This window comes from Desmodus rotundus, chromosome X (assembly GCF_022682495.2).
Source record: "Desmodus rotundus isolate HL8 chromosome X, HLdesRot8A.1, whole genome shotgun sequence".
Taxonomy (NCBI): Eukaryota; Metazoa; Chordata; class Mammalia; order Chiroptera; family Phyllostomidae; genus Desmodus; species Desmodus rotundus.
Window position 1 is genome coordinate 77,007,702 of NC_071400.1, and position 72,089 is coordinate 77,079,790.

General features: G+C 43.3%; 1 protein-coding gene and 2 pseudogenes across 1 annotated transcript; 1 reads left to right on the forward strand and 2 right to left on the reverse strand.

Moving 5' to 3' along the window:
• Positions 1 to 6,693: 6,693 nt before the first annotated feature.
• TMEM47 (transmembrane protein 47) lies at positions 6,694 to 49,922 on the reverse strand. The gene is made up of 5 exons (XM_053916949.2): positions 49,897 to 49,922; positions 44,061 to 44,830; positions 21,789 to 23,493; positions 19,526 to 19,637; positions 6,694 to 9,323 (listed from the first exon to the last, which is right to left on the reverse strand). The coding sequence occupies exons 1-3, from the start codon at positions 49,920 to 49,922 to the stop codon at positions 23,375 to 23,377; spliced, it is 915 nt and encodes a 304-aa protein (XP_053772924.1). The 3' UTR covers positions 6,694 to 9,323; positions 19,526 to 19,637; positions 21,789 to 23,374.
• LOC112301993 (serpin H1 pseudogene) lies at positions 14,994 to 21,790 on the forward strand (annotated as a pseudogene).
• A 50-nt stretch (positions 49,923 to 49,972) lies between the features above and the next one.
• Positions 49,973 to 50,971, reverse strand: LOC128779939 (malate dehydrogenase, mitochondrial pseudogene; annotated as a pseudogene).
• Between the last annotated feature and the right edge of the window lie 21,118 nt (positions 50,972 to 72,089).

A 72,089-nucleotide genomic window follows, 5' to 3' on the forward strand; every position in this document is an offset into this window, starting at 1 on the left:
GGGGGGGAGTGTGGGAGGGATGGGGTGGGCAGGACAGAGTGGAGTGAAGGGGGGGAAATGAGACAACTGTAATAGCATAATCAATAAAATATATTTAAAAATATAAATAAATAAAAAGAAGCCCCCCCAAAAAGATTAGGGAATAGAAACGAGGTGAAGAAAGGGAGAGAATAAAATTTAAAATGTAAGTAAAACAGGGAAGGGCAATGGCAAAAAGTGGAGTAAGAAAAGGAAAGAGTGTACTATGAGGTTTGAACTAAAATTAAAAAGATATTGAAGCAATGGGAACAAAATTGCAGAAATACCACAGCAAGGTCAGTAACAATGCCAGCTGAATGAAGATTAATAAAGGTGGAAAGGGAATAAGAATATCATAGAAAAAGTGAATATGAGATGTCTACAGTAAAGAAAAAATGATTTTGAGAGGATGGGGGAGGAAAACTAGTAAGAGTAAGGAATAGAACCCAGACTAAGAAAGGGAAAAAAATTAAAATAGAATTCCTAACTCAACTGATCAAGGGCAAAGGGAAGGTAAAATGGAGTGAGACGGGGGGAGAGTATCCTATGGAATCTGAAGTACAAATAGTGTACAAATAGGGAGAAGGGAATAATAATTCTTCAACCGTTGGAGAAGAACAGCAATGACCATGGTATCCTCGCCCAACTGGCCATAATTTATAAAGGTGGAAAGGAATTAAAAGTATTATAAGAGGGGAAAAGAATGTGAGCTGACGTAAGGAAGGAAGAATGCATTTGCAAAGATAGATGGAGGAGAAATAGTAAGAATAAGGAATAGGGTCATGGAGTAACGTGGGAGAAGCTAAAGTTTACAACAATAAGAAAGGTCAGGAAAAAGGTAAAATGGAGTAAGACCAGGGAAGGGTGGTATGTAAGATTTGAAATAACAATAATATGAACAATATATATAATCTGAATAAAAAATAAAAGACCAAGAGTAGTGAATGTTAGAATATAATAGAAGCAAAAGAAGAAATATTTAAAAGCTATGTGAAAGGAAAGAAAGAAGAAAGAGAGAAAAAAACGCCCAAGTTCTGAGGAAGAGTGAAGTGAAATTCAGCTCAACAGTTGGTGTTCACCTTCTGACTTCTTTCTGCATCCATCTGGTTTTTTATCAGGTCAAGGTCCCAGGGTGGGTCGTCCAACTTCTGGCAACACCACCTGTATCTCCTTCACCTGCCTCTAGAGGGAGCTTCTGTTGCAGTCGAGAGGGTGGGATCTCTGTGTCTCCCCGGGGAGGCACTGTTCACTCTTCTGAGAAAGTTGTGGGTGTGTTCTCCCTGCCCCTACACCTCCCGTCTTAGTCTGTCCCAGTTTACTTCCAATAATGTATAGTTCCTGATTAAATAGCTGTCCATTTCACAGGGGGAGGGGGACAATCTGTGTAAGAGTTTCAGCTCTCTCCTGCTTGGTGTTGACAGAAGCTCTGTGTGCAAGCCGAGGCCGGGTGGGGCCCTGATTCCCCCTTGCTGCACCACTTTCCGAACTCCCTGCTTTGCTGGCCTCAGTGACATAGGGCCCAATGACCCAGTGTATTTTGTCTCCCTGTGAGGAATTCAAACTAGACCCTTTTAGGCATTCCTCTTGCTGTCTTTCTCTTGCAGAAATGCCCCCTATAGGGTTGTTAATCCTGCTCAGCTGGTTTTGCAGATCTTCCCTTGCTCCTGCAGGAGGTGGAGGCTGGGCACAACCTTCCCTTCCTGGAGGTTCCTCCAAGGAAGAGGACTCAATCTGGCTTTAAATAATCTCAGGTGCACAGTTCTCAGCCAACTGCCCTCACGGTATACAAAGGCCCACACTCCCCACTCTGCACAGCTGTGCGGGCTGCGACCAAGAAATCACCTCTCTTTGCACCTTTTTGATCAATTTGCCCAGCGGGAACAAATCGCACCCACAATCCTTTTTCCTTGTTGGCAGAGCAGCTGTGTGTGCAGGGTCCCTGCCCAGCAGGCCTCAGCTCCCCTTAAAAAGTCTCTCTGGGCACTCCCACTGCAGTGCTGAGTCACTGTCTGGCTTTCTGTACATGCCACCTCTCCAAGAAGTCAAGAGTCTATCACAGTCATGGCTAGCTGTGGCCCTCCTCCTCCACCAGATCCAGGTTCAGATAGTGGCACTACTCTCCCAGTTGCTGTTCGCCACTGCAGCTATGGGTGTGCCACTTACTGTGTGTGGAGCCTCATTCTCCCTGATTGTTACAGAGCAGGTGGGGGGTGGTTCCCAATATATTATTACAGAAAGGATCCCCCCTTTCTGTCTCTGGAAGTTCCGCCCCCACACACACACCTACTAGGTTTGCAATGCCCACTGCCGGAGGAAAGACGTCTCTCAATGCCAGAAACTGGTGAAGAGGAAAGAAATTATTTATTTAAGAGTTACACAGACTTAGAGTAATGACTTAATGTCTTCATTAAGATGCTAAAGTCCTCTAGAATACTCACAGATGGACAGTCCTTCCCTCTCCCTGTGCCCAGTCCGGGGTACCGTGTCTCAGGAAAAGAAGTAGAAGTCCGTGATTCAGGCTCCCGGCACCATCAGCTGTGTGGCTGCTGCGATCTCCAGTTAATCCAAAGCCATGTGGCACCTTCTCATGGCCCACCAGCAAGAGTCCTTTCTCCCCTTTTCTTCCCGGCAAAGTCTCTCCTGCTGCCTACGCCGCGTGGCAACAAGGAGCACTCCAAAACCACACGGTCCTCCTTCCTCTCCCCCAAAATCTCGTGGTCCTCTCTCTCTATGGCTGCTGAGCCTAGGTTTAAATCCCAGCGCCCATCTTCCTTTGCAGCCCCATTTCTGACTCCTCCTACAATCAGTTACACCTGCCAGCATTCCTGTATTCTTCCAGCTTTACTGGGCTGCCATAGTAAGTGTGGGCAGGTGTGGCCCCGTGGCGCGGAGCCAATCATCTCCAAGCTCTCACGCAGGCCCTGTAACCAGGGCAAGTTGCTTCCCAGTTCCACCTTGGGTGGAATTCGCTCCCATCCCCCTGGCTCAAAGCTTGGCCACAGCTATTTAACGTATCTGTGAAACCAGTTAAAGGTTATAGATATGTTAAATGACCATGCCAGGGGTTAGCTGCAAAGCTGTTGCTACCCAAAACAGCTCTGAATGGCCCTGTTCGATGTGTTCCTTCCCCCAGCTCAGGCTTGTGGGGGTGAGGACATCCTGTATATATTTTTCTAATATTTCCTGGACACCTTGAGTTCTGGACCCCATTACGAATCCCTACTTGGGGCCCTCCTCTTGGCTGCACCCTGTCTCAATACCTCATTTTCCCTTTCTGTCTCTGAAGCTCTCATGTATGTGGGGTCTGTGACTCTCTTGTGTATGCAGGGTTCCCATACATATGTATGCAATTGAATATAGTCATTTTCTCTTGTTAATCTGTCTCTTGTCTATGATTATTAGATCATCTGAAAACGCCTTACAACCAGCCTAGAGATATCTATACACGTTCATCCAGCAGTATGAATATTTGCATTAATGGGGAACATATTTCTGTCCAAGTCAGCTAATTCCATACTTGGGCTGTTCTAACCCCTTTTTATGTTGCCTCTGCATCTGTGTTCCTAAAGCTGCCACCACTGGTCTCAATTCTGCCAAATGGGCAAAGGAGAATAACCATGACTCCTTTCAAAATTCTCAAAACATCATTTCAAAAACAGAGAGATTGCTCACACATCAGTGTTACTCTAGCGGCCCATACTACTCACTGCACTTCCCTTATTTATTTGTATCTGTATTAGAACCAGGACTTTAGAAATGCATATATCTTCCAAATGATGGTCGGTCATTTCAGAATACCGTAGGAGTTCTACATCCATTGATCTGGACATGACACTCCAATCAATTTAGAATAGGATTCCATTCGTTTTTCCAATGGCTTAGTTCACACTGCTAATTCTTTTTTTTCTTTTTTTGATTTTACATTTTTATTTTTTTATTTTCTTTAAAATTATTTTATTGTTGTTCAAGTACAGTTGTCTGCATTTACCCCCCCCCCAGACATCCCCAGCTCCCTCCCCTGCTTCCATCCACCCCCCCTTGGTTTTCTCTTTGTGTCCTTTATAGTAGTTCCTGAAAACCCTTCATATTGAGCAACACCCCCCCCACCCTCTTCTCAGGTGTTTTTCACTTTAATTGCCATCAAGCTGGGTTTCCTTCCTCCATTCAGTGCCAGTAACTTATCTTTTGTCACAAAGCTCTTGTTCTCCCTTAGTAGACTTCACCTTGTTTTCACCTCATCATTCTATCCCATAGGGTTCCAGAATACTTTTGATTGCATCATCTGAGGTTTCATCCAACTGTCCTCTGCAGAAAAGTTAACATAGCAGGCTTGAATTGGGTATCCTTAGAAAGGCCTGCTTGCAAACTTGGCCCTTGGCTAGTGTCAGGGAGCTAGGATTTCAGGAGGGTTCTGAACACTCCCTAACTGATAAGTGTTTACTGTTGCCCAGACTATTGTTTGTTATACAAACGTGTTTTATTCTGAGCACCTACCTTCCTTCTGGAAGTCTGGACTCTGCCACATGATAGGCAGAGGGTACCTATGTGGCCGCCTCCAGTAAAAATCCTAAACTGCAGCTCAAAAGGCTATCCTGAGCAGAAACATTACACACGTTGCTGCATTTTAATTGCTGGGGTTGGAGATGCTCCATGTGACCCCTAGTGGAAGAGAGCATAAGGATGCTTGCACATGGATCCCTCCAGACCCTACCACTTTCTTTTCCCCTTAGGATCTGGCCCTGCATCTTTACTAGATTGCTGTGATAAATCTTAGCCCTGAGTGGTACGGCATACTGAGTCTCATGAATCTTTTCCCATGAGTCCTTGTAGTGAATCTCTGGATGTGGGTCTGGTACTGAGAACACTGCTACACCTCTTGACTTTGAACTACCTGCAGATCTATGTTGCCAGATTCGTACTATCAAGCAGGGGTGAGAGCTCAAGGATGACTATGACAGTCCACCCCTCACAAGCATAAGTCTGTGTCTTCATTCATTTTGGGGTGACTAATAGTGACACTGAATTTATTGTCTGCCATTCAATAAAGCAATGTTTCCCAAATGTATCCTGAGACCTTTCATCCCACGAGACTCCCCTTGAATAAAAGGACCCCAGTGTCAAGTATTTGGGGGAATTTTCAACACGATAGACTGCCCCGAGTCTTTCTCAGCACCTCACAGCAGGGTCCGTAAGTGACACACTCCCTGAGCAACGAAGATATAACTTTTCTTTCTGCCACTCTTTTGAATACACATAAGTATATAACAGTACAAAAATTACCAATGTGACTCCCACCTAGAGGTATTAGATGGTAACACTTGCCACACTTGCTCCAGGGCATCTTTTTAAAAAAATTAAATATTTTTGCAACGTATGTTTATTTTTCATGCCTCTTCAATGGCATCCTCCAAGCCCCTACCTCCCAAGAAGTCACTACTACCTTGGGGGTGTAGTTTATGTTTGTTGTCCATGTTTTCATACTTTTACCATCTGTTTACATGGAATTGTTTTAGATGTGTTTAATCTTTATGGATGTATAATTGTTGTGTTAAAATGTGATGAATTTCTGCTAGATTTTTTTTGGGGGGGTGTAATATTTCTCCATGTACATGCACATAGCCTTGGCTTATATATTTACACTAATCTATACCATGTAATGTTATCACTATACCAACCTTCTTTTAAATCTCACTCTGGGATATGTTTATCGATTTGAGAAAGAGAGGAAGGGGGGGAGGGAAGGAGGGAAAGAGAGAGAGAGAAAGAGAGAGAGAGAAACATTGATAGGTTGCCTCCTGTATGGGTCCCAACTGGGGATCAAACCTGCAAGCCAGGTATGTGCCCTGATTGGGAACTAAGGTGGCAACTGTGTGGAGTATGGGATAATGCTCCAATCAACTGAGCTACCCGCCCAGGGCACTATACAAACCATTTTTAACTAAGAATGCCTATTCCCAAGCTAACCCTGTACTTAACAAATTAAAGTCCCTGGAGATAGATCCCAGCCATCAGTATTTTTTCAAGTCTCCTTGGTGATTCTAGTGTGCTTTGGAGTTTGAAGATCAGTGCCCTAGCCTAGGCCTTAGAGTTTTACTTGAGAGGTTAAGGGGGTATAATTTTAATATGAAAAGAATAGGGATATTTCATATAGCAGAATGAAAAATTCGTGGAGCAGTCAAGTACCTTGGCCAAGTTCTCCCAGCTGGTAAGTGGTTGAGACAGGATTCACATGCAAGCCGTGGTTGCCTTTTCTCCTTCTGCTACTGGTGGTACTTGGTTTGAAAATATGGTCCCTAGTTGTTGGTTTGAAAGCATTGCTTTACTCCAATAGTTCTTAAAGTGTGGTCCACCAATCTGCAGCATCAGCATTACCTGGAAGCTTGCTATAAATGGAGATCATCAGGCCTGACCTCAGATCTTGTTAGTCAGAGACTTTCAGGGGAAGCTAGCATTTTATGCTTTAAAAATCCCTCCAGGTGATATAGGTGCATGCTGAACTTGGAGAACCACTTTTAGTCTCTTAATTTGAAAAACCTCCTATCAATTTTACATTTCCTTTCAATTTTAGTGGATATGATTATACCTTTCCTGTCTCTCCCTGTCTTGCATCCTTTCAAGGCCAGGCAGGTTCACTCAGGATTCAGGCAAACAGAATAAAATTCACAGAGCCGTGAGAATGCCTCAAATGTCTTTATTCAAGGGCGAGGAGATCCACGCATGCCCCAAGATGCATATCGCTCCACGGGAGGTCCAGACTCCCTTATACACTAAATGTACACAAAGCCGGCAGGGTGCCAAGATATCATATAACAAAGTGTGATTCTGCACATGCAGGACCATTCTCAAGGCTGTGGGAATGCTGCTTATCAGGCCCAGTGAGGGAGGCTGACTCCATTTCCCCTACAATCCACCACTTCAGGGTTCCTCACCGTACAATCTACGTGAGGGTGCCTTCTGCAAGGGTCCCTTGGTGAGGAGGGTAGAGCTCTGCATCCAAATGCCACAACAGCAGTACAAACTGCAACAGCACACAACTAGAACACAAGCACTGCCGCCCAAGACAGCAAGGACCAACTGCCATTAAGTGGTTAGCAATGCCCACCATTCCTGCAGGAAATCACCTGTCAGGCGTTCGATATCACAGGTCTCAGAAGCTAATGCCTATTGAGCTTGGCTAACACTGTGACGGACAGCTGGAATGTACGCACAGCATTCAGCCCCTACCAGGGCACACACCCCACCTTGTGATATAGTGAGGATGTCTAAGGCCATGCGATTTTATAAGGCTACTTTCTTCAACTGATACACTTTCTCATTGATGAGGCTTATGGGACCATGTGTTGCATTCAATGCAGGAGCAATGTGCAAAGCCAAAGCAGTTTTTTCAGTCTCCATGACTATAGAAGCAGCTTGAGGAGAAAAAGTAGCTAATGGGTAATACCACCAGGGAGTACAGTTTACCCTGTGTCACACCTTAAACACTTCCCAATTGGTAGGCCAGACTGCAAGAGTTTTCTGAACCTGAGCAGGCAAATAGGACCATCTCCAGGTACAACAACCAGTCCAATTCCCGGCCCAGTATGGCCACTCATGTGAGCCGTACACCCAGGGGGCCCAGTGGGAACTGCAGCCCACACATCATTCTGTGCCTCCCAGTAATGCTTTAGAGTCTGAGTCTGACATAGACCTGTTGGAGCCAAGACCACCTGGGCTTGTCCTTCGGAGTTCTCAGCATAAAGGGGAAGTGGTCCAGCCAGCTCCATGGCCTCAGGTGTGAGCCACCCCGAGCCACCCCATACGGAGTAGCCACTTAATGGCTGGGCCGGTCATACCGCTGCTTCGCCCCAGCACAGATGTCAGTCCGGGTAGCATTCCACAAGGGATGTGCACTGTTCCACTGGTTCTGCAGCCAAGTCCAATTTGAGACAGAAGCAGGAGGGATGCACCATGGGAGCCTGGACAATGTGCTCAGGGGGAGTTCAGTGCAGACCCAGCATGCTGATTGGTTAGCCACTGGGGCCTAGGTATGAACCCAGTCCACTAAGGGATTACTTTGCACTCTAAGGGCAAAAAGACAGAGCAGTTAGAGGCACCAGCAAAGGCAAGTCACGACCCTCAGGCAATATACAAGCAAGCTTCTGGTCAGCCATTAAGACAGCGGCTGGCAGAGGGGGTCTTCCTGGGTGTGAATACCAGACCTTTCGTGCCTCAACTGGGGGTTCAGCATCTACTTGTAATAACAGGGGAGAACTCATAATGGGCCATAGGGGAATCACAAAGGTGCCATGAAGAAGCATTTCATGGTCTGCTGGCCCTGGGTATGTCGCTTTTAAGACTGGGGACCATGTCCCCATCACCGAAGGCACTATTTGTAAGTTTCTTCCCACCACTTGTCCTCAGGGGCAGCAAGAGCCACCCAACGCATGTAAGGAGCTTTTATTTCCCAAGGCCACATCCAAGTGTCTGTTTGCCCTCACTCCAGGCCCTCTGGAGCAGGCAGGAGAATATTCCCCTATTTTCCCATGCCTGGTTTCAGGAAGGCATCCTTAGTCTGTACCTGCAGCTGAATTGGAGATGACGTCCGGTGGAGCAAGGCTTCCACTGGAGCTGGGCCTCCTTCTCTGACTCCTCTCATGTAGAATCCATAGGACAGTCCATAAGCGTTTCGTCCAACCCCTCAGTGTAGGGGTGGCAGCTTCAGCTCACAGGCCCTGCTTTAAGAGACTATTGTACCATTCAGTCATTCCAGTAGCTTGGGGATGATAGGCCACATGGAATTTCCAGTCAATCTGTAGGTCTCAGCCCCATTGTTTTTTTTATCAAGGCCCCTGTAAAATACATCCCCTGATCGCTTTCAATGATTAAGGGTCAACCATAAAAGCGCATAACCGCTCCAGCACAGTGATTACCGCTTTCTGATCTGGGTGCCATGGTGGATAAGTAGCTAAAAGTCCAGTGGCCGTGTCCACACATGTGATTGCATACCTATACCCCTCTGAACTAGGCAAACGTCTGATTACGTCAACCTGCCACCGGGTCAGCATTACCTGTCCCCACACCACCTGCCCTGTAGTTCCCAAAGGCCTCTAAGGATGTTCTCGCAAGCAGACAACACAGGTCTCACAAGTTTCCTGTACCTCTGCTAAGGTGACAGGTAACCCCCAAGCTGTTATAGTGGCCACATGGTCTTCTGTCCAGCATGTAAGAGGCGATGGTGCAGCCACTGGGTGACGCGTCTTCCTGGCAGGCCGGCAGGTACCATTTCTAGCCACTGCACCTTGGCTAGAGTATCAGCCTCATCGTTCCTAGAGGAAGCAAGAGGTACATGCTTGGTCACATGATATACAGTGATTGTTTCTGGTGGCCTAACTCCTATAAGCCTTGTTACAAGACCTGCCCCCATAATGGCCTGTGCATAACCACCCATTTATTTGCATGCCATGTAGAGATCCATAATGTGAGCCCCCGGTACACCGCCCAACTACCTGTGCATATAGTCAGGGGTGGGGCTTCATTGGCAGCCACAAGCCACATAGCTCGCAGTTCTGCCCACTAGCTACTCTGACTACTGCAGTCTCAAACCAGAGTGTTTCTTTTTCTGGTTGAATTCCCATAGCAGTCCACATGGCAGGGTGACCTCTGCTGGACACATCAATGTACCATACATCTGAGGGAATAGGTGCCTGCCCTTCATAGAAAGAGCTAGCTTCCGTTTCTTCTCTAGTGGCAGGAGCAGTAGATTTTCATCAACATAGGTAACAGGGCCCAACACTTCCTGCAACTCAGCCTGTAGGGGTCTAGTTGACCGAGTACTCCTTTGTTGCAGATAAGCCCCCCACTTAGCAAACGAGGATGTCTGAGCCATCCTACTACGAGGCTTGGCCATCCAGTCCCGGACCTCCTGCAGTGGGATGTTTCTTACTGTCACGGGGGCAGCTCCTGTTATAGCCTCCATGGCCAACAGGGCAGCATACACCGCAGCCAGCTGCTTTTCCATGAGGGAGTACTGCATCTTTGTTCCTTCCATAGCTGTGACCAGAAGCCCAGGGGTTGATGTAGCTGTTCTGATCGCTGCCACAGACCGCACCCAAAGCCTTCCTGTGTCACATACACATCTAGCTCACCGGGTCTAGCGGGATCCAGAGCATGGAAGGCCTGAGTGCATTTAATGATGCGCTTTGCTCCTTGAAACACTTGGTATCCAGTCCCAGTTTGGTTCCATTTTTACCAAAGTGCACAAGGGGCGAACTACTTGAGCGAGGTGGTGCACAGACACTCTCCTGTACCCCAGCAGGCCTCAGAATGTCTGCAGCTGCTTCACAGTGGTCGGGGTAGGATACACCTGAATTTTATCTGTCACCACATCAGGGATGACTTTTGTCTTACCCGACCAGACAACCCCCAAGAATTTGGCAGACAATCCAGGCCCTGGCACCTTGGCTCCGTTGACTGCCCAGCCACATGACTTCAGGTGTGACAGCACTGGTGGCACTACTTTCTCTAACTCTGTAAGGGCATCACTGGTGAGCAAAATGTCATCTATGTAACAGAAGAGGCGCACTTCTGCAGGCCATGGCCACTTAGCCAGGTCCTCCGCCAGAAGCCCGTGACAGACCGTCGGGCTGTGCAAGTACCCCTGAGGGAGCACTGTAAAGGTCCATGGTCAGCCCTCCCATGTGAAGGCAAACTGATCTTGACTCTCCAGAGCAGTATCAATGGAGTTTAAGGCATTTGCTAGCTCAGCTACAAATTGGTAAGTTCCCAGCTCATTGGTTAACCGGTTCATCAAGTCCACCATAGAAGGGACCATTGCATGTTTTGCAGGAATGACCTTATTGAGTTCCCGGTAATTAACTGGCATTCTCCCTGTGCCATCTGGCTTCCTCACAGGCCACACGGGGGAGTTAAAGGGACTGTGAGAGGCCCTAATTATCCCCACCTTTTCCAACTCTCCTACAGTTCCTGTAATTTCCTCATGCCCCCCCAGGGCAACTGATACTGCTTCACTGCTGTTACCCATCATGGAAGTGGCAACTGAATGGGGAGATGCTCAGCATTTCCCAGCAGAATGGCTTTTACCACTCACGCCTGCAGGCAAGACTCCCCTACAGTTGTATGTAGCCACAGTTCCTGGAGTACATTAATACCTAGGATACACTCAGGAATAGGGGATACATACACAGTATATTCACGGGGGTGGGGGGCAACACTCGATACCCACAGAGAGCTGCACAGCCTTCACTTTTACACTGTGTTCCCCATAATCATCACTCAAGGCCAGGCCCCAGAAACTTCTCAGGGTTTCTACACGGGAGGGTATACTCAGCCCCTGTGTCCACTAGAGCCAGGACCCACTGAACATTTGTAGGGGACCAATGGGGCCTCTGATCCCCACTCATTCCCTGTAGAAGGGTCCCTCAGCCCCCCCCCCCCCCCATTTAAATGTCGAAAGGATATCTCCTCCCTCTTCTCGGGAGGTTGGCACATACCTGATGGTCTTCCAGCCAGACTGGAGGGCCTCTCGGGTAGTGTCCTTGGGCTTCCTCCTCACTGCCTTCTACTTCTGGGGCCACAGGAAATGTTGGCCAGCCCAGAACTGTTTTTAAAGTTCTAATAAGTAGGCTTTTGGCTTCCTATCAATATTAGTCCAATCTCCTCCAGACCGTAAAAGGTCTGACCACATCTGTGTCCTGGTCACCCACATGTAGGTGCTGTTTGATGGAGAGACAGGGAATGGTCAGGACACCACCCACACTCCTTTTTGCTGCTGGAGAGTCTCCGCCTCCCCCAAACTCACCACCATCGTGGTGACGTCATTAATGCGATGGGCAGGCACACAGGGCCAGGATTGCTCTGAGGGATCCAAAAGACGCAGAAGGGGTGTTTCGCATCCCTGTCATAAAGCATTCATCATTGGGGCCCTGAGTGTGGGATTGAACATAGCCTGGCACATGCCCAACTCCCGCAGGATTTGCACTAAGTCCGCAACGCACTGCCATTTGCTCTGTGGCACGTCTCCTGCATCTGCCCAGACTGTAGGAATAGCTGCCATGACCCTTTCCAACAGAGAATGTGATCCCTGCCCCCGTCCTTGCCAATGGCTATTCTGCAGCCGTTTGGTGTAGAGAGAGGCGAATCAGGATGGAAGCTAATTTTTCCATCTCATTATCAGTGCACATGATGGTATCCACCTCTAAATCCCAAAGGCGTAAGAGCCACGCTGCTAAGCGCTCCCAGGGTTGCTGGCGAAACTGATTCACGATATGACCAGTTCTGCCTGTGTATAGGGGCAAAAGGTTGTATGTTCAACCATCTGGGCAGGGCCAGCTGGATCTCCCCCAGGCATTAGGGGCTGCTGAGACTTTGTCTTCTGTAGTACTACCGAGCAGGCCCTCAGGGAACTTGGTTCCTCCTCGCCATCCTCCTCTGACTCGTCCTATAATACCAGAGAGGGAGAGGACTGCAACTTGGCCATTTGGAGTCTTCCTTCAGGGTGCAGATCCTTGCTTCCGAGGCTTCCTCTCTTCCTTGGCGTTCATGTAACTTCACTGCATCACAAAGTGCAGTGTCTGTCTCAGCTCTCAAAGCTGAAAGAAACACCTAGTGCACAGACCTCTGGCCACTAGGGTGCTCGGCTTATCTAGGGTCTCCCCTACCACACACAGGGCCTTCTCTACCGTTTTGGGTATGCCACTGTCATTGGGCCAATTCTGGGGGGGGGTGCCCAGGCTGCCAGGAGACTCTCCACCAGACACCACATACTGGTGACTGGCCACCCTTGCAGGCCCTCCTCTGGGCCTCCATATTCACACCATACTGCAACAAATCCTGCCGATGGTGCCAATTGTCTTGCAGCCTTGCAAGGCTGGGAAGGTTCACTGGGCATTCGGGCAGATAGAAGAAAGTTCGCGGAGCTGTGGGAATGCCTGACATGCCTTTATTCAAGGCTGGAGCAATCCACGCATGCCGCAAGCCACCTGTTGTGCCACAGGAAGTCCTGACTCCTTTACGCACTAAATGCACACAAAGGTGGCAGGGTGCCAAGATATTATATAACAAAGTGTGATTCTGCACATGCAGGCCCATTCTCAAGGTTATGGGAATGCTGCTTATCGGGCATAGTGAGGGAGCCTGACTGACTCCATTTCCCCTATCCTCCCTTTTCTTTCTACCAACTGTACACTTCCATTTTATTTTTTTTCTATTCTTTTCCTTTCATTCTACAATATCTGTGTTGCCAAAATAAGGCATACCTCTTTTGAACCAGGAAATATATAAGGTCCTGAGCATGTTCGATGCTAAAATCTTTCTAGGAGACCCAAACTACCTTTACATTTTATGCAATCATCCCATTTTTCAAACAGCCTTAAATATTTTTTAGGAGTTAGAAAAGATGATCTTACTTAACAATGAAACTATGGTAAATGTTCCAGTCAAGATGGTGGCTCAGGTAAACACAGCTCACCTCCTCACACAACCACATCAAAATGACAACTAAACGATAGAACAACCATCATTCAGAAATCATGCTGAATGGAAGTCATACAACGACGGAATTAAAGAAGAAACCACATCGAGACTGGTACAAGGGACAGAGACACAGAATGGGCTGGTTCCACAGCCACGTGTGGCAAATAAAAATGGGAGGGATATCTCACACCAGGCCCCCAGCCCAGAGTTCCAGGGCCAGGGAGATTCGTCTCCATAACTTCTGGCTATAAAAACCAGCAGGAATTGAGGCTGTAGAAGACAGAAACTTCTGGAGTCCCAGGCAGTTCCTCTTAAGAGACCACACAGATTTACACAGACTCACTCCCTCTGAGCTCCAGCGAGAGGGCAGCAGGTTGAAAGGCATCAAAGACAATTGGGGAGGAACTAATTTGTCCAGCATGGGGGCGAGAGCTGGGAGGCTTTCTCCCAGACACAAGTGCTGCCAGAAGCCATAGACAATTTTCTGAACCCTCCCTCCACAGAGCCACAGAGCCGGCAGGCAGGTGCCATATCTTAAGACTGCATCAACCTGGCTCCCACTGTTTGCCCCACCCTGGTGATTCCCTGAGGCCCTGCCCCACACAACTTTCAGGCCCACCCAAGTTGTTTCCAGTGGCTTTTCCATACAAATGGCTTGTTTTGGCCCATGCTTCAGATTTTCCTAAACTCTCTCAAACAAGCAGCATCTGATATCAGCAAGCCCTGTACCTCTTGCTAAGTTGCCCGAGGCACATGATGAGCAGCAGCCAGCTTTGGTTCACAGTTTGGCCTCACCTGGGCACCTCCAAGCCCAGCACAAGTAGCAGCCATCTGCAGATCATTCTGTAGCTTATGCTGGGTGACCCCAGACAGAACACAGGCAGTAGCTGACCTTAAATGTGTTAGGAGCAATCAAAGCTCAACTACAACAAGAGAGTGTACACAGCTCACATCGGATACAAACACTGAGTACCCACCTTGGGTAATAGGTGAGGTCGTGCCGTTGGATCCTACAGGACACCTACTTACATTAGGTCACTCTACTAAGCCAGGAAGACATAGAAGCTCTACCTAATACTTAGAAACAAACACAGGGAGGCTGCCAAATGAGGAGACAAAGAAACATGGCCCAAATGAAAGAACAGATCAGAACTCCAGAAAAAGAACTAAGCAAAATGGAGATGAGCAATTTACTAGACACGGAGTTCAAAGCAATGGTTCTAAGAAGAATCAATGAACTTGGTGAGAACCTCAACAGCGTAAAAAGATCTAGTCAGAAACAAAAGATACACTAATTGAAATAAAAAACAATTTACAGGGAATCAACGGTAGAGTAGATGAAGCCGAGAATCAAATCAGCAATTTGGAATATAAAGAAGCAAAAAACAAAAACAAAAACAAAAAAACACACCACAATCAGAACAGCAAAAAGAAAAAAGAACCCCCAAAATGAGGATATTGTAAGGAGCCTCTGGGACTACTTCAAGCATACCAACATTTGCGCCATGGAAGTGTCGGAAGTAGGAGAGTCAGAACAAAACAGTTACCTCAAGGGAGCTCTCATAAGACTGTCAGCTGATTTCTCAAAAGAAACTTTTGAGGTTAGAAGGGATTAGCAAGACATATTCAAATTGATGAAAAGCAAGGACCTACAACAAAGATTACTCTACCCAGCAACGCTGCCATTGAGAACTGAAGGACAGGTAAAGAGCTTCCTAGACAAGACAACACTAAAGAAATTCATCAACATCACCTTAAAGAAGGGTCTTCTTGAAGAAGAAGAAGGAAGAGGAGGAGGGGGAGGAGAAGGAAGGGAAGAAAATATGAATAAAATGGCAATAAATACATACCTATCAACAACTGAATCTAAAAAATAAAATAAATAAGTGGAACAGAAACAGAATCATAGATACATTTTGATGGTTGCCAGATGGGAAGGGGGTGAGGGGAATGGGTGGAAAAGGTGAGGGGATTAAGAAGTACAAATTGCTAGTTACAGAATAGTCACAGGGATATAAATACAGTATAGGGAGTAGAGTAGCCGAAGAGCATATAAGAATGATCCATGCACATGGACAATGGTGTGGGGACTGCCTCAAGAATTGGTGGGGATGTGTGGAGGGGCACAGAGGGGAAATTCGGGACAACTATAATAGGACAAACAACAAGATATGATTTTTAAAAAAGTATTTCTAATAAATTAAAATTAATCAATTTTAAAATAAATAACAAACTATGGTAATTAATTACTGCACAATATGGTGATGCTTGTGAATGTTGTTTCAATATTTTTAAAATTACTTTATTGTTGTTCAATTATAGTTGTCTGCATTTTCACCCCACCACTCCCTTCCACCCCAGCCAATCCCACCTCTCTCCCCCACCTCCACCCTCCCCCTTGATTTTGTCCATGTGTCCTTTATAGTAGTTCCTGTAAACCCCTCTCCCCACTGTCCCCTCCCCACTCCCCTCTGGCTATTGTTAGATTGTTCTTAACTTCAATGTCTCTGGTTATATTTTGTTTGCTTTTTTCTTCTGTTGACTATGTTCCAGTTAAAGGTGAGATCATATGGTATTTGTCCCTCACCGCCTGGCTTATTTCACTTAGCATAATATTATGTCAAAGTGCTATTAAAAAGGTTTGAATAATTATTTAAGATTCTTCAGCCCTGGCCAGGCTGCTCAGTGATTTGGAGCATCATCCCATACACCAAAAGGTAGCAGGTTCAGTCACCAATCAGGGCCCATATGGGAGGCAACCAATCAATGTTTCTCTCTACATCAATGTCTCTGTCTCTGTCTGTCTCCCACTCCCACCCCCTTCCTCTCTCTAAAACATATCCTTGGGTGAGGATGTAAAATAAGATCCTCCATAAAGCTGTGTGGAGTAGGCCTTCTTTTTGAGCAATATTATATGACAATCCCTTATCCCTTTGGGTATCATGGTTTATACATATATTTTTTTGTAGTACAGCTTACAAACTGAACAAGTCAGTGTTCCTCAGGCTCAGCCAACACAAAACCATGGCTACTGCAATAGTAGCAATATTGGGAGCGCTCTGAATATTTTGAACAATAAATTAAGTGCTAATGAGGAAGAGAAAAGACACATTAGGGAACAAAAGGAGCCATGGGGAAACTTGTAAAATACCCTGTCTTTTCAACAGACCCATATAGAGAACAAACTAATGGTTGCCAAATGAGAGAGAGTTGGGGAAGGATGGAAACAAAAAAATACCCTCTCATTTCAACCCTATCCTTTTCATGTTTTTCTCATGCAACCCTCTCTTTTATCACCACCCAAGCGTCCTTTTCCTGGAATTGTCCTACACAGCCTTCTCCAGCCTACTTGCTTCTTGGACCTCATCCTGGATTCCCCACACACTTGTTCTGTGTCATTGGACCAGTTAGTCACACCCTCTGAAACTCCATTTCCTCATCTGTAAAACAGAAGTAAAGCATTTGACACCACTTGTGGCACATGGTAATTCCTAGCCATTTCTGGAGTTATTATTCGTATGATTTAAAACATATTTTATTTATTTATTTTTGGAGAGGTTAGGCGAGGGAGAAACAAAGGGGGAGAAAAAGAGGGAGAGAAACGTCACGTGTGGCTAGAGTTCCAAGAATGGGGCAGTGAGAACTATCTGCCCCTTGGGGGCAGACAATAGTACATGAAACAATATAGAGTTTAGTGACTATAGACAATTTAAAATATGAATAAAACCATCTAAAATGCATCTGTATTGTATTATCACAGTACAGAGTGGAACAGCGAAAGTAGTAAGCCTTCCCACGAGGGCAGATACTCCCATACCCTGGCCTTTATACAACGCTGGGTTTGCCTTGAGGCGTAGTATTGCTTTTCTTCCAACACAACTTGAACATGCTCTGTGGGAGTCTTATGGTAAATTGAAACCACTTTAAAGTTCAAACACAAGCTCTATATTGACTTGTCAATTTTGGCTAAGCATCAGATATTTTGATAACTATTAATGGTTTACCTTTAAAACAAGTAGTGCTGAAAATATTTCTTTGAAAATATCACTTTTATTTACAAAGTCCAAATCTGTGTTCATAAAGTTTTATTGGAACACAGTCACACCCATTTGTTTATGTATTGTCTACGGCTACTTTTGCACTACAAAGAGAGAATTTAGTAACTGTGACAGAGATTATGTGGCCTGTGAGCCTAAAATATTGACTATCTGAAACTCTATAGAAAAATGTACTGACCTCCTAATCTAGAGAAAATATGTATGCATGTATTAAATTAATGATGCCATTCTTGAGTTGAAAGATAAACATGCTCATACATGGAATAAAATAGAGTCAAATATTTCAAAGTAAAATTAACTATTTACTTAGAACTTTTCAAAGGCTTTTCAAATCTGCCTATTAATTTTTATATTCCAGGGGTCAAAAATTCCTGAGGCAAACCATCATGCCTTATAGTCACTGCTGATTGTATTATCTCTCCATGTGATGATCTGATATCTGATAGGCAGAGATTCTCCGTGACTCCAAAAATGTGGAAGTTAAATGTGAGGTAAAGCAGCCTGAACGTGATAAAGACAGACTTTCTCCCCCACTGAAATGGCTAATTAATTAAATAGGATGTCCACACAGGTGGGTCGGCCAGGAGACATGTTTTGTATGTCCTACATAATATTTTAAAAGCTTTTTAATTGAAAGCCTTTATATGAGGCCTTCACTTGCTACTTTATCATCATCCTTGTAATTTCTTAGTAAACCCTCGATCCATTTTACACATTTAAATGACCTCCCTGACCCACTTGGGTATTTGAGTTTGTAATCTTTGACCTAAAAGCAGAATGTTTGCCAATGTAACTACAGTCTACAAATTACTAAAACATTTTCATGAAAAGCATTCATTCTTGTAAATGAGGCTATTGTTATCATTTTGTTTGTGAGCCACCAGAAAACCCTGTGTTGTGCTATTATTGTCAGCATTAATGTTAGGATTGAGTTAGGGAAAAACAATATCTGATTTGTTACAGAGGATGGGCATGAATCTGCCATGAAAGTAGTTCTCACTGGCTTCTTCCCATCCCTTTCCCTTAATCACAGTTCTTCATCTAACAACCTGACATTAATTTACCCAAACAGTTCTCATGTCACACACACTCTAGTTTGTATCTTCTTAAATGTAGATTTCCCAGGTTTCAGATTTGTAGAATATGCTTCTCTAAGATTTCCTTTGAAAGAATAAAAATAAACTTTTAAATCTTTTACACAAGCATTTTTATGCATAGCAACAAAACATCACTATGCCTTCCATAAGTAAGCTAAGGATGAGAATATTCATATAAATTTTGCACTATACTGATGAATGGACAAAGAAGAGTGGTATAATATATAGACAATGGAATATCATACAACAATAAGAAAAGAACCAAATCTTGCCATTTACAAAAATGTGGGTGTATCTAGAGGGTATTGTGCTAAGTGAAATAAGTCAGATAGAGAAAGACAGATGCCATGTGGTTCACTTATGTGTAGAACCTAAAATAACAGAAGAAACAAAAAAAAGAACAGACTCAGAGAAACAGAGACCAAAGGGATTGTTACCAGAAGAAACGATGGCACTATCTCCCCTCATCCCTCCGCCCCACACGCAAATTTGATGGAAAATCCAAAAACACATTTAAGATGTTCAACAATCTCCAAGCACAAAAAAATACTTAAAATGACACCATGGCACATTATAATCGATTTGATCAATAACAATGATAAAGAGAACAGCTAGAGCAATAATGACATATTAGGTGCAAACAAATAAAAATCAAGGTGAGATTAGACTTCTCATCTAAAACAAAGTGAAAAAACAGTGGAGCCATGCAAAGTACTTCAAGAAAAAGACCCCCTATCATCCCAGACTTCCATACACAGAGAACACATCTTTAAAAAATCTTTTAAAAACCAAGGCAAAGCCCTGATAGGTGTGGCTGAGTTGGGTGGGCATCGAGCCACAAAGGGACAGGTTGCTGGTTCAATTCCCCGTCAGGGCACATACCTTGGTTGAGGGTTTGGTCCCATGTTGAAGTGCATATGAGAGGCAACTGATCGATGTTTCTCTCTCACATCCATGTTTCTCTTCCTCTCTTTCTCCCGCCCTTCCCCTCTCTCTAAAAATAAATAAATAAAATCTTTTAAGAAAACCAAGGCAAAATGAAAAAAGTTTTAGACATATAAGAGAACAAATTCATCACCGTGAATTTGTGAAAATGTAGTATAGTGCGGTACATTTTACTTGTCTCTAAAGGGTAAAATATATAAGATTTTTATAAGTAAAAAAATGTACTAAAGAATTTTAAGCAGAAGCAATTTAAATAGTATCAAGATTATAAAATACACAAAAATATATTTACTTCTACTTACTATTTACTTCTATTTACTACTTACTTGGCTATTTTCTCTCATGTTAACACCCATCAGAATTCATGATGAATGTCTCACGGTGTATGTACAACTTTGATTCTACGACATCTGTGAATTTAACACCTAATGCTAAGAAAAATTTCTAAATGAGCTTCTGCTTGGATTCATCAATATTTCACGAATTTTACCAACTATGAAATCAATATTCACATATAGTCTTCTCACATTTTTATAACATTGTGAATATTACACTCATATCAATTATTAGTGAAAAAATAAAGCCATAACTAAAAGACTAACTGACTAAAAGATCTTGTTATGTCAGCTACAGCATGGGATGAATCTCAAAATAATTTTGCAGAATAAAAGAAATTTAGTCTCATTCAATAATGAAATTGTTATCTCCTTTATTAGGATTGCACCAAGGCCCAAAACCAGATTGGAAACTATTTATCAAAATTATAGCAGAAATGGGAGTGGAATCCATCCATGGCTCCAGTGTGCTAGTCCTCCTTTCCAGTGGCAGCCTGGCCGGCCCAGGCCTCACAGGTCCTCCGTGGTGCACATAACCCACCTCCCAGTGATGCACTCCCTCTTGCCAACACCTTCTGCCTCCTGGCGTTGGCCCTGGTCCTGGCTGCCAAGGTTAAGAAACCCAAGGATGAAGCTTCCCCTGGCACTTTTGAGAAGCTGAGCCCCAAGGCAGCCACAGTGGCTGAGCACAGTGGCAGCCTGGCTTTCAGCCTCTACCAGGCCATGGCAGAGGACCAGGTGGTGAACATGCTGTTGTTGCCCCTGGTGGTGGCCTCGTCGCTGGGCGGCAAAGAAACCACTGCCTCTCAGGCCAAGGTGGTACTGAGTGCCAAGCAGCTGCACGCAGGCCTGTGTGAGTTGCTGAGCTCGCTCAGCAACAGCACCACGAGCAGTGTCACCTGGAAGCTGGGCAGCTGCCTGTATGGGCCCAGTTTGGCGAGCTTTGCCGAGGACTTTGTGCACAGCAGCAAGCAGCACTACAACTGTGAACACTCCAAGATTAAATTCTGTGACAAGTGCAGAGCTCTGCAGTCCATCAACAAGTGGACCTTGCAGACCACCAATGACAAGCTGCCCGAAATCACCAAGGAGGTGGAGCGCACAGATGGCACGCTGCAGGCCAATGCCATGTTCTTCAAGCCACACTGGGATGAGATTCCACCACAAGATAGTGGACAACCGAGGCTTTATTGTGACCCATTCCTATGCTGTGGCTGTCATCATGGTGCACAGGACAGGCCTCTAGAATTACTATGACGACGAGAAAGAGAAGTTGCAACTCGTGGAGATGCCCGTGGCCCACAAGCTCTCCAGCCTCATCATCATTATGTCCCACCATGTGGAGTCCCTTGAGCGCCTTGAAAAGATGCTGACCAAAGAGCAACTGAAGGTCTGGATGGGCAAGATGCAAAAGAGGGCTGTTGCCATCTCCCTGACCAAGGGTGTGGTGGAGGTGAACTGCGACCTGCAGAAACAGCTAGCTGGCCTGGGTCTGACTGAGGCCATTGAAAAGAACAAGGCAGATCTGTCACTCATGTCGGGCAAAAAGGACCTGTACCTGGCTAGTGTGTTCCATGACATTGCCTTCGAGTGGGACACAGAGGGCAACCCCTTCAACCAGGACATCTATGGGTGTGAGGAGCTGCACAGCCACAAGCTTTTTTCTGCTGATCACCCCTTTATCTTCCTGGTTTGAGACTGCCAGACTGGCTTCCTACTGTTCATTGTGTGCCTGGTCCAGCCCAAGGGTGACAAGATGCAAGACGAGCTGTAGGGCCCTGGGGTAGGCGTGGGATGGCAGGAGGCAACTGAAGGCTCCTGAGACACATGGGTGCTCTGGGGGTGGGGAGAGCTGAGGTACTGACCTTGGATATTCCATGGGGTGCGTGGGCAGGGGAAAAGCAGGCTTCCTGTGTGTCTGAGCAGATCTTCCCAGCCAGAGTTCACTCTGCTTGGACATGGGCTTCCAGATCCCATGATGCTGAGTCCAGCCCCACATCCCGTGGGACCCGGGCAGTAGTCGACATGCCCCACCCTCCCGTCCTCAATCAGTGTTTATATTTATAGCCACGTGCTTTCTCACCTGTGAGACAGAATCGAGCTTAGGGTTTAGCCAAATCCTCATGGAATGTGGACCCTCCTTTCCTGATACTACCACCACCTCAGCCCCCACCCCAACTCTATCCCAATCTCCTCCCAACTCCATTCAACTGTAAGACGAGGTGCTGCTGCCCCTGGAGTAAGCACCCTGACAGTAGCCCTGGCCCCAGCTGGGGGGGATCAGGAAATACTTAGCGGGGTGCTCCTGGGCAGACTCTTGTCAAGGCATCATAGGGATGAACTTTTTCTTCCTTTAATAGGTCTTGAAAGATGTGGAGGGATGGGGAAAAAATGAGCCTTTGTTGCTGTCAAACCAAAAACTTATTTGTATAACTATTTTTTTCAATAAAACGTTTCCAGTGGAAAAAAATATTATAGCGGAAATGTTACTTCTATTGTTTTATCATCCTACCAATTAAATATGTTTAAAATGTTTCACTTATTCAAATACATTCTCTGAGAAAGTGTGTTTCCATACCATGTAATACAGGTGCAGAACAGCAGGGAGCTTCAAGTCCAAAAAAACCTAGTGTGCAAAACAGATGTGTGAGTAGAACTACCCAGCAACCTCAAATAACCTCACATACCTGTTCAAATGCAATTAATCTTTGCGTTTCATGAATGTCATTTTATTTATTTCATTTTTTATTAAGTATATTTTATTGATTATGCTATTACAGTTGTCCCATTTTTCCCCGTTACCCCTCTGTCCCATACGCACATTCCTTCCAGCATCACCCCCCCGCCCCCGCCTTAGTTCATGTCCATAGGTTGTCATATGAGTTCTCTGGCTTCTCAATTTCCTATACTATTCTTAACCTCTCCCTGTCTATTTAGTACTTACCAATTATGCTTCTTATTCCCTGTACCTTTTCCCTCATTCTCCCTCTCCCCCTCCCCACTGATAACCCTCCTTGTGATCTCTCCATTTCTGTGGCTCTGTTCCTTTTCTAATTGTTTGCTTTGTTTGTTTTTAAGGTTTAGTTAGATGAAGTGTTCAAAGTCCTGAGAGAGATTTCTTACTCCGCATTAATTTTACACTTTTGTACAAACGATACACCGATGGTGAAGTGGAGCAGGGAACAGAAAGCAGCTCCGCAGAACATCAGTGGCCGCGGCGGTGTTTTCCACAGGGCATTGCTCTGCGCAGTTAAAGCTGGTCATTGTTCAATGCCAGGCCAGCTGATCTGAAATCTGAGTCTGGTTTCTAGGACCCGAGCAAACAAGGGATAAGTAGTTTTGAGGAATTAGTGTATATCTTTGGTCCACAAACCTGTGAGGGCTCAGAGGGGCTGGGAGGAATGCTTAGGATCTGGAAATCAAACCGGAAAAGAGGCTGTCACAGTGCATGTCAGGTTCCACTGCGGGGAATTTTGGCTACGTGAACCAGTGACTCACGGAGGCCTATGAGAACTGTGCCTATGGAAGCCACGGCCCAGCTAAGTGTGCACTTCTCCACTAGTGCTTTCTCTAACAGAAAAAAGGGAAAAAATAACAGGAATGAATATGTATTTACTTTATATGGAATGGACATAAATATAAATATACAATGTTATCCTTTGCCCTGTAGTTACAGAACACCGGACGGTCCTTATGTCATCCTGCGGGGCAGCAGAGTCTGCCACCGCAAAAACACACTTTTGGGGATAGCGATTATTTTAAGCTGATTATTTTTAAGAAACAAAAGACTGAGGAAGACACGCTGACGTTCCCCTTAAGCGCCTATAAGAATTTAGAGGGAGGACCCGTCCCAGGAAGCGAGCTGTCATCACAGACAGCCATAGTTTGACAAGAACCAGTTGTGACAGACAGGGAGGAAGCTAGCAAGGCCCTTTGCTGATCAAAGCCCTCTCTGTGTCCCATTGTCAAAGTTGGCCCTGCAAGCATTTGTTTACCAAACATCTGCTTTCCATCTCCTTGTGAACCGCCTTCTACACTTGGATGTCCCACCGCTACTCTCCTTTTCCTCCCCTCCAGGATGGCAGGGCACCTCGACTGCCTGCCCCGTTTGTCCCAGGGCCCCCATTCTTATGGTTCCCCTTAAGCACAGTGGTAACAAATTGGTTATTTTCTCCTGTTAACCTGTCTCGTGTCTATTTAATTCTGACGCCAGTCTGAAGAATCAAGAGAGGAAAAAGGGGAAATTGTGATTTGCAGCCTCTCCCACATCCCACAATGACATCAAGTCCGACATTAATATGCAACACAGGAACTAAGCTCAAGTCCTCTTTGAAGGGATTTTGACTAGCCGGCACCAGAGCTTCCAATGTCTAGAAGTGCTTTAGTATTCTGCAGAATTGTGCTGACTTATTTTACAGTCTAACACGACACAGTTCTGAAATTGCCACCGCGTTATGAAAATTCCACGGGCCACATTGTAACTGCCAAATCAGAGAATTCCCATTGCCTCAGGGAATTCATGGTGAAAACTTACTTCTGATTTTCAGGAAAGGCAAAATCTTAATGATGATACATTTCCCACACTTTTGAGCCAAGGTCGATGTACCACACCAGTACCTAAAGCTTTCCTCAATCCATCTAGTTTCAAAACCTTTAACTTGTCAAACACCGGCTAACATATTTACCTCTGTAGGTATTGTTTATAAAATAAGATCAGTTCTACTGTATGTAAATCCCTAAGCACATGAGTGCCACTTCCTCTAGGAAATTAGGCCTAATTAAAAAGCAATAAAGAAGCAGATTTTTAACCTTAAAATTCAACTCCCAGTTTAGGGGGAGTAATATTTCCCTAAATGTACTCTAATGTTTTAACACATGATTCCCACTTTACTATAATTCTCAGCACAAATTAAAATACTGATTTTTTAAAAAACGTTTGTAATTACATTGAAATTTGCCAGACAGACACTTATATTTTTACTTCTTTATTCTCCAAAAGAAAATTATACGAACCAAAATGACATCCATGACTACAATCAATCCAACTCATTCACTATCCCTGGCTGGTGTGGCTCAGTGGATTGTGCACTGGCCTGCAAACCAAAAGGTTGCTGGTTCGATTCCCAGTCAGGGCATGTGCCTGGGTTGTGGCCCGGTCCCCAGTTGGGGGCGTGGGAGAGATAACCAGCCAATGTTTCTCTCATACACGGATATTTCTTTCTCCATCCCTTCCCCTCGCTCTAAAAACAAATTTAAAAAAAAAATTTTAAAGGCTCTGCCATCCCTATTTAAAGAACAAAACCAAACTCATTCACTATTCAACCAATCCTCCTGACACCACCTCACAGGTCACCCACAGGGTCTCCCTAATTCACCCACATGAGCCAGGTCACTTCACTCACCGCCCAGCAAGCATTCGGTTCTGCTAAATAGCTGTATTCATGGGGAGGACCATTTTAGCAAAACATTTGAATTTACTTTAGTTGTATTGGTGAGAACTCAGAGTGCGAATTCAGTATTGCTGATTCTATTTTGTCAGAAATTGGAAGTACTGGGGTAGCTTACCTTTGTTTAAGGAAAACAAGCTCAGTTACAGAATAATATTTCAAACCCACCTTCCCCAAGATATCCATCTCTTCAGCAAAAACTGTATCTTTTTCCCAGCTAGCTTCCATTGTCAGAAACTATGGCATTCAATTACTTTCATCAAGTGTAATGTAAGAATTTATTCTGAGGTTAATACTACATACTTCTGAGTTTGGAGAGTAAGGCCATGTCCTCGCATATGGAGAGTGACCCAAAATGGTGCTGTTATTTTGTGCAGGATCAACACCAAAACATTTCCGGAGGTATCAAATGATATATTTAACTTCTTAGAGTTAGTCTGCGTGTGGCAAATGAACTGGGTCACTGAAACCATTATTGAGGGAGTTGAAAGTGTTTTCTTGGCTCGGTTGCATTTTGACCTAAATCCGTCAGTGTGGGATGAGTTTTCCACTACTCCATGAGACGCAGACACAAACAAAGGCAGCAAAAAGAGTTTAGAGTGTAGTTTCAATCACGAAAATGACTACTACCTCTTTTTCAAACAACTAATATCAAAACTAACATTGTTCACGTGCGAACAAATAGTTAAGGCAAACGGTGCTGTCTTTTATAGGATGAAAAACAGGATAGACAGGCGCGCACTGTGCAGCACAAAGGGAAGTGGCGTATGAGAGAAGCACCTATTGCACACGCCCATCGTAACCAAATTGGAAACAATACAACAATTTTAAGATTTTGTTTATTCATTTCTAGAGAGAGGGGAAGGTAGGGAAAGAGAGAGGGAGAGAAACATGACTGGGGACCTGGCCCGCAACCCAGGCGTGTGCCCTGACTGGGAGTTGAACCGGTGACCTTTCAGTTCTCAGGCCAGAGCTCAACCCACTGAGCCACACCAGCCAGGGCTGGAAGCAATACAACTTGGAGCCCTGCTCTTTAGGCCATTTATGGATTATAAAAGTACAGCACCAGCCTGATTTTAAGCACATAAACAATCCAAGATAACCATCCAAATTAGGGATGCAACAAACTCTAATGACCAAAGTGCAGATCAATTTTGCCAAAATTTTGGAAAATTCTGGTTGCCTATAAATATCAGACAGGTTACTAATTTTCAATCCGTGACAGTTTCGTTCAAGTCTTTTGAGTCGCTTTGTGTTGATGATAGAAGAATATGCCTCCTTTTTTCATTAACAAATAAAGGGGCATTTTAGCTGCTTCACTGAATTCTATCTTAGAAATTTGGTAGAAATGCAATTTATCATCTAAATACCATAAGATATGGTGTTTCTTTTCACAAAAATAAAACCACTGTATACAGTGCTTAGCAAAGAGCGTTGCTATAAAAGTATGTTTCAGTATTTAGAAAAATGGAAAGACAACCTCACTGCTAATAACTGCAGTTTCTTACCATGTACTGTGTTAAAAAGCTTTCATTAACATTTGGTGATAACTGATATATCTAATGGGTACAGGTATTTCTCAGTAGTAATCTCTAACTCTAGTACTTGTATGAAGTTGTGATGAGTTTGTTACACTGAACATTGTTCCTTCTCCATTCTTTGGGTAAAACCTAAGAATGCTACAATTTGGAAAACTTGGCTACTTGGAAAAGCAGGAAAAAGAAAACCCACACCAGCACTAACTGGGGTGACCTTCCTCTAAGCAACTAAAAAGCTGTTCATGGGTTTATGGTAGCTAATAACAATCAAAGAGAAGATCGGCCAGACAGTCACCCATGATCAGTATTAAAACCCCCCTTAGTAAATAAATATGGAGAGATAAAACTGGGAAGCTAGCGCCTGCCCACCAGCTCCTTGTTAGCAAGCTTCTTCAGATGAGATCCCTTCTTCTCCCCCCCCACAGAAGTCCAACTTAAATTTCCTCCTTTATAGAACTGGGCACATTTCGATTGTTTCGTCCATTCGTTTCAAAGACACTGTTTCACTCATCACCTTACTCTCACCATCCGGGAGCCCAGGGCCTGGCATACTGACGGACTGGCCAATTTGGGACCAGTTTCATGCCTACTCCCTGCTAGGAAACCAAGGGGGATGTTTCAGTGAAGTTAACTCCTTGGGTACATGTAGCAAGACAGGTAAGAGGACAGAGGTCATGTCTACCTCTCTGTAAGTCACCTAATGTGCTAGGAACAGACTGCAGGTTGCATTCACAATGCAGCACGGCAGCATTTTCCGGAACATTTGGTTCCGGGACCTTAAAACATGATCACAATACCATCTCCTTTGATGGGAACTTGAGTTCTTTTGTGTGGGTTCCTTTCTAGGCATAGATAGGACACAGAGGTCCCAACTTCTATTTTTAACACCTTTTTGCCTAATAAACGTATTTTAAAAGGACAGAATCAGTATTAGTGACATTATCTTGAAACATGGCTCATTAAACAACCATTTTAAACCTCCTAATAACCTGGTGGAGACAAAAATAATCTCCTGGGTACTTTCCCCTTGTTCTGTGGGAACCATGATGCCACATCTTTGTAGGATATTCTGTTTTGTTTTCTTAATGGGAATCTTTGGTGCCAAAGGCAAGATTGTAGAAGAAAAATCGATCATCTACTAGTATCTCAATATCCCACACAAATATAGGAACAATGGGGGTAAGAAAAGGTGTCCTTGTCTACATTCTCACGGGACATGATCCGGTACTTTGACAAGACTGGTAAAGATTTAAATGTCAGTGGCTTTGACACGTGAGGATGAAATTCTGCTTAGGGAAAAATCAGTCTATTTTGATAAATATCCTTTTTTCAAGATTTTATCTGTTTATTTATTTACTTTTAATTGTTGTTCAAGTACAGTTGTCTCTATTTTCCCTACACCACTCCCCCACGCTGGCCGTCACCACCTCCCACCCTTGATCCTATCCCCTTTTGGCTTTGTCCATGTGTCCTTTATACATGTTCTTTGATGACCCTCTGACGCAGATCCCGGACCGCAGGATCCGGTGTTGTGGCGGCAATAGACAAATACACACGGACTACCGAGTCGTGTCCGAAAAGGGACAGTGCTGCCACTCTCTCAAGAGGAGAGCGCCTGGACCCTTGCCTTGACAGGCTTTTATTCCTTTTCTGGGCCCATTACATTGAGGATGATCCTCATTTACTATACACAGGCTCACTTCAGGCAGTTACAGAAAACAAAGGAGAGGGTGTTGCTGATTACATAAAAGAGGAAGGATATTTGCAAATGTAAAGGGAAAAGTGGTTAAGCTGGTTACACTGGTCCTTGGAAGGTTCAGCATAGATTTTAGAAAGTTACTTTAGAGGAAGATGGCGGCAACATAGGTGGGAGCGGAGTCCACTTCCCCTCAACGCAAGGGAAATACCTAGCTGATCTGAGGAGCAGAGCGAACAGCCAACAGTTTTCCAGCATATATGAAGATCAGAGACCAAAGATAGAGGGCATTGAAAGATCTGACGGTAAGAAGAGTGCTTAAGGACAATAAGGTCCCCGGGACCCGGGACCCAGGACCCGCGCGGTACAAGGGCGGCAGAAGCGCCAGCCCAGGCGCAGGGGCTGCTGCAGGAGTCTTGGGAGAGGGCCAGGCTGAGCTGTGAGCAGCCAGGTGCTTGATTGGACCAGGGGGGATTGAATAGGAGGAATTTCTCAAAAAGAAAAAGAAAATAGAGACACTCAGGGGCTAGTTAGAGAACTCTCGGCGGCAGCCACGGCCCCTGGCGCCCCTCCTCCCTCCGCCCCTGGACTGCGAGCTCCAGATAAGCAGCCCTGGCGCTCACCTGAGGCCCGGTTGCGCGCGCAGATTAGCGAACGGGGGGGCCCATACATGAAACCCCAGAGGGGCGCCCACACCTGAAACCTCCGAGAGCATCTGGAGCAGAGGCTAGCTGCTCCACCCACAGGCCCAAAACCTCGGAACCGAGTGCCGCGTGATTCAGTCCCAGGGCGGCCACGCCCACCCGAGAGACTCAAGCCTCGGGCGGCTGGATGGGCCTGCCAAGCACAGGGCTGCTGGCTCGGCTGGCTGCGAGCTCGCCAGGCGCAGGGCTGGCTGGCTGCGTGTTTTCCAAGCACAAAGCCGCTTGCGAGCTTCCTAAACCCAAGGCGGCTGAATCCGCCGCCAGCGCGCGCGTCCCAAGAACAAAGTTGCTGGATTGGCTGATCACCTGCCTGATTGCCTGCCAGGGACCACACCTACAACGCCTACCTAACACCTGTGCACAGAGCCCAACTGGGCCTACTAGCTCTCTAAGACAAAGGCAGAACACCCAGCAGAGAGGAGCTGCAGGGCTAGGGGAGACTGCAGGCTGAACAACAGTGAAGAGTGTGGCCCAGGAAGGGAGAAAAGTGAAACCAATCCTTCCAACCACCCCCACCCGTTGCACAGACAGGACGACCAGCAGAACTAACCTGACAGGTATAAAGCCAGCAGAAGATTTTTTTTTTTTTCCCCTTTCCTCCTTCCCCCCTGAAGTCCTTCTTCCTCTCTCTTTCTTTTTTTTTTTTCATTCCTTCTTCCTCCCATCCTTTACCATTTTTATGTCTTCTTCCTGCTTCTTTTATCTATTTCTATGTTTTAATTTTTGTTAAAATTCCTTCTTATCTTGCCTCCGATCTTTCTTTATTCCTTCTTCCCTCCTCCCTTCCTTTCCTCCTTTTCTATTTCCTTTTTCCCTCCTTCCCTTCTTTTTTTTTTTTCTTCTTTCTTCCCCCCTTTCTCTTTTTCCCCATAGGTGAGACAACAAAACCTGGAGTGCTGAAAAGACTAGAGTTAGACCCATAAACGTCAGCTCAAGACCAGTGAGCACAGGAGATTAAGGAGACAGCACCACCGAATCCCATTGGCATTCTACCATAGAAGTGCATACCATAAACCCAGGGAGTCAGAATAGAGCAATTTAAGAAGCAGAGGCCAACAAGAAGAGTCTCACAAACAATGGGAAGACAAAGAAACAATTCCCAAATGAAAGGAAAGGAGGAAGTCTCAGAAAGAATGCTAACTGAAAAAGAGGCAAGTCAACTATCAGATACTGAGTTCAAAGCAATGGTCATCAGGAAGCTCACTGAGCTCTCTGAGCTCAAAGAGAACTACCAGAAACTACAAGGAAACTACGATGAACTCACTGTAAACTATATCAACATGAAAAAGGAAATAGAAACTATCAACAAGAGCCAAGAGGAAATGAAGAATACAATTTCTGAATTGAAGAACACAGTAGAAGGAATAAAAAGCAGACTTGATGAAGCAGAGCATCGGATCAGCGAGCTGGAGGACAAAGTAGAAAAAAACACCCAGAAAGAGCAAGAAAAGGAAAAGAGGCTCAGAAAGAATGAAGAGGCAATAAGGGAAATGCAGGACAACATGAAACGTAACAATATCCGTATAATAGGAATACCAGAAGGAGAAGAAGAAGAGCAAGGGATAGAAAACCTGTTTGAAAAAGTAATGATGGAAAATTTCCCTAATCTGAGGAGAGAAAAAGTCACCCAAATCCAGGAATCACAGAGAGTCCCAAGCAAGAGGAACCCAAAGAGACCCACTGCAAGACACATCATAATTAAAATGGCAAATTTCCAAGACAAAGAGAGGATCTTAAAGGCAGCAAGGGAGAAAAAGGAAATAACATACAAGGGAGCCCCAATAAGGTTAGCAACTGACTTCTCAATGGAAACGCTCCAAGCCAGAAGAGAATGGCAAAAAATATTCCAAGTAATGAGAACCAGAGGCCTGCAACCAAGACTACTTTACCCAGCAAGGCTCTCAATCAAGATAGAAGGCCAAATAAAGAGTTTCCCAGACAAAAGAAGTCTAAAAGAATACAGCTCCACCAAACCAGCTCTGCAAGAGATGCTAAAGGGACTGCTTTAAGGAAAGGAAGGAAAAGAGAAAGAGGAACACAGGTAGGAAAAAATGGCAATGAATAACTACCTATCGATAATAACCTTAAACGTAAATGGATTAAACACTCCAATCAAAAGACATAGAATAGCTGAATGGATAAGAAAACATGACCCACACATATGCTGCCTACAAGAGACCCATCTCAGGACAAAAGACTTACACAGACTGAAAGTGAAGGGCTGGAAACAAATTTTCCAAGCAAACGGACAGGAAAAAAAAGCAGGGGTAGCAATACTCATATCAGACAAAATACACTTCCAAAGAAGGGCCATAAAGAGAGACCCAGAAGGTCACTTCATAATACTCAAAGGAAGAATCCACCAAGAAGACATAAACATTGTCAATATATATGCACCCAACATAGGAGCACCCAAATACATAAAGAAAATCTTGGAGGATTTCAAGAAAGATATTGACAGCAACACAATTATAGTAGGGGACTTTAACACCCCACTATCAAAAATGGACAGGTCTTCCAAACAAAATATCAACAAAGATATTGTGTCACTTAACAATACCCTAGAGGAAATGGACTTAACTGATATATACAGAGCTTTTCATCCCAAAGAAGCAAAATGCACATTCTTTTCAAGTGTCCATGGAACTTTTTCAAAGATAGACCACATGATGGGACACAAAGCAAGCCTCAACAAATTCAAGAAAATTGAAATCATATCAAGCATTTTCTCTGACCATAAGGGACTGAAACTAGAAACCAACCCCAAAGGAAGAAACCCAAAACACTCAAAATCATGGAGACTGAATAGCATGCTATTAAACAATGAATGGGTCAAGAACGAGATTAGGGAAGAAATCAAAAACTTCCTGGAAACAAATGAAAACGAACTCACAACAACCCAAAACCTATGGGACACAGCAAAGGCAGTCCTGAGAGGAAAGTTCATAGCAATACAGGCCTACCTTAAGAAGATAGAAACAGTTCAAACAAACGACCTAACCCTACGCCTACAAGAACTGGAGGAACAACAACAAAGACAGCCCAGAGCAAGCAGAAGGAAGGAAATAATCAAGATCAGAGCAGAACTAAATGACATAGAGACTAAAGGCACAATTGTAAGGATCAATGAATCCAGGAGCTGGTTCTTTGAAAAGATAAACAAAATCGACAAGCCTTTAAGTAGGCTCATCAAGAAGAAAAGAGAGAGGATCCAAATAAACAGAATTAGAAATGAAAGAGGAGAGATTACAACTGATACCACAGAAATACAAAGGATTGTAAGAAATTACTATGAAGAACTGTATGCTAAGAAATTTGAAAACCTAGATGAAATGGACACATTTCTAGAAAAATATAATCTTCCAAAACTGAATGAAGAAGAAGCAGAAAACCTGAACAGACCAATAACAGCAGACGAAATTGAAGCAGTCATCCAAAAACTCCCATCACACAAAAGCCCTGGACCAGATGGTTTCACAGGAGAATTCTACAAAGCATTTAAGGAAGAGCTAACCCCTATCCTTCACAGACTATTCGAAAAATTCCAAACTGATGGAAGAATCCCAAACTCTTTTTATGAAGCCAGCATCATCCTACTCCCAAAACCAGATAAAGACAAAACGAAGAAAGAAAACTTCAGGCCAATATTGCTGATGAACATAGACGCTAAAATCCTCAACAAAATATTAGCAAACCGCATCCAGCAATACATTAAAAAGATCATCCACCATGACCAAGTGGGATTCATCCCAGGGATGCAAGGATGGCACAATATTCGCAAATCAATAAACATAATACATCACATCAACAACAGCAAAGACAAAAATCACATGATCATCTCAATAGATGCGGAAAAAGCGTTCGATAAGATACAGCACCCATTTCTGATGAAAACACTCAGCAAAGTGGGAATAAAGGGAGCAGTCCTCAACATAATAAAGGCCATATATGAGAGACCTACAGCCAACATCACACTCAATGGACAAAAACTTAGAGCTTTCCCACTAAGATCAGGAACAAGACAAGGATGCCCTCTCTCACCACTCCTATTCAACAGAGTATTGGAAGTCCTAGCCACAGCAATCAGACAAGAAAAAGCAATAAAAGGCATCCAAATTGGGAAGGAGGAAATGAAACTGTCACTGTTTGCAAATGACATGATAGTGTACATGGAAAACCCTATAGACTCCACCAAAAAACTACTCGACCTAATAAATGAATTTGGCAAAACAGCTGGATACAGCGTCAATACCCAGAAATCAAAGGCATTCCTGTACACCAGCAACGAAACTGCAGAAACAGAAATCAGGAAAAAAATCCCATTCGATATAGCAACAAGAAAAATAAAGTACCTAGGAATAAACCTAACCAAGGAGGTAAAACACCTGCACTCAGAAAACTACACAACACTTAACAAAGAAATTAAGGAAGACACAAACAAATGGAAGCATGTACCATGCTCATGGATTGGAAGAATTAACATCATCAAAATGGCCATACTACCCAAAGCAATTTATAGATTCAATGCAATCCCTATTAGAGTACCCATGACATATTTCACAGATATAGAACAAACATTTCAGAAATTCATATGGAACCATAAACGACCCCGAATAGCTGCAGCAATTTTGAGAAAGAAGAACAAAGCAGGAGGGATCACAATACCTGATATCAAACTGTATTACAAGCCCACGGTAATCAAAACAGCCTGGTACTGGCATAAAAACAGGCACATAGACCAATGGAACAGAACAGAGAGCCTAGAAATAAACTCAAGTCTATACGGTCCGTTAATATTTGACAAAGGAGGCAGGAGCATAAAATGGAGCAAAAACAGCCTCTTCAACAGATGGTGTTGGGAGATCTGGACAGCTACATGCAAAAAAAAGAAACTCGATCACCAACTTACGCCATACACGAAAATAAACTCAAGATGGATAAAAGACTTAAATATAAGTTGTAACACCATAAAAGTCCTTGAGGAAAACATTGGGAGGAAAATCTCAGACATTCCACGCAGCAACATCCTCACAGACACATCGCCTAAAGCAAGGGACATAAAAGAAAGAATAAACAAATGGGACCTCATCAAAATAAAAAGCTTCTGCATGGCTAAAGAAAACAGCACCAAATTACAAAGAGAACCAACAGTATGGGAAAACATATTTGCCAATGATACCTCAGACAAGGGCCTGATCTCCAAAATATATAAAGAACTCACACCACTCCACTCCGGGAAGACAAACAACCCGATTACAAAATGGGCAAAGGACTTCAACAGACACTTCTCCAAGGAAGACATACAGAGGGCCCACAGACATATGAAAAGATGCTCAGCATCACTAGCCATCTGAGAGATGCAAATTAAAACCACAATGAGGTATCATCTCACACCAGTCAGAGTGGCCAACATAAACAAATCCACAAACAAATGTTGGAGAGGATGCGGAGAAAAGGGAACCCTAGTGCACTGTTGGTGGGAATGCAGACTGGTGAGGCCACTGTGGAAAACAGTATGGAATTTCCTCAGAAAACTAAAAATGGAACTGCCCTTTGACCCAGCAATTCCGCTGCTGGGATTATACCCTAAGAACCCTGAAACACCAATCCAAAAGAACCTGTGCACCCCAATGTTCATAGCAGCACAATTTACAATAGCTAAGTACTGGAAGCAACCGAAGTGCCCATCAGCAAATGTGTGGATCCAAAAACTATGGTATATTTACAGAATGGAATTCTACACAGCAGAGAGAAAGAAGGAGCTTATACCCTTTGCAACAGCATGGATGAAACTGGAGAGCATTATGCTGAGTGAAGTAAGCCAGGCGGTGAGGGACAAATACCATATGATCTCACCTTTAACTGGAACATAATCAATAGAAGAAAAAAGCCAACAAAATATAACCAGAGACATTGAAGTTAAGAACAATCTAAGAATAGCCAGAGGGGGGGGGCGGGGACAGTGGGAATAGCGGATTACAGGAACTACTATAAAGGACACATGGACAAAACCAAGGGGGAGGTTGGAGGTGGGGGAGGGAGGTGGGTTCACCTGGGGTGGGGTGGAGGGATGGGGAGAAAAGGCATACATCTCTAATTGAATAACAATTAAAAAAAAAAAAAAAGAAAAGAAAGTTACCTTAAAGATATGCAGTCAACTTTTGCTGTCTAAATTCAGGGTGAGGGAGTTTTAGCAAAAAGCAAGTCTCAAAGGGGCCTAGGTACAATGCAGGCCTGATTCCCTGAGGTAGAACCTATAGGTGGGCGTGGGTCCTGCCACCCCGAACCTCACGCCCCATGGGCTTTTCTGAGTGGGGGCTGGGCCACATTTCCCATGCTTGGAACAGTTCCCCATAACCCTCCTCCCTTTCCCCCTGAATTATCCCCTCCCACCTCCACTCTGGTTACTGTCAGTTTATTCTTAATTTCAATGTCTCTGGTTATATTTTGCTTACTCGTTTGTTTTGTTGATTAGGTTTCACTTATAGGTGAGATTATATATGGTATTTGTGTTTCAGCACCTGGCTTATTTCACCTAGCATAATACTCTCTAGTTCCATCCATGCTGTCACAAAGGGTAGGGGCTCCTTCTTTCTTTCTGCCGCATAATATTCCATCGTGTAAATGTACCATCATTTTTTGATCCATTAATTTACCGATGGGCACTTAGACGGCTTCCAGCACTTGGCTGTTAAAGAAGAAAAAAAACCAGATGGAAGCATGTACTGTGTTCATGGATTGAAAGAATTAACATCAACAAAATGGCCATACCACCCAAAGCAATTTATAGATTTAACGCGATCCCTATTAAAATACCAATGGCATATTTCACAGATATAGAACAAACATCTCAGAAATTTATATGGAACCATAAACGACCCCAAATAGCTGCAGCAATTTTGAGAAAGAAGAAGAAAGCAGGAGGGATCACAATACCTGATATCAAACTGTATTACAAGGCCACTGTCATCAAAACAGCCTAGCATAAAAACAGGCACATAGACCAATGGAACAGAACAGAGAGCCTAGAAATAAAAACAAGTCTCTACGGTCAATTAATATTCAACAAAGGAGGCAGGAGCATAAAATGGAGCAAAAATAGCCTCTTCAACAGATGGTGTTGGGAGGGCTGGACAGCTATGTGCAAAAAATGAAACTTGATCACCAACTTACACCAGATACAAAAATAAGCTCAACATGGATAAAAAGACTTAAATATAAGATGTGACACCATAAAAGTCCTAGAAGAGAACATAGAGAGGAAAATCTCAGATATTCCACGCAGCAATATTTTCACTGGTATGTCCTCTAGCGCAAGGGACATAAAGGAAAGAATAAACAAATGGGACCGCATGAAAATAAAAAGCTTCTGCATGGCTGAAGAAAATAACAGCAAAAATGAAAAGGAAACCAATGGAATGGGAAAATATATTTGCCAATGATATCCAAAATATATAAAGAACTCCCACCACTCCACTCCAGGAAGACAAAAAACCCAATTAAAAAATGGGCAAAGACCTGAACAGATACTTCTCCAAGGAGGACATAAGAGGGCCCAGCGACATATGAAAAGATGCTCAGTATCACTAGCCATCAGAGAGATGCAAATTAAAACCACAATGAGGTACCATCTCGTACCTGTCAGATTGGCCAACATAACCAAATCAATAAATAACAAGTGTTGGCGAGGTTTCGGAACAAAGGGAACCCTAGTTCACTGTTGGTGGGAATGCAGACTGGTGCAGCCACTGTGGAAAACAGTATGGAATTTCCTTAGAAAACTAAAGATGGAACTGCCCTTTGACCCAGCAATTCTGCTGCTGGGATTATACCCTAAGAGCCCTGAAACGCCAATCCAAAGGAACCTATGCACCCCAATGTTCATAGCAGCACAATTTACAATAGCTAAGTACTGGAAGCAACCTAAGTGCCCATCAGTAAATGAGTGGATCAATAAATATCTTTTTAAAAATAAAGCCAGAATGCAACAATAAGTGGACCTAATGAAATTTATATTCATTTAATGCATGTAAGAAGCTTACATGGCTGGCTCCCACATACTTTTGGAATTATTTTTCAACTTAAAATTAAGCAATTGCTTTAAAATACTCTGTCATGGAGAAACCTAAATATAAAAGTCTCTGTTGATTTTAAAAGACCAGCAAAGTAACAAAGTAAATTTGATGATAATAAACACCTAAAACTTAACTAACTTATCAATATATGAGTCTATTTGAAGACTCACAATTCTATGTGAAATCAAATTTTGGATGATAATGCTATAAAAAGTGGACGTCTATTTCATGTGTAGGCCTTAACCTCTTCATCTAAAATTCCATATATCAGCCCTGGCTCAGTGAATTGAGTGCCAGACTGCGAGCCAAAGAGTTGCCGGTTTCATTCCTAGTCAGGGCACACGCCTGGGTTGTGGGCCAGGTCCCCAGCAGAGGGCATGTGAGAAGAAACCACACATTGATGGTTCTCTCCTTCTCTTTCTCCCTCTCTTAAAATAAAATAATGAATAAAATCTTTGAAAAAATAAATTTATAAAATAAAATTCCATATATGACAGTATTCAACAATCCTTCAAACACTAAGAGACATTTTTCTGAAATATTACAGGAAATTTTTGAAAACCCACCCTGCGAAAATACTGTGGCTAAGTACAATGTACCAACACCGTGCCCTGCCTCAGTTTTCTTACTCCATGCAATAAATTAGATGGGGCAGGATAACCTTTCAAATCTCTCCTATTCCAAATGTGCTCTGCTTCTGCAACTCAGTATCTGGGCAGTTATCAGGCAAAGAATTATGTTAGTTTTTTTTTAAAGGGAACAAAAGACTACTCTGAAACTCCACTTCTTTCCAGAACTGCAAGACTTGGCTCCTGTCTGGAATTTTAATGTTTTAGTATTTGTGTACAAAGCATCTCATCGGGCTCACAAAACTTAAAAAAAAAACCACTAAAATTTTATCATGCAACATGAAGCAGCAGATTACAGTCCAGATTCTTAGTATGATACTTGGTCATTTGAGTCTGTCAGCCAAAGGTGAGAGAAGAAAATTATTTGTGGACAGATTAGGTTCTTGGGTTCATTTGATTCCAAATCCAAAGTAACTGCTTATAAGTGACCAGTCACTAAAGCCATGTGTTGGTTGAGGGTAGTTTTTGCCCTAGCCAAACATTATTCATATAATCTACTCAAAGTCCTTAAAGAAAGAAGCTATGTAGTTAGTTGTTGTTCTTCGGAGGCAATAGGGTAAGAAAGCGGATTTGCAGCTAGATTCCAGTGCCAAAATAGATGCTGTAAGTGTGGCCCCCAAGCATCTCCTACCGTGCATGCTCATCTACAATGGGACGGTGTCACCAATCCGTCAAGAGGTGGAGTCCAGTTGTCTGTCCTCCTCTGGAATCTGGGCTGGCTACACGGCTCCTCTGTGATTGCCCAGGCTAGTTCAGACAGAGCCTGTTTCTCTTAGGACCTGGCCCTGGACGAAACCATTCATCCTACAAAAAATCCAACTACCCTGAGACCACCATGCTAGAAGGGCCAGTCCCAGCTTATCCAGTCTCCCAGCCATCCCCACCAAGCTGCCAAACCCAGTGACACCATTTGGAAGAGGATCCTGTACTTCCAGATGCTCCAGTCACTAGACATTCAAGTCACCCCTGGCTATAGCCCCACACATCCAGGAGTAGAGACAAGCCCTTAGGCCCTCTCTGAATTCCTGAGGCACAGAAGACATGAGCACAATGAAATAATTGTTATTTTACGCTACTAACTTTTGCGGTGGTTTGTTTCCCAGCATTAACTGTACCACTGACTGAGAATTTAGTAACTTACAAAAACCCCTGGTCTCTTCCAAAGTATGTAGGGATAACATTTGCTACTTTGCAAGTTTATTGTGACATTGGGAATACTCAGCGTGTCTGGCCCATACAAGGAGTGACCGAAAGGTAGCTTTTATTTGTGGTCATGATCTGTCAATGCCAAGAGCATTGTTAAATGTCAGGTAACGCGTATCAAAATTTGAATTTGAAACTAACATTGTACTTCATTGTTCAATGCAAAGAAAGTCTGTCATTTAAGAGGGGAAGAGTCCTCAGTTATTGAAAAAATCCCTTTGGGTTTGCTTTCTGAATATATAATAAGGAAGAGATACAACCTTAATGAGCATGTATTTTTGTATATTTAATCTTCCTAAGACACCATTTGAAGAGTTAAGTTGTGTGAGGTCACATGACTGGTATAAGTGGCCAGTTTCAGGGCATTTTGAACCCAAAGCCTCATGCAAATGCAAGACTCCTCTACCCTCCTACAGGACTATGTTGTCAGTTCACACAGAAGTTTACTGCAGAGTTTAGGCAACGTATTCCGGGGATTGATTTTGAAGCACGATAATCCTTGTCACGAATACACCTAGTAGCACCAGATGTGTATCTAGGGTCTTGCTAAGTGGCCTTACTATTAAACAGAAACTTGAAAGAAATTCCTAAAATGTATTGCTGACAGCAGGCAAAATCTGTTGCTTAAGACATGTTTTCGTTTGTTTTGAAATGTTTTATGGAAGGCCGGGCTTCTCACACACCCTTCAAATCCCTTAGCTGACAAAGATTGATCTAAATGGCTCCCTGGAGATTACACTCATTCTATAAATGTGAGCTAAAGAGGAATCATATCTGCCCACAAATTAAAATGTCCTTTGTAAAAGTCAATCTAGGGAATTTGACAATCTTAGAAGCTGTTAAAAGAAAATCATCATGAAGATCTTGAAAGAAGTTATACTTGGTTTTCTCTGGTTTATTACTTGAGAAAGTTTTGGTGCTAAGTGCCGCTCTCTGTATAATCTTCCCACCCATCTAAGCTGTGTAGGTTAAAAACACACACACACACACACACACACACACCATTTGTTCTACTTGTGTTCTTTCACAGGAAGCCAGAAGAGGGTATAACTGTTGTGACTTCCAGGCTCGCTGAGCTATTTGTAAACTTGCATCAATATCAACTCATTTTAAGCAACAAGCTGAACCTTCCCTGGAGCAAACTACACTGTGAGTTTTCCCAATGAAATGCCGTTTCTCAATTAAGGTATGGGTCTAAAATATGCACAGATGAACTCAGAATTACTGTATCTCAGATTTTCTAAGATTTTCAGGTGTTTAGGCAGTTTGGTTTATTTTAAACCACCACCCAAGACAGGTTTTCTTATAATGCGTTTTAAAGTGGAGTTTTATACTACCACTTAAAAAAGGAGCTACATAGAAATCACTCTTAAAAGAACCTCTTGTCAACTGAAAATAGTAATATTCACCTGTTATTAGCATACGGCACGCTGCCATTTCAAAACTGCCAGTGAGTCATGTTACAAATGCAGCTATTTTTAGGACAGTGTAGGAATGATGTTAATGATATTCCTTGAAAAGGCACTAACTACTTGATCAAGTATTTTGTGGATGGAAAAATGGACAAACACACTTGTTACATCCCAACCCAAAATTACTCTCGGTAAGATTTGTTTCATTCGGCCATCTGCACGTCCTTGCTTTTTGCTTACTCAGTAAGTCACACTCACATAAAAAAGGCAACCTGCTTTACATGACACAGCTCCGTATTTATAAATCTGAAAGAAGAAATGTAAAGTCACCCCCGAGGTTATACAGCACATTTGATGTCAAGTTCAGGGCAGCAGACTGCATGCACGTGAGTAATCCCATCCGCAGGCAGCGTTCTCCTGTAATTGCAGTGGCTGTGAAACCCTATCAAATATCTTATTTTAAAAACTTATCACAACTAAATGTCACTAAGCAAAAGTCTAAAACATTAGTATCATTTAAAAAATAAGACTGAACATGAATTAAAAGGATTTGTTAAAAGCCAAAATCAGTAGTGGGGAGAACTATCCTTTAGAAAGAAATTCTATGGCCAGCAGCCATGTAAGTTCTATGGATTCTAAACTTCCTAACAAGCATACTCTTATTTTTTGTTTGTTTGTTTCCACTGCAAATGGCAGCCAGTCAGTCATTTTCTCATTTGACTCTTTGGGGAAACTAAAATCTTAAGATAAATGCCTGGACTGCCCCCCCCCCCTCCCGAATTGGGACGTGGGAGAAAAGCATCACGGCTGACTGACACCCGGATTACTGGTTCGTACTAGAAGTGCTGACGCAACCTCCAATGCACCAGGACACAAAAGGCAGGGTTCTGCTTTGGCTTAGAAGCATAAAGCAGGCTATAAGCGGCACACGATGCTTATACCAACACTAAAATGCAGCTTTAAAAATAATGGCTATGGGGAAAGTTTCTGTAGGAACTGGGTCTAAGTAGGACAGATTCTCGTCCTTCAGGAGAAACATTCCTGAAATTTCCCTTCTGTAAATACAAGCTGGCCTCTTCTGGGCAGTTTCATTCTAATTAAGACAAAGGTTTTTAATTAAGCCCTGAAGATCCTGGTGAATGGCCTTCTGTAACACTGTCCTTGCTGGTTCCTCCAGAAATAATTCATTTTGAGAAACAATGAAGTGGATCTCTTAAAATCTTCAAGAATACATTTCTCTCCCTGCTTTCTGCTACTACACACAGCAAACAGACTGAGCAAAGCTGCTGGCTCTTTGGAACAGGCTGGAAAAGCACTGCTCGTTTTCAATTCCAGCTGACCCCTTCGTTCCAAAACACTGATGCATAGAAGCTTCAAGTCTACAGAACATTTGACGAAAACTGATTTTGCAAAGTGGGGAGTGTTAGCAATTTCCCACAGTGTTCCCCTCCCAACCCCACCACACACCACCCCGGGGAGGCAAAAATGAACTGCGACTAAATTAAGAAAGCCAACAACTTGTCCCAGATAGCCTCAAAAACACCATCTCTACTCCCCACCCCACCCCCATTTACTTAATGAAGCATACTTTTTTCTAGGATATAAACTATTGTGGAAGCAAAATAAAACTAAAGCTGATTTTCAAGAACCCAAGTAGAAGTCAGTGCTGGGGTGTGAGTTTCAGCAAGAGGGCAGAATAACAGGTTGGGGGAAAACATCAGAAATTGTGTCTGCCTCAGATTTCCACCTTGCCCAGCCCCATTATCAACATTTTTGCATGAAGCTCAGGTCTCCCTACTTCCTGGCCAAGAGAACAGGATCCGGGCCTGAAAAGAAAATGGGGTTGAAGCTGGTTTCTCTAACCTAGCTGAAAAGTCTTTATGCAATCAGGGGCTATTATTTCAGGAGACAGTGGGAAAGGGGCAAAAGACTCACGTTGCTAAGGAGACATGCTGAAGCTGGCATTCCTACCTAGATTTCCATTTCTATTGGACAGGGGAAAGAAAAGATATTTTCCCCAAAGTTTATTTGGATCCCCTGGTTACTGAAGAAAGGCATTTTACTGGATTTATTTCATCTTTAGTTGCAAACAAGCAACCCTTAAAGAATTAAAAGACCTAAATGTTGACCCCCTGCTGCCAACCAGTCCCCTCCACAGTGAATTAAGCAACAAAGCCGAAACCCTTCAATGGGAATTTTGAGGAAATATCAAAGAAAAAGCCTTTTGTAAAGAGAAAAATCAAATTTATGGAAGAAACTTATGCAAGTGAACTAACTAATCTCTCTTATACCAAAAACCAAAGACAAAAGTCAATCAGATTCTTGTGAATTTTGTGCTATTTCAACTTTCCTGGAACTGGAAACGTTTCCAGTAACTATTTATAAATAGTCCCAAGGCCATGAAACTGCCCGAAGGAATTTACTGAGTTTCTCAGGGGTGTGTGTAAGTGTGTAAAATCACGGGCAGCTCCTCTCCCCCTATTCTCCTTTCTCTGTACTGACAGCAGCTAAAGAATCAATATTAGCAAAGGAAAGGGTTGGCAGCAGGAAGTCGGAAGTTGGCATTTCTGCTACGGGCATCACTGAGGCGCAGAGAAAGGCAACGGGGGGTCAAGGAGAGACTAAGGCAGTAAGTATGGTAGCCCCAGGGACTACCTTCTTCCCCACCCCCACCCTACCCATGTGCAGCTTTCAGTGCCGGCTGAAAAAGGTACGAGGTCCCAGGCTTCTGTGAGTAGTTCAAGAAGAGAAAGAAAGGTCTGAAGGACAGAGAAGATATTTGGGCTGGGAGAGAAAGGCAACTCACAATCAACGACGGTGTCACCAAAAAAGGGAAAAGGAAATTAAGCCTGTTCCTCTGCCAACTCTCCATATCCCTGAAAAATGCTAGGAGATAAAGTCCGATCCTAAACTCATTGCGGGGAAAGGCAGGTAAAGTGGAGTAGAAGAGGCAGGACCGCGGGCACTAAGAGGTAAACTCTGGCGGATTCCCGCGGAGAGACGAGGGAGAAGAGGGCGCGGAAGACCGAGAGCGAGCCCCTGGCATCCTGGTGGAGTTGGGGCGTTTTTGCTTTGTCTTTTAAAGGGGGTGGGGAAGCCGTTGCATTTTTAACACAGCCACATGGTTCTCGCCTTAAATGATAACAATTACCCCCAAAGAGCATCCGTGTTACTCTAGAGCCCGAGGAAAGGCCACGGGAGGAGGGAGAGGGCGCGGGACGTCGCACTGGGTTTGGTTGGGGACTAGAACCGGGGAGAAGAAAGGGGTCGGCATCAGGGAGGCGGCTGGAGCCCGAGGATCCCCGAAAGGCCAGGACGGAGCAGGGCAGACAAGGGTAGGGGCAGGGGGAGAGGTAGTGGCGGTTCTGGCAGTGGGGCGCGGGGCAGTCCCGGGCGGGAGGGCGGCAGGGGTCGCGGCGCGCGGGGCCCTCACCGCTGCTGAGCGTGGACTCGCAGTGCCAGATGTCCCAGCTGGCGGGTTTCCGGCAGGACTCCCACAGGGACAGGTAGTACTGGTGGTCGGCCGTGACCCAAGCCGGGCTCAGCACGGCACCCAGGTCCAGACACAGCGCCAGGAAGATGCACACCAGCCCGACCAGCTTCAGCGGGGTCAGCACCGACACGCGCACCTCCTCCATGCCGCTGCCCGCCGAAGCCATGCCCGGGGCGCCGCAGTCCGCCGGCCCGCGGGAGGCGAGGACGCCAGGCGGGTCCCGAGAGCTGGGAGCCCGACCTCCCTCGAAGGGAAGCAGCCGCGCCGCCGCACACCGGGCTCGCTCCCTCGGGGATCCGCGCCTCCCGCAGCCGCGAAATTGGTCTGCGGAGGTGGCCCGCCGGGGCGAGGGCGTCGGTGGCCGCGGCGACGCGGATCCCACCGTGGATCGTCGGCACTGATCCCGCGCCGCGATCTGCCCGCGCCGGCGCCCGCTCCGCCTTGTTGCTACCCGGTGGCTCCGCCCCGACCCCTTCCCAGGCAATTGGAGACAGTGCCGAGTGGGGCGGGGCAGCGGTCCGCACCCGGGCTTCTTCTTGCTTTGGCTCTGAACGTCGGGCGCCAGCTTGCATTGCCCGCCCCGCCTCTGCCAGGTGCGGGCCGCTCGGGTCCCGACTCTCTGCCCCTCGCGCGCAGCGCGCGCAGAGCGAGTCCTCTTCCCCTGTGCTCCGCGAGGGCGAGGAACCCAGAACAAGTCGCCCGCCGCCAACCTACTGCGCGGTGCAATTCTTCGAAACTGCCAGGTCCTCGCCCCACCCCTGGCCTAGCCGGCCCCTGGGTCGCCTCGCTTGTCGTCCCCACCCACAACCATCAAGAGGATTTCATTACTTAGCAAGGTGGAGTGGGTCCTTGTCTAGAAGGCGTCAGCTGTGGATTCCTAGGTTTCCTGGGCTGTAGCCATTGGAGTAAGAAGTGATGTAACCCCACCCACCTCGCACTACCGCCCCCTTAGTTTCTTTTGCTGGGAGATTTGGAGAAAGGAGAAGAAACGTGACAACAGGTTATTTTGTCTTCTCTTTTCAAACCCAAGACGGACCCAGTCTCGGACCCAGGAATCCCTCAGTTTTCACTATTTCCTAACTTTCCCTCTAAAAGTGCTTTATTCTCTGGACTCGCCTCCTTTCGCCCTCTGTGAAAGGCGATTACTCGGGTAATGCAGGCGCTAAAATGGCATTGAAAGCTCCTGCAAAACGTGAAGTAAGCCTTACTTGCTTCCCCGCTGCTTTTTTCTTTGATTGGGTGTTGACCAAAACCGTTATTTCTTTTGATATCTCTTATGTCAAGTTGGATCTGAATTCCTCCAGGGGCATTAACCTGTTCCTGTGCCTGGCAAAAGCTAGCCCAGGGCCTGGCATAGGGAAAGTGGAATATCTTTAAGTAATCAATTCACATGTATGTATTGAACACCTACAGTATGCTCCAGGCTAAGGATTCAACCAGATATGACCTTGCTCCTGTTCTTAAGAAGATGCTCTATTTTTTTAAATCTATACCTGAGGAATAAACACCCCTTGAAATTGAATTTACAATTCTTTAATTAATTAGGCCAGCTTGTGATGGGTGGCTCATCTGGAAAATTTGATGAGAAACTCAAAATAGTGGTTAAGATCAGAAGAATGGAAGAAATGCCTTCTCTCTTTTAATGAAAGCACGGTCCTTGACACTTCCGGATTTCATAGATTTGTTAATAACCATTTCTTACCTTCTACCATATGTTTCCTAGGGGCTAACTACATTTTGACCTAAGCAACATTTTTTTTGATGCTCACCAGAGGATATGTTTATTGATTTTATAGAGAAAGGAAGGGAAAGAGAGACAGAGAGACACAGACAAGGAGACAGAGAAACATCCACGAGAGAGAAACATCAATGGAGAGTACCCGTGACATATTTATTTCACAGATGCAGAACAAACATTTCAGACATTCATATGGAACCATAAATGACCCCAAATAGCTGCAGCAATTTGGGAAAGAAGAACAAAGCAGGAGGGATCACAATACCTGATATCAAACTGTATTACAAGGCCACTGTCATCAAAACAGCCTGGTACTGGCATAAAAACAGGCACATAGACCAATGGAACAGAATAGAGAGCCCAGAAATAAACTCAAACCTATACGATCAATTAATATTTGACAAAGGAGGCAGGAGCATAAAATGGAGCAAAAACAGTCTCTTCAACAGATGGTGTTGGGAGATCTGGACAGCTACGTGCAAAAAAAAGAAACTCGATCACCAACTTACGCCATACACGAAAATAAACTCAAGATGGATAAAAGACTTAAATATAAGTCGTAACACCATAAAAGTCCTCGAGGAAAACATTGGGAGGAAAATCTCAGACATTCCACGCAGCAACATCCTCACAGACACATCCCCTAAAGCAAGGGACATAAAGGAAAGAATAAACAAATGGGACCTCATCAAAATAAAGAGCTTCTGCATGGCTAAAGAAAACAGCACCAAATTACAAAGAGAACCAACAGTATGGGAAAACATATTTGCCAATGATACCTCAGACAAGGGCCTGATCTCCAAAATATATAAAGAACTCACACCACTCCACTCTGGGAAGACAAACAACCCAATTACAAAATGGGCAAAGGACTTCAACAGACACTTCTCCAAGGAAGACATACAGAGGGCCCAGGGACATATGAAAAGATGCTCAGCATCACTCGCCATCAGAGAGATGCAAATTAAAGCCACAGTGAGATACCACCTCACACTGGTGAGAGTGGCCAACATAAACAAATCAACAAACAAATGTTGGAGAGGATGCAGAGAAAAGGGAACCCTAGCCAACTGTTGGTGGGAATGCAGACTGGTGAGGCCACTGTGGAAAACAATATGGAATTCCCTCAGAAAACTAAAAATGGAACTGCCCTTTGACCCAGCAATTCTGCTGCTGGGATTATACCCTAAGAACCCTGAAACACCAATCCAAAAGAACCTGTGCACCCCAATGTTCATAGCAGCACAATTTACAATAGCCAAGTACTGGAAGCAACCTAAGTGCGCATCAGCAAGTGAGTGGATCAAAAAACTATGGTACATTTACAGAATGGAATTCTACACAGCAGAGAGAAAGAAGGAGTTTATACCCTTTGTGACAGCATGGATGGAACTGGAGAGCATTACGCTAAGTGAAATAAGCCACGTGGTGAGGGACAAATACCATATGATCTCACCTTTACCTGGAACATAATCAACAAAAGAAAAAAGCAAATAAAATATAACCAGAGGCATTGAAGTTAAGAACAATCTAACAATAGCCAGGGGGGAGTGGGGAGGGGACAGTGAGGAGAGGGGATTACAGGAACTACTATAAAGGACACATGGACAAAATCAAGGGGGAGGGTGGAGGCAGGGGAGGGAGATGGGTTCAGCTGGGGTGGAGTGGAGGGATGGGGAGAAAAGGCAGACAACTGTAAGTGAATAGCAATAAAATAATTGAAAGAAAGAAAGAAAGAAAGAAAGAAAGAAAGAAAGAAAGAAAGAAAAGAAAGAAAGAAAGAAAGAAAGAAAGAAAGAAAGAAAGAAAGAAAAGAGAAAGAAAGAAAAAGAAAGAAAGAAAGCCTAGAGCCTTCTGAGCTCCTTAACCTCTAACCTCTAACAGGCTTCTTGGCCTCCCAGCCTCCGGAGGAGGAAGAAGCCTAAGTGGCTCTCCATGACAATGGTTCCCAATGGAATACTGAAAAATTAAAAACCAGGATGATTACTGGGGACGGCCAGGCTTGTGATAGTTTTCTATTACCTTGATTTATGTTCATGGGCTTGTAATGTACTTTTTTTAATATATATATTTATGGATTATGCTATTACAGTTGTCCCATTTCCGCCCCTTCACTCAACTCCATCCTGCCCACCCCCTCCCTCCCACATTCCCCCCCTATAATGCATGTCCATGGGTTATACATATAAGTTCTTTGGCTTCTACATTTCCTACACTATTCTTACCCTCCCCCTGTCTATTTTCCACCTATCATTTATGCTATTTATTCTCTGTACCTTTCCCCCCTCTCTCCACCTCCCAATCCCCTATTGATAACCCTCCATGTGATCTCCATTTCTGTGGTTCTGTTTCTGTTCTAGTTGTTTGCTTAGTTTTCTTTTGTTTTGGTTTTAGGTGTGGTTGTTAATAACTGAGTTTGCTGTCATTTTTACTGTTCCTATTTTTGATCTTCTTTTTCTTAGATAAGTCCCTTTAACATTTCATATAATAAGGGCTTGGTGATGATGAACTCCTTTAACTTGACCTTATCTGAGAAGCACTTTATCTTCCCTTCCATTCTAAATGATAGCTTTGCTGGATAGAGCAATCTTGGATGTAGGCCCTTGCCTTTCATGACTTGGAATACTTCTTGCCAGCCCCTTCTTGCCTGTAAGGCCTCTTTGGAGAAATCAGCTGACAGTCTTATGGGAACCCCTTTGTAGGTAACTGTGTCCTTTTCTCTTGCTGCTTCTAAGATTCTCTCCTTCTCTTTAATCTTGGGTAATGTAATTATGATGTGCCTTGGTGTGTTCCTCCTTGGGTCCAGATTCTTTGGGACTCTCTGAGCTTCCTGGACTTCCTGGAAGTCTATTTCCTTTGCTAGATTAGGGAAGTTCTCCTTCATTATTTGTTCAGATAAGTTTTCAATTTTTTGTTCTTCCTCTTCTCCTTCTGGCACCCCTATAATTTGGATGTTGGAACGTTTAAAGATGTCCTGGAGGTTCCTAAGCCTCTCCTCATTTTTCCGAGTTCTTGTTTCTTCATTCTTTTCTGGTGGGATGTTTCTTTCTTCCTTCTGGTCCACACCGTTGATTTGAGTCCCAGTTTCCTTCGCATCACTATTGGTTCCCTGTACATTTTCCTTTGTTTCTTTTAGCATAGGCTTCATTTTTTCATCTAGTTTTCCAAGAAATTCAACCAATTCTGTGAGCATCTTAATAACCAGTGTTTCAAACTGTGCATCTGATAGGTTGGCTATCTCTTCCTCGCTTAGTTGTATTTTTTCTGGAGCTTTGAAGTGTTCTGTCATTTGGGCCATTTTTTTTTTCTTTTTGTCTTGGCGCATCTGTTACTTAAAGGGGCGGAGCCTTAGGTGTTCCCCGGGGCGGGGTAACGCTGGTCACTGCGCTGTGACGCTGTACGTGTGGGAGGGGCCGAGAGGGAGCAATGGTGCCCATTCTACTCTCCACCAGATTTTAGTTACTCCCTCCGCTACCCACAATCAAACTGGGCCCCTATGGTGCTGGTTCCCTAGTGGGTGAGCTTGTACATGCCCTAGGCCCTTGTGGGTCTCTCCAACGACCTCTCCCGTGAGGCTGGGAGTATCTCCTGCTGCCGCCCCAACCCCCATGGGTGTTTTCAATCAGAGGTTTGAGGCTTTATTTCCCCGCGCTGGAGCCCTGGGTTGCATGGCCTGCTTCGCGCCCCAATGATCGTCCCAGTTTATCTGTGCATGAGTGTGGGGCCGTGGGGTGCTACCCGCCGCTCTGCCTGCCCTGTTCTCCACCACTCTGAGTCCGGCCCTCTCGGTTTATCTGTGCGCAAATGTGGGGCTGCAGGATCTGCTCGTAGTCAGACTGCCTGCCCCGTTCGTCCCACACTCCGCCAGTCTGGGTCCCGCCACCACCACGCGAGTCCTCTCCACCCTGGCTGCCCGTCTCCGCCCCTCCTCCTGGTCTGGATGTATGTTTCTTTTTTGTCTACCTGGTGTCAGACTTCCTTGCTGTTCGATTCTCCACCAGTTCTGGTTGTGCGAGGAGGCACAGTATGTCTACCTACGCCACCATCTTGGTTCTATCCTTCATTTCGTGTTCTTTTAATCGTCTTATTCTTTCTTGATTGAGGCTGTCAGCTCTTAAATGGCCTCAGCGATCATCTTCTGTTTGAAAGGGGCAATTTGCCAATGCCTACATTCTTCTCGATGCCCTTTTTCCCCATCAGCAATAGTGTGGAGAAATAGGGACAGTCCGTTTCTTGGGACTTAAAGGAATACTCGACAATTCCTTCCTTTCTGTTGATTGCTTGCACAAGGGAAAAGACAAACTGGGCTCTAGCATATGCCATGGCCAGGGTGGCAGAGCCTTCTCCAGCTTTAGCCTTGACCACCTCCATGCTGGCCTCCTGGGTTTTCCCGGGGAGGGTTGTCATCGGGTCCTGGGGAAAGTCCACCTTGGGAGTGGACTGAGAAATCGGGAATGATGGTCTTCCCAGCATGGCTGCCAGTGACAGAAACATTGACTCCAGCTGCATCCAAAGCCTTCAGTTCTGCGACAAAGGTGCTGATGCTGACAACGTCCAGGATTCTCACCCCAGAGATCTTACTGGGGTTGTAGACGCCATGTTTCTTGAAAACTTCAGCTGTGATCAGGGTGGTGGAGTTAACTGGATTTGAAAGGATGCACGTCATGGCCTCAGGGCAATGCTGGGCTCAGGCAGCAGCCAGGGCCACCACTGTGGCATTGCTGTTGAGCAGGTCATCCCGTGTCCTGCCTGGTTTTGTCGGGGCTCCAGCTGGAATACCCACCAAATCACAACCTTTCAGGCAGTCTGTCAGCTGCTCATGTCTCAGATAGCCTTTCACAGTCACACTGGTGTGAACGTGGCTCAGATCTACAGCCACTCAGGGTGTATGAGCAGTATTATAGAGCATCAGGTGGCTCACCAAAGGGCTGTTCTTCAGGAGACGTGAAAGGGGCTGCCCAGTCCCTCCAGAAGCCCCGGGCCCAGCTACTTTTAGCGTTGTTCTCGCCCAAGGTGCCGAAGCTGCACAGAGTTGTGCCAGCCTGGTGAGGGCAAGAGCAGGGCTGGGGTGGGCGGGGCCTGCGCTAACAAAGAAGGAGCTGCCTCTGGGCATCCTGGCTCCACCGTGCCTGGCCTTCCAGCATCGGTATATTCTCGACACAATAGTTCTAAACCACCTTGTTTTGTCTGGCTTCCACTGCGAGGGCTATGAATCTCGGCGCAGTACCAAGATTCTGACAATGTGTTCATTGACTGATGACGACAAATAATGATGCCTCTCCAAGTGCACCTTAAAAACCAACTTTTAAGAGGAACACTAAGAATGACCTCTGGCTTCTTGCAAATTCACTCTGAGACGTTTTATGCAGCTTCACCATACATACATAAACTACTGGGGATCTAGAAGTAAAAGGCAGAAAGAAGTTTAATTATCCAAGCCATCTGAAAGAGCATCATGGAGCAAAGCACAAAAGGGCAGCGTATCCCCACTGATACCGAGCATTAAATACCAAGAGTCACAGGCCTGGAAATGGTATCTCCAGATAAAGTAAGCTGATGAAGCTGCATTATCGTGGTTTCAAACTCTGGCCACTTTGACATTTACTCTCTGGACTCTTTATAAATTCCTTATCTTGAGCCAACAAGTGGTGTGCCAGTGAACAGTGCTGAGAACAGAAACTGCCTGTGGAAGCAAAAGGAAGGTAATTATGGCATTTGAGAAAGCTGATCCAGGGGACATGATGTGTAGACACAGTAGACGGAATTTTCCATATGGTGGAGAAAAAAACTAAAGAGGAAGACAACTAAAATTTCCATTAAAAATTATGAAAAGGAACATGTAGGAATAACCCATAGACACGGACAATGGTGTGGGGACTGACTGTGGAAAAGGGGGTGGGCTGGGCAGAGGAGGGCGAGGGGGAAAATTGGGACAGCTGTAATAGATAACAATAAAATAATTAAAAATTATGAAAGCTCGATTACATATGAGTACTTGGCAGGTCAGGACAAAAATGACAGATAAATAAATAAAAGTTATTGATTACTACAATTGGCAATTAAGACTGAAGGACACGCTTGCCACCCTTGTGGAACCCAATTTTTCATAGCTGGCATAGAATCAGGGTGACCGACACCGCCGTTCTATGTTTTGACACCATCGCCCTACAGTGCACTGAGTGAAGCTGTGTTTTCTGATAACTCTTATTATTTCTTAACAAGATATCACCGATTTTGATAAAGGAAGACAGATAAAGCAGATTCCCAAACACATTCAGGGGAGTACACTTTTTTCCAATAGAGCCTTATATCCAATATCACAATTTTCTCAAAATATTTCGAATCGTACTATCATTCACTATCATTTTCATTGTAATCTCTGGACACTTTGTTCATATATTTTAAGCCTTTGTGTGCACCCACGATGGAGAGCACATATTTTGTGTGTATGTTGTGTGCTTTGGGACTTTCTATGTTCTTAGTATATTTTTTCATTGCCCGAAGGGATGGGCCCGAAGGGATTTCCCGAAAGGAAGCTGTTGCTCATGCTTTTTCCTGTAGTCCATTTCTCGTTTAGAGACAAGCTTCCTTTTCGGGGAAAAACTAAATCTGGTTTTTATTCTTTGCTCAAGTTTCTGAGTGCAGGATGAAATAATATAAGAAAAATAAACATTTAATTTGTGCTTTGGAGTCAGTAAAACTAAAACAGAAATTATCTTAAAGGGTGTGGTTTTAATTATTCATAGACCTGCCACAAAACACTTTCAGTTAGTCCGTGCTTCGTAACTCAGCTTTCACTCATCATATTCTCTTAAAGTCACGGTGTTTCCCTGATGATTTTCAATGTTTACTCCTGTTCCCTAGTTCCAGGGAGAGAAACAGACACAGACAGATATAAAAACAATTAAAAGGCATTTCTAAAGTATGTATACATTTGCCCATTTTTTCAAAAAATCTTATTTTTGTTCCTTTTATGCTGTTTTCATATTCATTCTCTCCCATGATCCACATTCTGCCTTTTAATTTTTGGCATAAGTGAGCAGTGGATCGAATTGTCTGAAAACACACACAGACACACACAGAGCTCATACTCTATTGTTTGTATGACATACAATCTTCATGAATATCTGATGCGGATCCCGGCCCACAGGATCCGGTGTTGTGGTTGTAATATACAAATACACACGGACTACAGAAAACCTGTGGAGGAAAAGGGACAGCGTGGCCACTCTCTCAAGAGGAGAGCGCCCTGACCCTTGCCTTGACAGGCTATTATTGTTTTTCTAGGCCCCTTACATCAAAACTGGTCCTCTTTTACTATGCATAGGTTTGTTTTGGGTAGTTATCTTTTACAGACAACAAAGGAGAGAATGTCACTGAATACATCAAAGAAGGATATTTGCAATGTAAAAGGAGAAATGGTCTAAACAACTATGTTCCATACCTGGAAGGTCTAGCTCAGATTTTGGGAAGATAAAGATACTCAGTAAACATTTGCTGCCTCAATTCAGAGTGAGGGAGTTTTAGCAAGAGCAAGTCTCATAGCAGTCTAGGTACAATGCAGGCCTGATTGCCCACTGGAGAACCTATCCATGGACCTGGGTCCTGCCCGCCAACCTTGCTCTGCACTGGCTTTTCCAAGTGGGGGCTGAGCCACATTGCCCATGCTTGGAACGGTTCCCCACAAATATCCTTGTCTCTCCTCAAGAAATATGTGGAAACGTTTTTCCCTGGATGTGAGCAATTTCACCATCATTCACTTGCAGGTAACAGGCAGTCCCACGGTCACTTTAGGTGCTAAATACAAGCTCAATTCAGCGATTAGAATGTCCACATGCAATTTATTAAAACCCCAAACTTCACTTAGTATGAAAGCTTCTTTGTAGCTCAGGCTTGATTCAGGTTGGACATACAAAATCGCTCTTCTTTTAAAGGCAGTGCTTCCATTGCAGGTCTCTATTTCTGTTGTTGATCAGGCAGAGGGTCGAGAGATATTGAACTGGTCCTACCCTGTGTTCTTTAAAAATGTCGTAATTGGAAGAGGGAGTCTCTGTCACCCTCACTCTGGCATCCCTGCATCTGTCCTATTTGGTACTTTATTTAAATTTGACGCAAGGACTTTCGTTGTAAGACCGTGTTACAATGGGTTGTCAAGCATGGCCAGGAGGTGGGAAAGAGCAAATACTGTGGCCATCACTCAGAGGACTGGTCAAGGACTGTCCGAGACCGAACTGTTGTGACACACATGTACAAATGACCGAGTGGGAGAGGGATGTCAGGAGCTCCAGATCAAATTTTATTGCACATAATTTTCTTAACGTTATGATTAGCTATAATGTATTGAGTGCCTACCAACTGCTAGCTGTTCCTAAGTGTTTCACACATGCTATTAAAGTGTATTAAATGAATACACCCACACACAGAAGTAGGTGCCAGCCCTGCTTTCCAGGTGAGGTAACTGAGTTGTGTGAAGTTTGAGTCTCTTACGTAAGGCCACACAATTAAGTAAAAAAGCTGAGATTTCTGTCTTATGTCACCTGAAACTGCTAGAGCATATTATTTTATTATAATAAAATGATTATAATATCATTTTATTGTTGCCAACTAAAGTGTTTTTACAAGGGGGTCTAAAGCCGTGTTATACTCAGGGAATCAGATGACAAGCACTGCTAAGTGCCTTTTGTTTTATTCCTCCTAGTAGACTTCAACCCAGGAATGAGCCCCCATTTACCATTCCTCGCCCCACCCTTGCATTGCTAATTGCCTTTCTGTCCACCTGGAGATTTAGTCTTTCAGACTAAGCATTATTTATAACCCCACACACACCAACTCACTTTGTGTAGAGCTCAACCTGCACACTAATACAAACCAAAATTTGTAGGACTACCATATTAACCAGACATGAGTGAAGCCATCTTAACCGAAAGATAGTAAACATAGGGACACCTGTGTCTCCTAGTTCAGGTTTCTTTGTACCCTCATATTTTTTAAATATTTTATTTATTTATTTTTAGAGAGGGGAAGGGAGGGAGAGAAACATCAGTGTGTGGTTGCCTCTCATGCACCCCTCACTGGGGACCTGGCCGCAACCCAGGCATGTGCCCCAGGCTGGGAATCGAACCGGTGACCCTTTGGTTCACAGGCTGGCACTCAATCCAGTGAGCCACATCAGCCAGGGCTGTACCATCATATCTTATGTCATTTTAATATATCATCATCTCATGCGAGAAACCTATCTCTACTCAACCAACTAACCAATTTAACTAACACTTTGCCTTGTGTCTGTAAAGCAGGCCACCTCAGGGCTAGTAGGCTACTCAACTGTAGGCCCACTTCTGTGGGGCGATGAATGGTTACTAAGAACTATTTGTGTTTGTTGTGGTACCTGTTTAAAGAGCTTGCACATATTCTGGTAATTGTCCAATAAGTGTAGGAAAAGCAATGGTCAAAAATGGGAAATAATCAGATAAAAATCTGGATGCAGTCCAAACCCAGAATGACTCCTAAGTGTGTAAGTTCTCTTTGTACTTAAAATCAAACACCACCCCCCGTCCCAAATTGGATAATTATTTACTCATGAAAGATGTTAGGACACTTCCGTCCGTGAGCTCTTCATCAAAGGAAGTGCCTTGGGCCTGTATCACAAGATTGGTAAATAGGTCAGTCTCTGAGGAGGCCCCAGTTTACTTTGAAGAACAAGGGCTGAGAATGTGATTGTGACATTAAGAAGACACACACACACACACACAAGAGCACACACACAACTGTAATGTTGGAACCCTGACCAGGGTACCCCTGTGTCCCACAAAGGATCCAAACCATCAAAGAGCTTCACCTGAGCACTTGACAGGCAACCATCACCCCTTGGAGAGTCAGAGTCCAGCTGTGACTCCATACAGCAACAACACAATGGTGTTAGAGCTACACTCCAACTCTCTGTGTGGATACATTTTGGAAAAATTGATTTTTTTATACCAAGCAAGCTCTCCTTTTCTTGATAAATGAAAGCTAAAGCCCCCAAAAAGGAGAGGTTGGAGTACTGCTAATAAGGATGTGAGGTTTTAAGCAATCAATTTGAAAAATAAGAGATACAACTTTGTTTACACCCCAACCTTTGGAAGAAGGTTATAAACATTAAGCCCCATTTTAGGAAATATTGTTAGATTGAATATAAAATGATCTAGTTATCTTTCCAAGAGCAAAAATACAGTTATTTAATATCCATTTATGCAAATACAAAACAGCTATGGCTTCACAGAAACTATGATTTGTATAAAAACTCATTATAATATCTGCATTTCATTTAAGGTTATTTTCTTGCTCATCGTTCATCCAATAATTTCATTTATGTGCTATCCTACAAAAATTATTCATAGGTTTTTTTTTATTGTTATTCAATTACAGTTGTATGCCTTTTCTCCCCATCCCTCCACCCCACCCCAGCTGAACCCACCTCCCTCCCCCACCTCCACCCTCCCCCTTGGTTTTATCCATGTGTCCTTTATAGTAGTTCCTGTAATCCCCTCTTCCCACTGTCCCCGCCCCCACCCCCCCTTCCCCCGCCCTGGCTATTGTTAGATTGTTCTTAACTTCAATGTCTCTGGTTATATTTTGTTTACTTTTTTCTTCTATTGCTTATGTTCCAGTTAAAGGTGAGATCATATGGTATTTGTCCCTCACCTCCTGGCTTATTCCACTTAGCATAATGCTCTCCAGTTTCATCCATGCTGTTGCAAAGGGTATAAGGTCCTTCTTTCTCTCTGCTGTGTAGAATTCCATTGTGTAAATATACCATAGTTTTTGGATCCACACGTTTGCTGATGGGCACTTCGGTTGCTTCCAGTACTTAGCTATTGTAAATTGTGCTGCTATGAACATTGGGGTGCACAGATTCTTTTGGATTGCTGTTTCAGTGTTCTTAGGGTATAATCCCAGCAGCGGAATTACTGGGTCAAAGGGCAGTTCCATTTTTAGTTTTCTGAGGAAATTCCATACTGTTTTCCACAGTGGCCTCACCAGTCTGCATTCCCACCAACAGTGCACGAGGGTTCCCTTTTCTCCACATCCTCTCCAACATTTGTTTGTGGATTTGTTTATGTTGGCCATTCTGACTGGTGTGAGATGATACCTCATTGTGGTTTTAATTTGCATCTCTCTGATGGCTAGTGATGCTGAGCATCTTTTCATATGTCTCTGGGCCCTCTGTATGTCTTCCTTGGAGAAGTGTCTGTTCAAGTCCTTTGCCCATTTTTTAATTGGGTTGTTTGTCTTCCTGGAGTGGAGTCGTGTGAGTTCTTTATATATTTTGGAGATCAGGCCCTTGTCTGAGGTATCATTGGCAAATATGTTTTCCCATACTGTTGGTTCTCTTTGTAATTTGGTGCTGTTTTCTTTAGCCTTGCAGAAGCTCTTTATTTTGATGAGGTCCCATTTGTTTATTCTTTCCTTTATGTCCCTTGCTTTAGGGGATGTGTCTGTGAGGATGTTGCTGCGTGGAATGTCTGAGATTTTCCTGCCAATGTTTTCCTCAAGGACTTTTATGGTGTTACGACTTATATTTAAGTCTTTTATCCATCTTGAGTTTATTTTCGTGTATGGCGTAAGTTGGTGATCGAGTTTCTTTTTTTTGCACGTAGCTGTCCAGATCTCCCAACACCATCTGTTGAAGAGGCTGTTTGTGCTCCATTTTATGCTCCTGCCTCCTTTGTCAAATATTAATTGACCCTATAGGCTTGAGTTTATTTCTGGGCTCTCTGTTCTGTTCCATTGGTCTATGTGCCTGTTTTTATGCCAGTACCAGGCTGTTTTGATTACAGTGGCCTTGTAATACAGTTTGATATCAGGTACTGTGATCCCTCCTGCTTTGTTCTTCTTTCTCAAAATTGCTGCAGCTATTCGGGGTCGTTTATGGTTCCATATGAATTTCTGAAATGTTTGTTCTATATCTGTGAAATATGTCATGGGTACTCTAATAGGGATTGCATTGAATCTATAAATTGCTTTGGGTAGTATGGCCATTTTGATGATATTAATACTTCCAATCCATGAACATGGTACATGCTTCCATTCGTTTGTGTCTTCCTTAATTTCTTTCTTCAGTGTTGTGTAGTTTTCTGAGTACAGGTCTTTTACCTCCTTGGTTAGGTTTATTCCTAGGTACTTTATTTTTCTTGTTGCTATATCAAATGGGATTTTTTTCCTGATTTCTGTTTCTGCAGTTTCGTTGCTGGTGTACAGGAATGCCTTTGATTTCTGGGTATTGACGCTGTATCCAGCTGTTTTGCCAAATTCATTTATTAGGTTGAGTAGTTTTTTGGTGGAGTCTATAGGGTTTTCCATGTACACTATCATGTCATCTGCAAACAGTGACGGTTTCATTTCCTCCTTCCCAATTTGGATGCCTTTTATTGCTTTTTCTTGTCTGATTGCTGTGGCTAGGACTTCCAATACTCTGTTGAATAGGAGTGGTGAGAGAGGGCATCCTTGTCTTGTTCCTGATCTTAGTGGGAAAGCTCTAAGTTTTTGTCCATTGAGTGTGATGTTGGCTGTAGGTCTCTCATATATGGCCTTTATTATGTTGAGGACTGCTCCCTTTATTCCCACTTTGCTGAGTGTTTTCATCAGAAATGGGTGCTGTATCTTATCGAACGCTTTTTCCGCATCTATTGAGATGATCATGTGATTTTTGTCTTTGCTTTTGTTGATGTGATGTATTATGTTTATTGATTTGCGAATATTGTAGCATACTTGCATCCCTGGGATGAATCCCACTTGGTCATGGTGGATGATCTTTTTAATGTATTGCTGGATGCGGTTTGCTAATATTTTGTTGAGGATTTTAGCGTCTATGTTCATCAGCGATATTGGCCTGAAGTTTTCTTTCTTCGTTGTGTCTTTATCTGGTTTTGGGATTAGGATGATGTTGGCTTCATAAAAAGAGTTTGGGAGTCTTCCATCAGTTTGGATTTTTTTCGAATAGTCTGTGAAGGATAGGGGTTAGCTGTTCCTCAAAATTTATTTATAGTTTTAATATTAACTTTATCATTTTGATATTGCAGTTGGACGAATATTTGCTCCGCGCAGGTTAGTTGTGTTTTCCGTCACAAAAATCCCGTGAACATGCAGTTAAAGAGCTGAGCTAAAGCTGTTCCACGTGCCCCTTCCTCCCTGCAGGCAGCGCACGGCAGGCCGTGAACTCATGCCAGGGCATGACTGTTCCACGGGCAGGGCACCGAATGCAGATAAAGGGAGACTATAAAAGCTACATCCTGGGGAGTAGCCAGGTGAACCACGTAAACAGATTTTCAAGCCTAAGGTGCCAGACCAAGAAGTCAAATGCAGGTGTATGGCTGTGGGAATGAGATGGTAGCCGAGAGGTTCACAATGGAGCAGGGAGAGGTGAGATGGAGAAAACTTCTCTGAGAAGCAGAGGTGGACGCCATAGATCTCTCCGAGGCGTCCAAGGCCTCACACTGTTTAGGAGGAGTTTCCACATGCTCCCCACTGGCCTGAAAGGCCCTGGGTCATTTCCCAGCTAAAACATACTTTTCAGTTTCCACTGGGTTTGTGTATCTGATTCTAACTTTGTGAAAACACCGCTGGGCATGGGCGAGGTGGAAATGGATATTGAAGCATGGGTAGGCGGGTCCTGAGGGGGGACTATGTCCAAATGCATAAATATTACAAATAAGTTCCTCCACTGCAGAGAAGTAAGTCCATCTCCAAGCAAACCGCCCGTCAATCTCTAAACCATTTTTCTTTTTTTTCATTTATTTCATTTTATTGTGGTTCAAGTACAGTTGTCTGCCTTTACCCCACACCTCTGCCCCTGCCCCAGCCATCCCACCTCCCTCCCCTCATTCCACTCCTCCCTGGTTTTGTCCATGTGTCCTTTATAGTTGTTCCTGAAAACCCTTCTCCCTTTCCTCCCCACTATCTCCTCCCCCCTCCTCTCTGGTTACTGTGCGTTTGTTCTTTATTTCAGAGTCTCTGGTTCTATTTTGCTTTGCTTGTTTGTTTTGTTGATTAGGTTCCACTTAAAGGTCCCAAACCATTTATCTTCACAATCACATTTACTATGAAATGTGGCGTATTTACAGAAGGGAGGCACATCAATTTAACCAATAGCAACGAAGTCAGCAATCATGTACCCAACACCAGATGCAGAGTAGGATAGCACTACTTCAGAGCCCCTGCGTCAAATGTTTTATTGATCTATTTATGTTTTTCCCTTTCATAGTCTCTTAATCTAGTGAATTTTATTAAAATTTGGGTGGACATTGAAATATTTTCTGGGTCGATACTGATTTGGTAATGATTTTTTTCAATAAGATTAAACTCAGGTTGTTGGTAGTTTGTTTGTGAGCATCGCATCTGTATTCATGGAATGTGCCATCCTATACTCTTTGGAAGGAGGTCAGTGTACACAGCCCACAGTTAGGGATTGGCAATTTATGCTCCCCCCCGCTTAAGGGAGGGGAATTTACATAAATTATTTGGAATTCTTCTGCACAGGAGACTTGTTTCTTCTCCCTTAATTATTTGTTTATTTAATCACTTATTTATATACTGTGCACTCATGGATATTTATTCTCTACTTTGGGTTACAGTTCAATATTGTTATTTCTTTTGTTACTCAAGTGTCTTCCGTGTTCCTTTGACGTACCCAGATCATTGTGCTATTTTGTTTTGTCTTTTCCAAGCACTTCCTTCCTTTCTGGTGCTACGAGATGCCCCAGGCTCATTGTGTATATTTTCAGCACCAGCCCTAGAATCAGCCATTTCTCCAAGGAGCCCAGTCCTGTAACTTTTCATACGCTATTTTAAAAGCATTTGCTATTAAGGTTATTACGTCATAATTAAATACGTTGGAGGACGTATTCCTTCTTTTTACCTACTGGAAAAGTTGGTGTATTATTGGAATTTTTGTTATTTCATGTTTCCTGGAACTTTCCTGCAAAGCCATCTGATTTTAATGTGTGTGTGTGTGTGTGTGCGTGTTTGGTAGGATAATTTAAACAACTGATTCTGAATTTTAATGGCTTTCTATTCTTTCTAATAGAACCAGGTTATGCAGTTTCCGTTCTTCTAGAATTTTTCCCATTTCATCTAATACTTTAATTTTATTAACAGTGTTAGTCATAACATCATTTTATCTTTTTAGTTACTGTAGTATCTGTAGTTACAGCATTTATTTCACTCCTAATAGTGTCTACTTTGCCTTCTCTATTTATGACCAGAAATTTGTCCAAGTTATTAGTCTTTACCAATATTTGTTGGGGGGGCTTTGTTGGCCTCACCTTTTGCTTCTATTTATGATCTTTATTATTTACTTTAATGTTTTGAGGATGTGTATTATCCTGTGCTTTTTTAATTCTTAGGTTGCATGCCTGGTTAATTATTTTTAAGTGAATCTTTTCTAATAAGCATACTGAAAGCTATAAAAGTTCCTACAACTACTACTTTAGTTATATTCTATAGTTTTGATATGTATGAATTTGGTCATTTAGTTTGAAATATTTTATAATTTTATTATGACTTATTTCTCTAACACAAGGGTTATGTAAAAAGTGCTTTTAAATTTCCCAATTCATTCATTTGTATTACATACGGGCAAGATACCAGGAACTGCTCTAGTTACTAGAAATATAACAATAAATAAAATATAATAAAAACAGTAGGCTCTGGGAGTTCACATTCTACTGAAGGGAGACAGATGATAAAAGTCAGTAACATTTTAGAAAGTGTGAAATAATTTAGAGAAAAATGAAGTCAGAAGAAGTGATAGAGAATGAGTTGTGGATAGGGTGTTGGAGATTTTAGTAAAACGTCCTACAGGAGATGAAGGAGTCACTGAGTGTTTGATTATCTGCATGAACGATCCTGGCAGAAGAAACAGCAAGTTGACTAGTTCGGAGGCTGAATCACTCTTAGTGTGTTAATGGGACAGCAGAGATGATGTACTTGGCACACACTACGTGAGGGAGGGGGGAGAAGATGGGATTAGAGAGACAAAGTTGGCTGGAGAGCTAGGTGGGTGGGCTTTGCGGGCTACTGCAATGATATGTATTTAGACTTTCACTTGTAGTATGATGAGAGAAATCTGAAGAGAGATATGACTTACCCAGCTTAGGTTTTCCCAGGATCACTCTGGTTTTGAAGTTGAGAATAGACTGAATAGGGACCGAGGGGAAGCAAGAAGACAGAAAATGTATTGCCATTTACTTTGTGGATTAGATTGCGATCAATTTTCATAATGTTCCTCAAGCTCTTGCAGAAAAAGTATTCTTTAATCATTGTATGCAATGTTACATATACATTCAGTAGATCAAACTGATTCATTGTGGTACGCAAATCTTCTATATTCTTGCTAAGGTTTTGTCTGTTTGATCCATGAGTCCCTATAGATGTGTTAAAATCACTCTATCATCAATCACCTCTATCACCCAATGTGATAGAGATTTTGTAATTTCCCATTAAGTCTTTCAGTTGGTGCTTTATACAGCTTGAGATTATATTATGAAGCCCATATGAGTTAAGAATCATTATTATCTTCTGGCAAATGGAAACATTTGAACACCATGTAGAGCTCTCTTTATCCTCAATAATGCAATACTAGGAAATTTGACAGGTGGTATGACAAAGAGATGCATAAAACACAATCCTTGAACTACTTTCTAATATTGTCCCAGTCACTGATTTCCATTCTGACAATCATGGAATATATAGTTAAAAGCTTGTGGAATTTCACTGTCAAAAATCAGAATCTTTTATAAAATACTGAAAATATAAGCCCCTTGAGAAGAGAAGTTTATTTTCTAATAAGGATTTAGGTGGGGAAAAATAGCAACATGTTACTTCTACATTTAAGGAACTTTTTGTTAATGTACACGAGTGCGACTCATTTGTATATGTTGATTTTGTGTCCTGTAACTTTGTTGAATTCATTTATTAGTTTTAACTGTGTATGTGTGTATAATCTTTAGGGTTTCCTACATAGACTTTGTCACCTGAGAACAGTAGTGTAGGGCAATGGAGTCTATCTGGCTTCCTCACCCAGGTGTCTGGGTAACTAAGGGGAGCAGTGTTCCCATAGCCTTAGAAGGGCCTGATAAGTAGTGTTCTCTTAGCCTTGAGACTGGGTCTGATAAACTGGTCCCATAACATGAAGTGGGTTTGCATGCAGAGATTGTTATGTTATGTTGTGTTATGTTATGTTATGTTATGTTCTGGCATTTTTCGGGCTTTGTTCCCCTCTAGTACTTAAACAAGTAGGGGCTTCTTACTAGTTAGAGACACACAGCTTGCACTGTGCATGGCTTGCCCACCCATGAATAATGTTATGTTGAACATCCCCATGGCTCCTCGCGTTTTCTTCCGTGTCCTGGAAGTGAGAGTGCGTCTGCCCAGCCTCGATCAGCTGCAACACAGGTAGACATAACGGTTTTGAAATACCGAGTTTTCAGGGGATGTGACACCACAGTATTAGTTGTAAATGTTTATCTCAATCAATGTATAATGAATTTTTTCCTGTTGCTCTATCCAGGGAAAGAAGTACATTGAGCTTTAATTTCAATGAATCAGAAGAACCGACATCAGACCGTATCTAAGTAGAAATGATGATGTGTCATTTCTATTTATTGATTTTAATTACTGGGATTTCTATTTACTGATGCTTTTGTGCCAATAAATAGAAGTAAAGTTCAAGTTCCAAATCCCCAAAAGATGTTTTACACCACGCTACATAGACAAGCATTGTGTAATATGAAGGGAAATGTCATTGCTGCCTTAGAAAAGTATTTCTTTTAAAGACTTTATAAATGAGATTAATAGTTAACCAAGAGCAATATCATCCCCTTCATCCTCACAATACTGCCACAGAGATGGCTATTGTCCTTTCCTTATACTAAGATAACATAAAATATATATTACATTTTAAGTTTTCTTTCTTTTAAAAGATTTTATTTATTTATTTTTACAGAGGGGAAGGGGGGGAGAAAGAGAGGGAGAGAAACATCAACATGTGGTTGCCTCTCACATGCCCCCTACTGGGGACCTGGCCTGCAACCCAGGCATGTGCTCTGACTGGGAATTGAACCAGCGACCCTTTGGTTCACAGGCCAGCACTCAATCCAATGAGCCACACCAGCCAGGGCGTAAGTTTTCTTTTAAGATTATATTTGTTAGTCTTTTCTATTTATAAAACAATCAAAAACACCCCTAGCTTGTGAATCTTTTTGGAACTTCCACCAGGAAGAATTTCAGAGTCACTGGTTTCATGTAAATCTTAGGAAACTGATATAATCTATCCAGAAAAGAAACTGCTCACTATAAAATTAAATATGTAAGTAACAATTTGCAGATCATGAGCCAACCATCCGTTGAATTCCGCAATCACACAACAAAGAAACACCTGCTTGAGAAGCACAGCAGGCAAATAGGCAGCTGGCGCTACGCTCTTGGGAGTTGCTTGGAGTAAAACAATCCCTGGTTCCACTGAGGCAGAAAGATGTGTTCTTTCTTGTAGCTGTTACTGTTCTGTTCCCTAGAAATGCAGTTACATTTACAGTTTTTTTTAAATAAGTGGATTAAAAATATCTCCACATTTATTAACTGGCACACTTTGAATGCCTAGCAGCCTTTCAAGTTTGCTAAAATTGTCACTTACTTATTTACTGGCTGACTGATTGCTTGTGAAACTTTATTTTTTTCCAGTCATTTAAGCTTCTAGTTTATTTTGAAAATCATCATCAAATAAGGTACTATTCAGTGAGGTATAGGATTTGAATTCAAAATGACCTTTCAAGCTGTGACACTCGCACTAACTGCTGGGAAGATCTTGAATTAGAAACGGAGCCTCACAGTTTTCTTTCTTATCTGCGAAGTAGGGTTACTATGGTTATTAAATGCACATGCCCATGATAGAACTGCTCACAATATATTAGGTGCTATTTTATGCTAAAATACCTTAGAAATAGCAAGAGATAGTAACTGAATCTGAAGGGTTCCTTAAGGATCACTTATTCCAATCCTACATTTAACTGGTGAGGAAATTCAGTGAATTGTTGGTGATTACAAAATTAATGGCAGAATTAAGGTTTGGATCTAGATTTCTTTTTTTTTTTTTAACACTTTTCCCCCCAAATTTAGTTTTAGAGGGGAAGGGAGGGAGAGAAGGAGAGGGAAACACAGATCTATTGGCTTTCACACATGCCCTGATCGGGAACTGATCTGTCAACCCAGTGCCTTGAGTGGGAATCGAACCGACAGCCCTTTGTTTCGTGGGACAACGCCCAACCCACTGAACCACACGGGTCAGGGCTGGATCTGTATTTCTTAATCAATGCTCTAATTTTCATGAATATTTCCTAATTCTATCTCATGAAGAGAATTTTTCTTAGTTAAAAAAAGGAATAGAAATAGTTAAAAGCAGTTGCTGACTACTCGTGGCAATTTATAGTTGCAATATCAGTTTCATGAATAAAGAATCCAATAAATAAATATCATAGTAACTATGGATGTTAGATGTAGAACAGGATAAAGTGGCCAGATGGTTCGTTCAATGTAAAAATATTTTTCTTGCCTATTTCAGGACTTTTAAAAATCTAAAAGAAAGCATTTTCTTCTCTGATTTAGGAGGAGAAACACCAGCATAGCAAAAGTGCAACTGTTGAGAGTGGGAAGTGTTGGGTTGGGTTGGGATAAGGTTACAATTACAACCTCCCAAAATTTTATCTTGTAACAAAGAGAGGATGGAGCTATTCTGAGTTTTCCATGGAGAAAGTAAATACGAGCAATTAAAATAAGAGAAAAATATTCCAAATTATTTTGAAAGGTAATGACTTCTGCATTGCTATAGCAAGTATGTGTAGTAGTTGTTATGTTCATTACAAATTCAAAACACGGATTAGTTGCTCCAGTACCATCCTTAAAGTGGGCGTCATTCACAGTATGAGCTGAGTTCAATTACTACACATGCTGAGTTCAATCACCTCTAGAGTTATCCGATGAGGTATGTACCATCTCCACTCTTTGGTTGAAGAAATTTAGGCTCACGCTACTTATGTTGTTTATTGAAATCACAGAAAGAAAATTTTATTCTCGTCTTCTTTTTTAAAAAAGTACTGGGTTATAATTTGGTGAGGTCATTGTGCCTCATTTAGGGCGCGGGGTAGTTCAGCAGAAGCTTCACTCCCACTCACTCCCACAGGCAGGCCATGGCTTAGAGCAGAACTAGGGCTGATACGCAGCCAGCAAGAACCTACGTAGCAAAAATGATTATTAACATTTAGAAATCCTACCGTACTGCTTGATAATTTGCTGCCGCCATGAACTTCCATGTGGATCTCCTGTGTGCCTTGCGCCAGCCTGCCTGACAACTCCTTACCTGAAAATTCCTAGATTTTGCCCCAATCTGGCAGGGCAGAAAGCATAGCTGGAATAGCAGAAGGTGACTATACTCTGATCAGGGCTTTGCCCAGCAGCAGAGAAATGTGGGGTGGGAAACTGACTACCTCCTGCTTTCTCATCCCACTGGCCAAACCAAGAACAAGAAGGGAGTATAGCATCTGAAGTCTGCAGAGGTCAGCCTCCTGAGGCACAGAACACACAGGGCACATGGAGTATATGTAACCAGCATGGCAGTGGAATAGATCATGACAGAAATTCTAATGAGTTTTAAAGTGATAAACACATCTGCAATTCTGGCACAGCTGAGTGTGTGGCCCTATGTTCGTGTCTGATATAAGAACCGCGAAGTGAGAGAAGGAAAGCAGAGGATTTGGGTTTCAGGTCTTTCATGGGCTGGTAGGTTTATGCTGTAGTTGTTTCCCCTTCTGATCTAGAGGTTTCTGTAATAACCCTTCTGCGGTCTATGTAGATGCAGGACCCTGAATTTATCTTTCATTTGCCAACTGTTGGAAAGTGTCGACACTAACCTCACTTCTACCAACAGTGACACTGAGGAAGTGGGAACATCCGCTGAAGCGATGGCTTTATGGTAACAGTCCTTGTAGCTGGACTGTAGGGCTGTCGGCTTTCTAGAACCGCGCAATGTTGAGAGGCATGGCTGCTTTTTAGGGAGGCCGATTCGGGAAGACCTATTTTCTCTTGCTGAATAAATAATGTGCGTGTTTTTGTTCAGTTTTGATGAAAAGACAAAAATACCCAGTATTTATAAACATCTTTTACATAGAAATATATAGATTCTTATGGTAAGTCTTCTAAGAGGATGATGTAAGCCTGATATGAAAGAGCAGTAATATAGAAGCCTGAGTATAAAACAGCAGGAATTTGAATATTTTTCTACTCTGACAGGAATTTTCTTGCATGAGGGTAACACAAGAAACTGTGTGTGATGAGGGAATCCAGGATCCAGAGAAAAGCCACGTAAATGTGTCAGACCCCTGTGTGAACTCTGTGTTCTCACTGTACTTCCACTAAGTTCTATACAGCTGCCTAATTAATTGGGAAATCACACTATCTCCATGTATTGGTATTTCAGGGCTGCTATAACAAAATTCCAGACTGGGTGGCTGAAATGACAGAAATGTATTTTCTCACAGTTCTGGAGGGTAGAATTGTTCAAATTGTTCAACGTGTAGGCAAGTTTGCTTTCTACTGAGCCTCTTTGGCTTGTAGATGACTGTCTTCTTGCTGTGAACTCACATAAACATTCCTCAGTCAGAGTTGTTTGTGTGCTAACCTCCGCTCCTTACAAGGACACCAGTCGTATTGGATTAGAGCCCACCCTCATGGCCCCACTCTAACCTTTTAAAGACAATCTCTAAATACAGTCACATTCTACGTTTCTGCAGGTTTGAGCTTCAACATATGAACTTTGCGGGGACGCAATTCAAAACCTGTACTTTTCTTTCTTTTACTGTGGTGAATATTTTCCCCCTGGGTATATACACAAGAGAGCATGTAACCTTTGGCGTTTTTGGCAGTCAGTCATCTTTTGACAGTGGAGGGGAGCCAAGTCGAAGAGGACATTGCAGAAGGAGAGAAGTGAAAAGGATCAGGCTTCTTATAGGCCCCACTGATCCATTGAATCAAACCATCATCGATATTCATCCCATATCTGGACTATGTAGCTTTATAAATCAATAAGTTTCCTCTATTGTTGAGCCATAGTCAGCTGGTCTTTTTGCAGCTGAATATATTCTGATACAAGGCAGTAATGCTTTGTGCTTTCTGATCTTTCAGAGATAACCTCCTATCAAATCAACAAATGTGTATTGTTTATCTACTAAGTATGTACCAGCCACTCTAATAGGTTCAGCGGAGGTAATATTATACAAACTAGATGACTCTTGCCTTCTCCGCTTATAGTCTGGGGCAGGAGACAACCTTTCACGAAATAATCACACAAATAAATGTAAGATTTCAGCCTTTGATGAGAACAATAAAAGTAATATACTCAAGGTTATAAAAGACTATAAAAGGAGGAGCTCACTTAGCATTTACTCCAGTTAAGGTTTCCCTGAGGAGGGGAAATTTACCCAGGGATTTGGAAGAAAAGTACCAGTTATCCAGGAAACAGAAAAGAACAACGTGGACAGAGCGTCTGAATCAGGAAAGAAGATGGTGCAGCACTTAAGGAGCTGAACGAATGCTGGGGTGGGCGGCTCACAGAGACTATGGAGGGGAGGTGTGGCATGGCACTCTGTTTTCAAACAGCACTTGTAAAAGAACCTGAGCTCTTCTCTTCCCTAAGCATAGCCTTTGTTGCAGGACAGGGATAGGAACTAGCTTCTTCTGTTAACCACGTGCTAATTAGCAAATGGCTGGCCCTAGGGCAACGGTGAAAAGAGCAGGAGTTTAGTTGCCCTGAAGTGGCTGGGTCAGTTGGACTCGGTGTTGGGGCACTCTGGCAATAATAGTGTTCCAATGATGACTCTTTCTTTCCTATGGGGCATATTTACGGGGCCCTTAGCAATTTTCCTATCAGAGACCTCCCACTCTGACCCCTTAGTGAGGTGAAGCCTTTTGTCTGGCTGGGTGTACGACCTCGCCTTGGCCTCTGGGCTTTTAGCGGTTTAAATTGGGGTGCCTACGTAAATTTGGAGAAAACCCAGATAGTATTCCTTTTTCAAAGTTGTCTGCGGTCCTCAGGAGACCTGCAGCTCTGCCCCAGGTTTGTCGGAGGAGGAGCTAGCTCGCAGGGCAGCCCTCTCCACTCCACCAGTTGCGAGGGGCAGCACTGGCTGTCAGGGCAGGCCGCCACAATGGCGTGTGATCATTTTGAACTAAAATCACTTGAGAAGCAGCACGAGCAGGAAGAGCTCTCTGACTCTCCTTCATCACCCTAAAAGCAGGAGATGAATCTCCATGAGAGGTGCACTCCCTACTCCTCAAGGGCTGAGACACCACCTTATCACAAGTGATATTACATCTAGACTCAGGAAAACCTTGTTATGTCTTTACTAATTTATTTCCTAAGCCCAAACCTTGCTTAGATTCCTTTCTAATGAGCACTGACTTTCTTTGTCTTGTCAATTGCTCACAAATTTGTTGTTTCTTTGTTTCAAAAGTGTAAAAAGGTTTCTGGTTCCATCATTTCCTTGAGCCTCATTATATGATCCGAGAATCATACTGTGATTCTCTCATGAGCAAGTATTAAATTGTCTTTTTTTCTCCTGTTGCTGTAGTCCTGTTTTAATTGTATTAAGTATTGGTCTAGCTATAAGAACTAAAGAAGGGTTAGGTGGGGGGAATTCTCCCCTCATAGACACAGCCATAGATCTTGCCTTTAGAATTCATAGGAAGGCCCTGGCTGGTGTGGCTCAGTGGACTGGCCTGCGAACCGAAAGGTCAACAGTTCGCTGGGTTGTGGGACAGTGTGAGACTCAACCACCCGGCGCACGGATGTCTCTCCCTCTCTTTCTCCCTCTCTTCCCCTCTCTCTAAAAATAAGTAAATCAAATATTTTTTTTAATAATTGATAAAAAGAAGTCACATGCTTACCCTCTTGTTCCTCAAACTCTCAAACACATTTCAAGGTTGACTTGTAGATCCCAAAGCTCCTCTCACTTGAGTTGAGGGGAAGCAAAACAGAGCACGATGAAATCTTTCTTGAAATGAGTCCTCTCACTACTGCATACCCCAAATACCCACCAGAGTGGTCAAAATGAAAAGGAAAATGTTAAGTGTTAGTGAGGACGTGGAGCTACTGAAAATCTCATATACTACTGGTGGGAGTATAAATTGCTATAGTTACTGGAAAATGCCTTGGCGTTATATACTATAGCTGAATATATCTATTCTCTATGACCTAGCAATTCTACTTTTTATGAATATATCTAACAGATATGCATACATATATTCAACAAAAATATGTTTGTAGAAGCCACATTTGTAATAGCCCCCAAATGAAAATTGTCCAATTGCTTATTAATAATAGAATATAAAGGTAAATGGTGGAATGTTCACACAATGAAGTGCTATACAGCATTGAGGATGATCATTCAACAATTGCAGATGCTAAAATATCAAAAACACAATATTGAGCAGATGAAGCCAGGCACAAGAGGACATACTGTATGATACCATTTATACGAAACCTTTAACCTAAGCCAGGTTGCTCTGTTACATTGGAGGTCAGGAATAGGGGGGAGACTGGCTAGAAAAAGCTGGAAGGAGGAATCTCTGTCGCTGGTAATGTTATGTTTCCTGATCTGGTGCTAGTGTTATGGGTAAATTCAGTTCACAAACTTTTATTGAGCTACACACTTAAGTGTGAGCTACACACTTCTGTTTTGGGTATTACACTTCAGTAGGAATTATAAAAGAAAACAAGAACAACCCAAGAACAATGAGATGAACCATCTTGGCTTTTTAATCTCAACCTCTTTTCTGAGCTGCAGACCAGTGGTCTGTTGATGCTAGAGGACCCAGCTTTGGGCCACACCCTTTGCCAACCCTTTGGCTTAGTGTGGTTACCAGGCAACTACTGTTCTCTTTTCAACCTTTGTGGTCTCATTCTGATCCTACAGAAAGAATTGCATTCATCATCCAGTTACATAAATGATACCCTTGGTAAAGAATCTGGGGACTTAAACAAGGACTCCATAAATGCTCATTGGCAGATAGTATAGGTCACAAGGTACCAAAAGCCTTAAAAACAGTAGAACCTTACCAAATGGGCCCTGAAGTGACAACTGTTTCTACATTAACCTCGAAGGTCACAATTCCAGATTTATTCTGCCAGGATCCTTCGGGTAATATCTCTATTAATTCACATGGGATATGGATTGGTGTGGCAATAAAGTTGAATTGGGAGGGGTTTTAAAAAATGTCAGAGGAGAAAAGAGATTTAATCTGCATTAGTTCTGTTAGTTTTTTATCGTGATGCAGGCAGGCACTCTGAACATATTTAATATTCTTGAGTCAGATTGTTCTTTCCCATACCCACACACACCCTGGGCCCCAAAGAGGCTGCGCCTATTGAAGTAATACACAAGTAGCAGGATATTTGGGCAGACTCTCTAAAAGATAATGACTAGTCACAAGCATGAAGAATTTTCTGTTTCAAGATAAACTCGGACAAATTGATTTCCATTTGGCAATGTGACCAGCAACAAATGGTATTATCAAGTTTCCCACATCCCCACCGACATTAGGTAATAGAATTTATTTAAATATATGCATATGTGTTATATATGTATCTGTGTGCAAATACGTGTATGCATATATGTATTAGATACATTTCACGGGTGGAAACAGCCCTTTCGACATTTTAAATGTAAAGAGAAAGCATAATGTCCATCATTTTATATTTTACTTTTTAAGGAAAAACCTTTCCAGCACAAAATGACTGTTTCATTGAGTTGCTTTTGTTCTGAGAAAATACAAGATGGAGCTTCTGATCAATCTGTAGCAAAGAAACTCTGAATGGAACAAAAGGTCAGCGGTCTTAGGTTTTTCAATCAGTTTAAAAATTGACAATTACATCAATTGCAGAAGACCTTGGTAGATGCTATTTGTAATGGTGCTCACTCTTTTGTTCAGGGAATTGCATTATCTAATGCCAAGCTCATGCCAGAGTAAATTATTAACAATTATTTTTCTCTCTTTCAATAGCTGGAACACAGAGCAATTCCTTTGTTTTTCTTATATGTGGTTTATTAGAACACATGTAATTTTGGAACAAATTCTCTTATAACTATCTGAATTATTATCACGATTTATGAGCCCATTTCCAAATGGACAAATTTCTTAAGGTATACCAA

Excerpts from the sequence above, each read along its gene's own strand:
- TMEM47 (XM_053916949.2), bottom strand. The coding sequence starts at position 49,922 with ATGAAGGATAGAACCAAGATGGTGGC. Across the intron at positions 44,831-49,896 it reads GATAGAACCAAGATGGTGGC|GTTGGCGGCGGGCGACTTGT; the intron begins GTAGGTAGACAT and ends ACCGCGCAGTAG. Across the intron at positions 23,494-44,060 it reads CGAGTCCACGCTCAGCAGCG|AGAAAGCACTAGTGGAGAAG; the intron begins GTGAGGGCCCCG and ends TTTTTCTGTTAG.